At 42.1% G+C, this 54,642-nt stretch overlaps 4 protein-coding genes across 4 annotated transcripts; all 4 read left to right on the top strand.

Moving 5' to 3' along the window:
- Nucleotides 1-619: 619 nt before the first annotated feature.
- On the top strand, nucleotides 620-9,388 carry kat2a (K(lysine) acetyltransferase 2A). Its single transcript, XM_035181905.2, has 18 exons — nucleotides 620-909; nucleotides 1,256-1,379; nucleotides 1,505-1,650; nucleotides 1,790-1,879; nucleotides 2,073-2,254; nucleotides 2,411-2,602; nucleotides 2,798-2,904; nucleotides 3,492-3,596; nucleotides 4,073-4,209; nucleotides 4,322-4,530; nucleotides 4,610-4,736; nucleotides 5,313-5,423; nucleotides 5,509-5,652; nucleotides 5,742-5,856; nucleotides 5,938-5,974; nucleotides 6,519-6,582; nucleotides 6,975-7,059; nucleotides 7,144-9,388. The coding sequence occupies exons 1-18, from the start codon at nucleotides 688-690 to the stop codon at nucleotides 7,335-7,337; spliced, it is 2,391 nt and encodes a 796-aa protein (XP_035037796.1). The 5' UTR covers nucleotides 620-687; the 3' UTR covers nucleotides 7,338-9,388.
- A 2,925-nt stretch (nucleotides 9,389-12,313) lies between these two features.
- LOC118124096 (probable ATP-dependent RNA helicase DHX58) lies at nucleotides 12,314-17,633 on the top strand. The gene is made up of 12 exons (XM_035181906.2): nucleotides 12,314-12,490; nucleotides 12,664-12,854; nucleotides 12,959-13,163; nucleotides 13,244-13,434; nucleotides 13,964-14,077; nucleotides 14,164-14,296; nucleotides 14,379-14,564; nucleotides 14,936-15,186; nucleotides 15,273-15,584; nucleotides 15,669-15,859; nucleotides 15,962-16,061; nucleotides 16,201-17,633. Exons 2-12 carry the CDS (start codon nucleotides 12,678-12,680, stop codon nucleotides 16,384-16,386), a joined length of 2,046 nt encoding a protein of 681 aa, XP_035037797.1. The 5' UTR covers nucleotides 12,314-12,490; nucleotides 12,664-12,677; the 3' UTR covers nucleotides 16,387-17,633.
- A 1,483-nt stretch (nucleotides 17,634-19,116) lies between these two features.
- LOC118124098 (probable ATP-dependent RNA helicase DHX58) lies at nucleotides 19,117-25,090 on the top strand. Its single transcript, XM_047343949.1, is given in 12 exon segments — nucleotides 19,117-19,271; nucleotides 19,445-19,635; nucleotides 19,740-19,944; nucleotides 20,025-20,215; nucleotides 20,735-20,848; nucleotides 20,959-21,091; nucleotides 21,175-21,360; nucleotides 22,330-22,577; nucleotides 22,664-22,975; nucleotides 23,060-23,250; nucleotides 23,353-23,452; nucleotides 23,592-25,090. Coding segments are annotated over 11 exon segments (2,043 nt in total). The 5' UTR covers nucleotides 19,117-19,271; nucleotides 19,445-19,458; the 3' UTR covers nucleotides 23,778-25,090.
- Nucleotides 25,091-28,325: 3,235 nt separating this feature from the next.
- On the top strand, nucleotides 28,326-34,171 carry LOC118124097 (probable ATP-dependent RNA helicase DHX58). The gene is given in 14 exon segments (XM_047343948.1): nucleotides 28,326-28,482; nucleotides 28,656-28,846; nucleotides 28,951-28,999; nucleotides 29,002-29,028; nucleotides 29,031-29,150; nucleotides 29,231-29,421; nucleotides 29,940-30,053; nucleotides 30,159-30,301; nucleotides 30,383-30,558; nucleotides 31,539-31,789; nucleotides 31,876-32,187; nucleotides 32,272-32,462; nucleotides 32,565-32,664; nucleotides 32,804-34,171. Coding segments are annotated over 13 exon segments (2,037 nt in total). The 5' UTR covers nucleotides 28,326-28,482; nucleotides 28,656-28,669; the 3' UTR covers nucleotides 32,990-34,171.
- The last annotated feature ends 20,471 nt before the right edge of the window (nucleotides 34,172-54,642 follow it).

Raw genomic sequence — 54,642 nt, forward strand, 5'->3', positions numbered from 1 at the left:
CTAATTTTAAATGTAAAAGTGTCTCACTTAAAGATTTATTAACTTCAGTTTGACGATATGTCTTTTCACTATGTCCACTAGGGGGCAAGAAGACTGATTTCCTTCTGCTCACAATGAGTAACTGCACTCCAGTGGCTCCAAGGCAGACATAAAAAACATAATAATAATAATAAACAGCTCAACTGAAAAATTTAAAAACAGTAAGAGTTTGGCGCTATGGCCACTGGAGGGCACTAAACAAGATCATACAGTCTAATGTACTCACATATTCAGACAGACCTCAACAGCACTTCCTGTAAAATCATTACAAAATAAAACTAAAAACCGACTGAATTTAAAGATCTGTGCAGACTTTAATGTGTAAAGGTGATTCTGCTTGAAGCAGATGGAAAGAAGCCTGTTCAATAGCGGCACGTAATTTTATACATTGAAATATGTTATTGGTTCATTTTGGTGTTTAAGTGCTGCTTTGACAGTTTGTTATCGTGTCAGATAATCTGCTTCGAGTCTAAATCACTAGTGGCACTGTTTACCGTTGTTGACGTGTTGTTTTTCTAATGGAAATAAATGGAGGAAAAAAAAGTCCTTTCCAACGCTGAACGCTGCAGCGGAGTCCAGTTTTCCGACAGTCAGTAAAGGCAGCGCTCGGGCTCCACGGGAGCAGAGGACGAGTCTCGCAGTGTGGACATGTCGGATCCGGCTCAGGCCTTACAGCCCCGGCTTCTTCAAGCCCAGTCCGCGGGCTCAGCTGGCTCCAGCACCGCCGCCACAGGCTCCGGGCCCGGGAACAGTGACCCGGCAAGACCGGGACTGAGCCAGCAGCAGCGTGCCAGCCAGAAGAAAGCCCAAGTCCGAGCTTTCCCACGGGCGAAAAAGCTTGAGAAACTTGGCGTATTCTCCGCTTGCAAGGTAGCTAGCACCAGCTAGCCTCAGCTAGCTTTAGCTAGTCCAAAGTTCACAACAACAAAGCACTGACCGGCTAATGTTAGCATCTAAAGGGGGATGGGGGGACAAATGTTAGCACAGTGAAGACACGGCTAACAAACACATAAACAAATAGCTTAACGAGCTAACGTCATGTTAACTTCTGTAGCCAACCACAGTCTCCGGGTACTTGTGTTATTCACATGAAATCTGTCCATGAATCTGTCATCAGCTGCCTTTATGCTTACATCGTTTAGTGACACATAAGCTGCAGTTGAGTCACAGTTTAAGCGGCTTTACTCGGTGTTTATCATATTCTACCTGTTCTCAGGCGAGTGACACCTGCAAGTGCAATGGATGGAAAAACCCAAATCCTCCATCGGCCACACGTATGGACCTGCAGCAGCAAGCAGCCAGCCTGAGCGAGCCGTGCCGCAGCTGTGGACATGCCCTGGGTACAAACACCTTCCACATACACCCCAGTATTCGCCTCGGTCTTTTCCCCACTGACATACACCCAACAACAATGTCTGCACACGATAGAGCAATGGGTATGTCTTATTTCATCCCTTGTCTGCAGCCGATCATGTGTCCCACCTGGAGAACGTGTCTGAGGATGAGATTAACAGGCTGTTGGGGATGGTGGTGGACGTGGAGAACCTTTTCATGTCTGTGCACAAAGAGGAGGACACTGATACCAAACAGGTCTACTTTTACCTCTTTAAGGTAAGCAAGCGGTGTCTAAAATCACTGTCACAGGAAGATTAATCACAGAGTCCATTTGCAGGATACTGACGTTACACCAGCACACAGGTCAGAGGAGTCATTCAGCTGTCATGTGTCATTTCTACCCTCTTCCTCTTAGCTGCTAAGGAAATGCATCCTGCAGATGAGCCAGCCAGTGGTAGAGGGTTCCCTCGGAAGTCCGCCCTTCGAAAAGCCCAACATTGAGCAGGTGAACATGAAATTAAAAACATTTTCAGTTCATTTTCATATATTTAGCAGCACCTGAAAGAGCGACAGGATTATATCAAGAACAAACATGCATCTTCATTCTCCAACACCTTCATACATTTAGTTTGAAAGGATGCATCATCGTCACATTTGTCTAACTTTTTGTCCTTATTGTGTTTGGTTATATTTCACAGGGGGTTTTGAATTTCGTTCAGTATAAATTCAGCCACCTGGCACCAAAGGAAAGGCAGACCATGTTTGAGCTGTCAAAGATGTTCCTCTTGTGCCTCAATTACTGGAAGCTGGAGACGCCGACGCAGTATCGCCAGCGCACACAGAAAGACGATGGGACCGCGTACAAAGTAGACTACACCAGGTGTGTATATGTGTTGTTATTTAAGAAAACGGTGCATCACGCCATTAACTAGTTTCTATCGTCAATAACCAATATATAGACGGCTAGATGCTTTTATTTGCTATATCCCTTTGTTGGATGCTTTACAATAGCAGTGTTTTGCTTTTGACCCCCCAGGTGGCTGTGCTACTGCCATGTCCCCCAGAGCAACGACAGCCTGCCGCGCTATGAAACCACTCAGGTGTTCGGCCGCAGCTTGCTCAAGTCCATCTTCACCGTGACCCGACGCCAGCTCCTGGAGAAGTTCCGAGTGGAGAAGGATAAACTGCTGCCAGAGAAACGCACACTCATCCTCACACACTTCCCCAAGTAAGGGCAGATTTTTTTTAATTGTGCGTGTGCCTCTGACGCAGTTGGAAAGTATTTAGATTTAGTGAATCATCCCCTTGTCATCTTTTTATCCCGTTCTTTGGTGCGTGTGCTACATTAAAATTGGGACAATTGCGTTGTGGTGCAGTCGGGCACTTGTCTGTCTTAATCACATCTGTACATGTGTGTCATCAGGTTCCTGTCCATGCTGGAGGAGGAAATATATGGCGATAAGTCACCCATCTGGGAGGCCGACTTCACCATGCCTGCCTCCGATGGCACACAGCTGGGACATCAAACAGGTGAGGAGGGTGTACAGCCGGGTATGATCTTTTATGAGTCAGGTTTCGACAGCCCTAAACAATAAGTTCTGTTCTGTAATCATCAATAAGATCCCTTGTCCTGGGAAATTAAAGGAATCACAAATGGTGTTAAATGGTAAGTTAAGTTCCGCAAACAACTCAGAGCAGACCAATGAATGTGAAGCATTCCCACTACAAAAAACAATTCCTCTCTATGGTTAAAGATAAAAAAGACTTTGGTATCCAGTTGAGAAATTCATTTGTTGCAGCATATACAAGAAACGGAACAATTTAAAACAAATAAGTTAAGCGAATAAGAATTTAAAGGAATTACGTACACCACCTGTCGCAATAATAGCATAATATGTGACGAGTGCAAATATCCATATGCAGAAATTAATTTAGTTGTGTAACAGAAAACCATAAATTAGACTTGAGCTTGTTAAAAGATAAAATGGTATAATAAAAGGTAAATATGTATAATAGTAAATACAAGGCACTTACACATATTTGGTTTGAGCTGATGTCACACTTCCTGTTTCAGTTTGTAATCCACCAGCCTGAACTTTGGTGTCTGTCCATTGCAGTGATCAGTCCTGCTGCAGTGTCTGGCTCCCCTGCTCTTGCTAAAGGCCTGAGCAGCATCTCCTCTCTGGGCGGCATCGACTCTGGATGTTCAGAGACCATCACAGGTGTGGGACCTCTGCACTGCTCTGATTTATTTTTTAAATATTTTTTAAATGACCTTTATATATATGTCTTATGTAGTTGACTGACTATATGTAGGATTGTTTAACACTAAAAACTGTTATAAAACACCCAACGCACTTCTACATACTTGCATATACACCCAACAAGCACTTGATTATAAACACCACGCTAATACTGGGTATTTCCTCTCTTTGATGTCAAGATGTTTGAAACTTTCCTTTGAGATTCTGGTTCATGTTGACAAGCTTGTATCATGATTTATCCCCTGTCCCTTCCAAAATGTCTTGGGGACTGGGGAGGTCGTTAAATATATAGGCAGGTGTACATTATCTGACAAATATCTTTGGTTTGTTCTTATAAATGTGCTTATTGAAAATCGTAAGAGTAACAATAACACCGATGGCTCTACAGTCACTATCAGCATCATTGACCTGAGTATTGTCGAACGTCTGTTCAGGAGAGAAGCGTAAACTTCCGGAGGCGTTGACCCTGGAGGACGCTAAGCGGATACGTGTGATGGGAGACATTCCTATGGAGCTGGTCAATGAAGTTATGATGACGATCACTGACCCTGCTGCTATGCTCGGACCAGAGGTGAGTCACTTCCTCCGCATTTTAAAGGTTAAACACAACATATTCCATCTTGTTACAAATTTAAAATGCAGCACTGACGGTGTATATGTTGTGTTCTGTGTTGTATTTCTAGACTAATCTGCTCACGCCAAACGCTGCCCGTGATGAGACTGCCAGGCTGGAGGAGCGGCGAGGCATCATAGAGTTCCACGTCATTGGAAACTCTCTTTCCCAGAAGTCCAACAAGAAGATCCTGATGTGGCTGGTCGGCCTGCAAAACGTCTTCTCTCATCAATTACCTCGCATGCCCAAAGAGTACATCACACGACTGGTGTTTGACCCGTGAGTAGATGTTTTCTTTACCGATAGTCGGACTTTGCCAGTCGCCGTTGCGCCGACCTGACATCTCTCACTTTCACAGGAAGCACAAGACCCTAGCCCTTATTAAAGATGGCCGCGTCATCGGAGGCATCTGTTTTAGGATGTTTCCCACTCAGGGCTTCACGGAGATTGTCTTCTGTGCTGTCACATCCAATGAACAAGTGAAGGTATGTAGAATCCTTTACTTTGAGATGCAGTGATTCTAGAGATGGACAATAATACGATTCACACTTCACCATTTCACACAAATGTCTTGATTGGGTAAAACAAAACGACCTCAGGAACAAAAGTGGATATACTGATGAAATTTCAGATCCACAAACTGAAGAGACTGTTCAACTGTTTAGTGCTGCTGGGTTGAAAATGTGTGAAGTGTCTGCTGTCATAGCTACAACTTAATATTCTACAAGAATCAGAATCGCCAGGAAATACAGTTTATACCTTTTTTATTGAATTTGTTCAAGTTTTTACTACAAAGATTATATTATTCTGGAGAGACAGGTACGAAAACTGCATCTTGACTGGTTGGTACGAGGCGTACAACCGCAAGACCACAATTCTAGACAAAAAATAGCTTAAGAAAGAACCGCAGTATTTTTTCTAGGTTAGCCTTTTTTCCCTCGACCTTGCAGCCACTCCACCTGACCTCTTTTTTCCCCCCATAAAAATCACATCGGTATTTAGATGCCTATTGCAAAATTGCAGTTTTTCTGATTGTCTTCTCTTGGTCTTTTAAACATAAGGGCTACGGTACCCACCTGATGAACCACCTGAAGGAGTACCACATCAAACACAACATTCTCTATTTCCTCACTTACGCTGACGAGTACGCCATTGGCTACTTCAAAAAGCAGGTACAAGAGGCCCGACCTTTACATTACCCCTGTCCCGTCCTCTCCTGCGATCTCGTCCGCTCAGTAATTTGCTCTTCCCTCGCAGGGCTTTTCCAAAGACATCAAAGTGCCGAAGAGTCGATACCTGGGATACATCAAAGACTACGAAGGAGCGACGCTCATGGAGTGTGAGCTGAACCCGAGAATCCCCTACACTGAGCTCTCGCACATCATCAAAAGACAGAAAGAGGTTTGTGAGGCTGTGGTGTGTTCTCATTAAAATGTTTTCTGCTGCTAATCTCTGGGTTTTAATATCACATCACCTTTGTATTCCATCAGATTATTAAGAAGCTGATTGAGAGAAAGCAGAGCCAGATTAGAAAGGTTTACCCAGGACTTACCTGCTTCAAAGAGGGAGTCCGACAGATCCCAGTGGAGAGCATTCCAGGCATAAGTAGGTGTTTGTGTATCATGAAGAAAAAATATTGTTCTTTAAACGGCATTATCATATTACTTACAAGTGTTTGTCTTCCAGGAGAGACGGGCTGGAAACCCAGTAACAAGGACAAAGGGTAAACTCGTTATATTTTGAAAACCGGGTTGTCTTGTTTAGATGCTTGTGAACGTGTTGCTGTAGTAATCAGGTGTTCTAGAGGAGCTTCATATTCAGCAGGCTCTCTTTGAGAATTTCCTCTTTATGCAGTCATTATTTTTAGTTAGCTTGGTGAAAGGCACAGTCCTGAGAAGCTCCACAATAAAAGCATAGTGGATAAAGCTTGTTAAAGATAAAAAGTCAGACGTCTTTCAAATTCTACACCAAGTAGCACTAAATCATTTTTGCTTGTGCAGGATTTTACACAACTGTTCAACCACTGATGCAGTATTTAACGATCTGAGACATAATGTTCTAAATCATGTATAACAACTGTAGTTTTCAATCATGGCCGTTAATATTCAATTGAAAGTTTTAATGCAACATTTTAACTAAATAAATAGAATACAGCTATAGGAAGCTGTGCATCCAAACCACAAATTTCATAAGTCACAAAATACTTATATAATATCTCCGTCTACTTGTTAGTATTTTTCTTATTTATCATTTTGCATGTTTTGTAGGAAAGAGGTGAAGGACCCTGACGTGTTGTACAACATGCTGAAGAACCTCCTGGCCCAGATAAAGGTAAGACTCACTCGTTGATGCCAGACAGGAACAGAGGCTACATTAATAAATGTTAGTTTTAGAATGCATCACTTTTGCTACACATACGGGTTAGGGTTATGAGCTCCGGATAATCTCCTGACATTGGAAGGGCTGTATGTGAGAGTCCTAATGTCAGAGTGAGAGCCTCCGGACTTTCTCTGGAGGTTCTCGGGCCAGCCCCCTAGTAAAAACTCTTTAGAATGTCTGAATGATCTCTTGTGAGAAAACAGCAGGACGCTTATGTTAGTATGGACAGAGATTATTTCTGATCAAGCGCTAAGACACTCGTCTGGAGATCATTTTCATTTAAAACAACTGTTTTAAAACTGAAACGTATCGTTACTGAAGGCTAAAGGACTTTATCTCACCAGACCCACCCTGATGCCTGGCCTTTCATGGAACCAGTGAAGAAATCTGAGGCTCCAGATTACTATGAAATCATCCGATTTCCCATCGGTGAGCGATCCTCTTCCTCATTACTTTCACTCTTTATGTCAAGCAAACTATACATTTGTCAATTGACTTTAATTGTCCCCACAGACCTGAAAACTATGACGGAGAGACTGAAGAACAGGTACTATGTGACCAAGAAGCTTTTCATTGCCGACCTGCAGCGAATCATCACCAACTGCCGCGAGTACAACCCCCCGGACAGTGAATACTGCAAGTGTGCCAACACCTTGGAGAAGTTCTTCTACTTCAAATTAAAAGACGGAGGCCTGATCGAGAAATGAACTCCGCCGCAGAATTATCGACAGAAGAGGAGCGACCGTCACAGCTGCCACACACCAAGACGAAGCAGATCACGAGGAAACTAGCTATTGTCATGTCTGAGTTATTTAAAGGGTATGTACACGACTGACACATTTCACAAGGGAATTGTTGGACTCTAACAAACATGAACATGATGGTTGTTTGGAAATATCAGAGCCAGTTGAGCACAGTGTCAAAATGGCATTAACTTTTCTCCATAAAGTTATCTTGTCATTTTCTTCTCTTCCAGTACTCACAGTGGGTTAACAATCCTAATACACGTTTCATTAAGTGTACCAAAGTTATAGGTCCAAGTTAATATCCTAACAATGCCACTCTTTCTACTGTTATTTATTGTGTGAATCAGCTCATTATTGCGTTTAATAACATCTGATCATTCCAGTTTGCTCAAAACTTGTCACTCGAATGTAGTGTCGAGTTCACTGACAGAAAACTGGACCTCGGGACCTAAAGCCACGTTGCCTTCCGTTACTGACAGACACTTGAACATCCCGGTCATTTTCATGGATATAAAGATAAAGGTTTTCTCAGAGGTGAAGTCCTTAAAACACTGAATTGTGAAAAAATATGGACTGTTGAAAAGTGCAGGAACTATTGAATCATTCGATTGCCAATAAACACAATAGTTGAAGTTGTTTATGAAAATAAAATTACTCACATTTGTTTGTAGTGGTGCCTCTAAAGTGAGAGTTTGTTTTTCTCCTTTCATTCCATTGATTATAAGGACTTTTTTTTTTTACTGTTGGTCAGAATAAAAGGCAAATACCATTTGGGATCTAGAAATCCCAGATATCTGCCGTCTACACCGGAAGCCCCCAAATATTGTCTGTTGCCCCTAGAGGCTAATTCCTCATCAGACGACAGCCGATGGGCTCCGAGACTGTAAAGTCATGATTCATCTGTTGCGGAAAAGACTGATTTTTGTCAACAAGATGCATGAATTATTCCCAAGAAAATGTGTTAAAATGTCCAAAATGCCAATTTTTAAAGAATGTGATCAACAAATTCCTGGATCCACCTTATTTTATTCTTTCTTGCAAGTTTCGTGGAAATCTATTCAGTACTTTTTGCATAATCCTGCTGACAGACGGACGCGGGGTGAAAACATAATCTTCTTGGCGCCGTGGCAGAGGTACTCCTGACTAGACAGAAAATAAGATCATTTCCCAAATTGTTGCCTTCAAGAAAAAAACAACATATTGTCAACACAGATACTTCTTAATATACGGTTAATATAAAAACACACTGTTGATGCACCGTTCTCCACTGGCAGGGTTTTATTCCAAACCATTTAGCATGAGGTCATACGTTAGCATAGCTTTTACCATGCTTGCAGGTGATAACTGTAGCTGTTGGCACTGATTTGTTCTGTAGTAGACTCACTTCCACACACATGCAAAGTAAGTAGTCTGTTTCGTGTTAAGCCACATCAGTTTGTTGTGGAGTCACAGGTTTACCGCATAGTTGACGTTGTCCCCAGCCTGGTGGGGGGGCTAACCAGCAGTCCTAGGAAAGAAGGTGGCTCACACGTTACACAAGCTGTAGTACGTGATCATGCATGGCGGACAGTTTACAATTAGCATTCACAAAAAAAACCGATCCAATTTTAAGCCTTCTCTTGTTGCAGGTTTTCTTTTTACAGTGTCACAAACATTGTGATGAACTATTGGAAAGCACCCACTTCTCTAGTGGGAAGTAACTGTCCGACGCTTTTTGAGCCTGCTTACTGAATGTTTCATTGTTTGTCCGTGTGTGAGTGGATGTTTATTTTGTACTTGAATTATGACTAGTTTGAATTACTCAAGTGATGTCAGTGTTGCATTATTCAGGGTTGTCAGTTGCGTACTTCTTCCTCAGTCTACCTATGCTGCATTTCAGATTTTCTTATTGAAAGGTCAGTCTGAGGGAACCTTTCACCAGTTTGAGGATGGCTACTGTCTCCAGTTATGGTATAAATGCCATTTACTGTAACTATAATAATGTTCATGACAATAAAGTTTTTTATAAATGACTTGTGAATGTGCAGGTGATTCCTACCCTGTGAGTAAACATCAATTAATAATGGCACTGAAACTAAAAGAACCATCCTCGGACTCAAGCCTTAGGTTTTGGGGATTTTCTGAAATGACAAAATAGCCAACAAAATAGCCATGTGACTTCAGTTGTAAACAACGATGGAAAACATACCTGCTCCCCAAAAAGTACAGCCAAAAATTTGAATGCCTCCTGGTGGCGGGCTGCAGTATAGGTCATAAACCCAATACATTTTTCGCTATGTTTTTTGTCAGTTCTTATCACATTATTGACAGCTGAGACTAGCTCATGATTGGTTGAACGCATGTATCGGCAGGACCTCACTACTGCAGCTTCAACCCGGGATCACTACTGCACAGACTCCAAATTACATTATTGGCACAAAATGGCAGCATTCATATCTGGGATTAGAGATATTTTGGCTTGAATTGCCCTCCAGGGACAAATAAAGTTGTTTTGAATTCATTTCTGGGAAATGGGAGGAAGCTGTCCATCTTTATACACAGTCCGTGGTCATGACGGATATTCTTCACACAACTTCACCACAGGAGAAACATTCAGACCAATGTTTAAGTTGGAGGCCGACTTTTAGGTCTTTGTTTTGAAATAAAGACAATTGTATTCATCCAATATTTTATATTTTTCTCGAAGCCTTGACAGTCCATACAACACACAACACCCTCTATCCTTAGACCCTTAATGTGGATTCATGAGGAATCCCTTAAAAACCCTTCAACAGGGAGGATGAAGGTTTATATCTGATTGTCCAACACTGGATTTATATAATCAGGATTTATATTCACTATATGCTACATTTATGTGGGTGTTTCTAACATTGGTGAAGAAAAGCATTATAAGTTAGTGTTTTCCCTGAACAAAAAATTACAGGCCCTTTGGTTAAAACTCTGTAACTGATATTATCAGGGATACATCAGGCATTTTAATAGTTAGAACCTGCATTCATGCCCAAATAGGAGTCTTATGGTGCATTAAGAGTAGTTTTCTTTTTCTGGTAAGTCAGGCTGCAGGTTTCACTTTCCTGATAAATAGAAATCCACAGAGAGGGAGGGCCCAGTTAAGGTTTACAGAATGCAGAACCAGATTCCGTTTGCAAATGCCTCTCTCTGGCCTAAAGAAAACCGTATCTGTAAGCCACGTACTGTGTTTAAGATAATTATAAAATCATCCATGTACAGATTTTACAGGGTTAGTGACAGACTAGCTGTCAGGGACGTTCAGGCTTGTCCTGTCACTGCACAGCGGAGCCTGTTCGGTTGTTCCTCCAGAGCCTCCCTCGGGAGAACCATTCTGCGGATGGAGGAGGAGCAGGAAGGTTTCACTTTAGTTTCTCTGTATCACACAGATGATCATTAACATGGCATGCTGAGTACACAGGCACATGACAGTGATTCACATGGTGGACTGGTGTTGATGATTATCCACAGATTAGACTTTTAGTAGATAGTATTTTATTATTATGTTATTGTGCATTTATATTAATATTAGAAGTTACTGCATTTGTTTATTATACTTTGTTACGACCCAGCCCAGGAGAAAACCCAGTCGCAACACGATGAATGAGTCTCCCCTCTTCTCAGCTCCCAAGAACAACCAGCAACAAATTATTACAGCCCGTTTAGCTTTATTAACTCTTTTTGCTTCATGGTGGGATAACAGAAAAACAACAAACAAAAACAACCTTAAGACGAACAACCTAAACTCACCTACTCAAATTAAAGAAACAAAAAGACACGTGACTAACCTAACTCCTAATCCCAAAACAGGAGAAAATATGGGCTAAACAAAAATGCTACCCAGCCCTACCAAACCGGGCTGGTACATCAACCACAGCTCTTAAGACACTTTACAAGGAACAATTCTGGCTGGCAGTCTGGCTGGCAGTGGAGAGAGGAGAGACCCCAGGGGCTGGGGGAAGCCCTCCTCTTATCCTGCAAGCTTGGAGGTTGGAACCAATGGAAACAAACCTACACACACAGTGACCACCTGAAACATGTCACACACAAGCATCACAGCAGGGAGAGGGAGAGAGATCCACACCACAGGCACAGTAGATAACAGCACATACACCGATGTATAGAACCTTTCACACGACCTCAGGGTCATAACACCTTGTTGTGATTTTCCTTTAGTCTTTTCAGATGGAGGTTATTCATCCTAAATGACATTGTACTTGATTGATCCTGTGATTGTCCTTATCAGCTTTTTACCCTGAATGTATCGTGACCTAAAGATACAAGGATAGGAATATTTGGGGTTTGTTATTATAGAAACTGTGACTTTTTATCAAGGTTTATTGATGAGGAAATCATCTTTGATTGGATAACCCTGTTTATCTGGTTGCTCCAGAAGCTTCATGTGTAATATTTCATACATTTTACGCTCTAAAGAACCAAACTATCAGCAGAGAAAATACAGTCCATGCTGCATTTTGTCACTTCAAAGTGCTCCTTGCTGTTTTTCCTTTAAGCTATAATATCTGCCTCTTTCTTTAATATTTATCCTTGTGTATTGTCAGTATGGATTATGTCAACTTTCAGTAAGGTACAGAAACCACCCAAGTGCTAAAGTCCTGCAAAACAATGACTTGCACATTAAATAAAAAATCACAGAACAGAGAACTAAGAGTTAAAACAGTGACAGTTGTAGGTTTCGTTTTCCTGATGTAATGAGAACCAGATAGGGCCCCGTGAGGGTTCATGCCAATCATCAACAACAACAGAACATGTCTGCTATAGGTCGCTAATAGAGTAAACGGCATAGATTCATATTTAAACAATAGGTGTGGATATTGCTTTAATAAAAAATGATTATGTAAGAAATATTACAGAATGGCATAGTTTAAGCTTCCTATGTCACTGCACAATGATGACTCTCTGTTGACCCTCAAAAGCCTCCCTCAGTGGGGCCATCGTCAGATTCTATGGGCTTGTACTTTCGTTTCCTGTCCTCCTCACACAGCTGATCACAACACAATTATAAAAGCCCCACCACCTACAGTGGGTGGTGATAGTGGACCAGGAGAAGCTGGGAACACCACACACCTCTCCACAGTTGACTGGTGAGTACATAACAATCCAGCTTCTTTTCCAGCAGATGATAGATAAATTAATGGCTTTTATTTTGACAGTGTGGTGTCTGTGTTCAAAACACTGTCAATGTATAATCCAGTGTTAATTGCTTCCCTGCAGTATTTTGGTGATGATTGTAGGACTCTGATGTGTTGTCAAACAGGAGTAAAGTTGAGGATGGCAGACTTCGGACTGTATTCATACCAGCAGGAAGTGGTGGAAAGGGCTCTTCAGGGAGAGAACGTGATCATCTGGCTGCCGACCGGAGGCGGAAAGACGCGAGCTGCTGTGTACGTGGCCAAGAGACACCTGGAAACCACACAGCACGCCAAGGTGGTGGTCCTGGTCAACAAGGTACCCAGAATGCACCAAACAGACAAGATGAACACAGCATTTTTCAACCAGTGTGGCTAGAGGCAGAACAAATACAGTGGGGTTTTCTGTATTGTGTGCTGCAGGTTCACCTTGTAGACCAACATTACACCAAAGAGTTCAAGCCTCATCTGGGCTGCGACTACACCCTGGTGCCAGTGAGTGGAGAGAGCGACTTGAAGGACCTCTTCGGAAAAGTGGTGCAGGACTCGGACGTGGTCATCTGCACAGCACAGATCTTGTACAACGCTCTGACCAACAGCGAGGAAACCAAACATGTTGAGCTCTCGGGTCAGTGAAAGTTAGTTTTAACAGCCTTGATTGTGATTTCGTAATGAGATGATCAACTGAGCTTTTGTGGTTCCCCGCAGATATCACTCTACTGATAGTTGATGAGTGTCACCACACCCACAAGAAGTCGGTCTACAACCAGATCATGAGTTTCTACATGGAGAAAAAGTTGAATGGAGAGCGTCCGTTGCCGCAGATCCTGGGTCTCACTGCATCGCCAGGGACGGGGGGCGCTAGGATCCTGGAGAAGGCCGTGGAGCACGTCCTACAGGTAAGGGTCTCTCTTGTCATGTCTGTGTGATGTCCCACATCTCTGTTCTTCTTCATGTTTAATGAAGAAAAATCTTCTGCATGTTTTTTGATGAAAGATGGCTGAAATTCTAATCGGTGTTCCCAGTGGTAAATAAAAAAGATTTACTTCACAAGCCACAGTTGTCCTTCCTTGATTTTGGTCCAAGGTGCGCGCAGTCACAGTCAAACCAGTCAAACCAAAAAGCTTGAAGCACAGAACATCCCAGTGTTACACCAAATGGGAGGGAGCAGATTACAAGTCTGGCTCACTAGAAGTCATGCCAGGATTTTTATTATCTTCTTGAAGACGGCGACTGTCTTAATGTTTTATCCCCAATGCCAGAGACGGGATGGAAACTCCCAGCACAAAACATTAAACGTCTGATTTGAATCATTCCTGCAGAGGCCTTTGAGACTTAATTTTGGTCAGGCATATTATTTTTCATACACGATATAAAAGGTCAGTACGTAACCAATTCCCTGACAATCTTCCTCTCTCTCCGCCTCAGATTTGTGCCAACCTGGACTCATCCATAGTTTCAACCAAGAACTATGCCCCTGAGTTGAAGAAGAAGGTGCCGAGACCCATCAAGACATTTGACATCGTCGAGAACAGGCCTGAGGTAAAAAAAAAAAAACCTCATTTGGAAACTGGCACATTCAGACTCTATCATATTTGAACAATTTGAACCATATTTGGTTCTTTTAGGATCCGTTTGGTGATGATCTGAAGCGGATGATGCAGAGGATCCAAGAGCACATGAACTTACCTGCAGACTTCAGACTGAGAGAGTGTGGCACGCAGGAGTACGAGGCAGATGTGGTGATTTTAGAGCAGCGAGGTATGTTTCCGTTTTTCGTCCTCTAATTTAAGGCTGTTTTAATTTCAATGCCACCCATACGTCATCTGTTTGAATGTATTAGGGGTAAGAGAGAACAACAGAAAGCTCGCACAATGTGCTCTCCACCTCAGACAGTACAACGATGCCCTGCTCATCAACGATACCCTGCGTATGATGGATGCTTACAGCAGCCTGGAGGAGTTCTACATCTCTAAGTCCAAAACAGCAATCGACAAAACAGACCTCTTCCTGGTGGGAATTTTCCAAGGTGGGAATACAGACATTTTCATCACTGAATTGAATTTATGTTGTATCTCACACACATGTTCGCAAACCAAAGCTGCTTTGAGACATTCACTCAACTGCGGAGATTCTTTGCACTTTCTGCAGAGGAGGTGCTTGTGTGAAAGCAAATGTCCACGTGAGAGCCTCTGGATTATCTGCAGACTTTCTTCCCCGCCTGGCCTCTTAGAATAGAGTCAGCAGAAAGTCTGCAGAATCCGATGTGATCACGCTTCTAAGATGCGACAGATGCAATAATGCAACTTCACCACTAGATGTCACTCAATTATACACACTGCACCTTTAATTCGCAGGTCACTGAAAACGGCTATAAAAAAACCTTTTTTTGTTACGCAGAGAATCGGGCGGATTTGAGGAAATTTGCAAGAGATTCTCGCTACGAGAACCCAAAGATGGCCAAACTTGAGAGCGTTCTGCTGAAACAGTTCGGTTCGGGTGTGCAGTCAAAGGGGATCCTCTTCAGCAAAACACGTAAAAGCATCCACTGCCTGAAAGATTGGGTCCTCCACAACAGAGCCTTACAGGAAGCTGGCGTCAAGGCAGACGTCCTGACCGGGGCTGGCAACGGCATCACTTACATGACACAGGTGTGCTGATGTATAATGAGCTTTAGATCGTACCAATTTATGTTTGGTGTGACCTAACATGCTTTTCTTACACTTACACCTTGCAGAGCGAGCAGGCCGACACGATCTGCCATTTCCGACAGGGCATTCTCAACCTGCTCATCTCCACCAGCGTGGCTGAGGAGGGCCTCGACATTCCTGAATGCAACCTGGTGGTGCGCTACGGCCTGCTTACAAATGAGATCGCCCAGCAGCAGGCCAGCGGACGTGCCAGAGCGCAAGACAGCAAGTATTCAGTGGTCGCCTTGAAAGGGGGGCGGGAGGTACGCAGAGAGCTCACCAACGAATATCTGGAGGAGCTGACTGCAAAAGCCATCGCTCAGGTCCAAGATATGAGCCCCAAAGAGTTTCGCGGAAAGGTGAGGCTGCGGCCCTCTGTTCATTCTTATTCTGTGCTCCCAGTTCTCAGTGTTTTCTTACCTTTTATTCTTCTTTGGCTCCAGATAACTGAGATACAGACAGAAACTGTCAATAAAAGTAGAATTAAAGACAGCAGTGAAATGCAGAAGAGGAGTCTCTACACCGCTTCCAGTATCCAGCTCCTGTGTCGAAACTGTTTCAAGCCTGTGGCCTCTGGCAGTGACATTAAACTCATCGACAATGTGCACCATGTCAATGTCAATCCGGCCTTTAAGTGAGTTGAACTCCTTTGGGAAGGAGAGTTCATCCAAATGCACATTAATACCTCAGTCTTTACACTACATCTTCACTGCTCTAATCTGGTCTCTGTTCTCAGGAAACACTACAAAGTGGGAGGGCAGTTGATGCTACCAAAGAGTTTTGAGGACTGGGAGCCTGGGCGGATTATCAGCTGCAATAACGGCAAATGCAGCCAGGTATGTTGGACCTTCTGCCAAATATTGATTTGAGACTCAGATACTGAAACTTTCCTGCTCTAGGCAGCTTGTTGATAGAGCTGATGTTAGCGCTGATTGCATGGCGGGATCTGAGTGTTATTCTTATGTAAATTCACAGCAATGGGGATTTGAGATGAAGTACAAGGACATCGCCCTGCTGCCCAATCTGGCCATTAAGCATTTGGTCCTGCAGACACCTGATGGCAGGGTGACTAAGAAGAAGTGGAAGGATGTCCCTTTCACTTTGGACAACTTCAACTTTGAAGAATACTGCCAAGAAAACTTCCCTGACCTCTTCGACTGAGGAACCAACCACAGAGCTCTGTGTGTTTTATTTCTCACTGTACGTCAGTTTTAATCTTTATTTTTATTCCAGTCTGTGTGTGTTTGCGAGCCGGAACTCTTTTAGAGAAACCAATACTGTGCAGTTTGAGATTCTTCATACATGAACACAAGCCACTCTAAAATATGCTCCACACGTGCTTGCACTTATTTATGCTGCGGGGCCAATGAGGCAGCAGCAGTGTGCTAAAGCCCATTACACATCGATCATGCTTGAAATTAGCATGACAGCTTTGTTTAGGCCCACGGCCCACTGGGGCTTTGCATGGTTCTGCGTGTATTTTCCGTGCTTTAACTCAAGCGCAGAAACAAAAGCACAACATGAAGTCAACAGTAAGACAAATTTAACCATCACCATGGCTTGACGTGTTGTCGTGAAGACGATTTATCATGAACGCTCTTTTAGCTTTTTTGAAATGCTTTTAATTGGAAATAATTTTATGATGCAGTAACATGTGTGCTGTGGTGGGATGAAACAAAGTACATTTACTTTTTTTACTGTATTTAAGTACGTTTTTCACGTATCTGTACTTAACTTGGACTGATTTATCTTTGGGTACTTTACACTTTTACTCCTCTACATATATCAGCAATTATTTCTACTTGGTTACATTATATTTTCTAAAAGTAATCAAAATAACAAGAGGGGGATTAATGATCTAATCTCGCATCACTGGTGCAGAAAACAACACCTGAAATGGATTGAGAGGAAGTCACTGCAGACTCTCAGCCATAATGATGTATTAGACCTTTGTATTAGGGAATAGGCTACACTCTGCAAGCACTTTCACTTTTAATACTTTGCAAGTATATTTTAAAGCAAGAACTTACTTACTTTTACTCAGGTAGAAACGTTAATGTGGTACTTTACTTTTACTTGTGTACATTTCTGTCTATCTATTTGTACTTTAACTTAAGTCAAATGTTTGAGCACTTCCTCCACCACTGGTAATATGATATTATATCGATATGAATGATCTCAAATAACATATGTAATTATTCCAATGTTTTACAAGAGGTTATTTTTAGTAGTATTAGCTCTATTTCCCTGTTTCCCTCTTGATGCGATTAAAAGATTATTAAATATAAATCATTTGCCTCTATGAGCCACTAGGTGTCAGTGTGGGTTAGCCAAATGTCCACACAAATTCACACACTACTGTCATCTACCTTTGTAACCTCCAATAAACTGTGTGGGTAAAACCAGAATAGAAATTGTACCTGTTGGATCTCAAACTGAAAGCAGTGGGCCGATGACGTGCAGAGACTCTGACTTCACAGGAGCGTCTGAGACCCCATATGTGCTGTAACACAAAGGATGAGGAATATGAGTGTGCAATTCTCTGTTCACACCATCTAGACCAGGGGTATTCAACTAAAATTTAAAGAGGTCCAGTTAGAGAAAATTTCTTGAAGCAAAGGTCCGGAAGATCATAATGTCTAACTATTTAGTGTGATATATATTTAAGTAGCCTAGTAGTTGTATCAACATCTGCATGCACCAAATACCTGACTGTCAAAGTTCATGACAGTTCTAACCCTAACCCTAACCCAAGTTCATGTGTAACTTGCCTCTAACTCTCATCTGTCTGCACTGTCGAGTCGCAATGTTTACCGCCTGGAATGCACAGACTTGATTGGCTGAGTAGTATCACGTGGGATGGCTTAACTCGCATTCAATTGGTCTGTGCGTTTCCTCATCCGCTAAACCACTACCGTAAAGACTACAAAAGCTGCGCCGGTTACAAATAGAAGCGCCCCGTCAGGTTTTAAATCATAACCTTCTGTTTTGGCTGTAGGTCCGGGTCCGTTCGGGACGGCTTCTGGGTCCGGACTCGGACGGTGGTCCGCCTGTTAGTGACCTATGGCATAGAGGAACAGATTTATTAGACTTGCAAATGATCGTTTAACACGCTGCCTTCAAAGATACACAATCTCCACTTTTTTTCTTTTCTTCCCAGAACCCACACAACTTGATTTTAGCAATCAACGAAGGACACATTCAGACAGCTAATCATTTACAGTTTCATTTTGCCGCCGCTTTGTTTACACACTAACCCTAATTCTTTTTATCGAGGTTTATTGATGAGGAAATCATCTTTGATTGGATAACCCTGTTCATCTGGTTGCTCCAGAAGCTTCATGTGTAATATTTCATACATTTTACGCTCTAAAGAACCAAACTATCAGCAGAGAAAATACAGTCCATGCTGCATTTTGTCACTTCAAAGTGCTCCTTGCTGTTTTTCCTTTAAGCTATAATACCTGCCTCTTTCTTTAATATTTATCCTTGTGTATTGTCAGTATGGATTAAGTCAACTTTCAGTTAGGTACAGAATCAACCCAAGTGCTAAAGTCCTGCAAAACAATGACTTGCAGATGAAATCAAAAATCACAGAACAGAGAACTAAGAGTTAAAACAGTGACAGTTGTAGGTTTCGTTTTCCTGATGTAATGAGAACCAGATAGGGCCCCGTGAGGGTTCATGCCAATCATCAACGACAACAGAACATGTCTGCTATAGGTCGCTAATAGAGTAAACGGCATAGATTCATATTTAAACAATAGGTGTGGATATTGCTTTAAAAAAAAAGGATTATGTAAGAAATATTATAGGACGGCATAGTTTAAGCTTCCTATGTCACTGCACAATGATGATTCTCTGTTGACCCTCAAAAGCCTCCCTCAGTGGGGCCATCGTCAGATTCTATGGGCTTTTACTTTCGTTTCCTGTCCTCCTCACACAGCTGATCACAACACAATTATAAAAGCCCCACCACCTACAGTGGGTGGTGATAGTGGACCAGGAGAAGCTGGGAACACCACACACCTCTCCACAGTTGACTGGTGAGTACTTAACAATCCAGCTTCTTTTCCAGCAGATGATAGATAAATTAGTGGCTTTTATTTTGACAGTGTGGTGTCCGTGTTCAAAACACTGTCAATGTATAATCCAGTGTTAATTGCTTCCCTGCAGTATTTTGGTGATGATTGTAGGACTCTGATGTGTTGTCAAACAGGAGTAAAGTTGAGGATGGCAGACTTCGGACTGTATTCATACCAGCAGGAAGTGGTGGAAGGGGCTCTTCAGGGAGAGAACGTGATCATCTGGCTGCCGACCGGAGGCGGAAAGACGCGAGCTGCTGTGTACGTGGCCAAGAGACACCTGGAAACCACACAGCACGCCAAGGTGGTGGTCCTGGTCAACAAGGTACCCAGAATGCACCAAACAGACAAGATGAACACAGCATTTTTCAACCAGTGTGGCTAGAGGCAGAACAAATACAGTGGGGTTTTCTGTATTGTGTGCTGCAGGTTCACCTTGTAGACCAACATTACACCAAAGAGTTCAAGCCTCATCTGGGCTGCGACTACACCCTGGTGCCAGTGAGTGGAGAGAGCGACTTGAAGGACCTCTTCGGAAAAGTGGTGCAGGACTCGGACGTGGTCATCTGCACAGCACAGATCTTGTACAACGCTCTGACCAACAGCGAGGAAACCAAACATGTTGAGCTCTCGGGTCAGTGAAAGTTAGTTTTAACAGCCTTGATTGTGATTTCGTAATGAGATGATCAACTGAGTTTTTGTGGTTCCCCGCAGATATCACTCTACTGATAGTTGATGAGTGTCATCACACCCAGAAGGAGTCGGTCTACAACAAGATCATGAGTTGCTACATGGAGAAAAAGTTGAAGGGAGAGCGTCCGTTGCCGCAGATCCTGGGTCTCACTGCATCGCCAGGGACGGGGGGCGCTAGGATGCTGGAGAAGGCCGTGGAGCACGTCCTACAGGTCAGGGTCTCTCTTGTCATGTCTGTGTGATGTCCCACATCTCTGTTCTTCTTCATGTTTAATGAAGAAAAATCTTCTGCATGTTTTTTGATGAAAGATTGCTGAATTTCTAATCAGTGTTCCCAGTGGTAAATAAAAAAGATTTACTTCACAAGCCCCAGTGGTCCTTCCTTGATTTTGGTCCAAGGTGCAAACAGTCAAACCAAAAAGCTTGAAGCACAGAACATCCCAGTGTTACACCAAATGGGAGGGAGCAGATTACAAGTCTGGATCACTAGAAGTCATGCCAGGATTTTCTTTTTATTATCTTCTTGAGGACGGCGACTGTCTTAATGTCTTATCCCCAATGCCAGAGACAGGATGGAAACTCCCAGCACAAAACATTAAACGTCTTATTTGAATCCTTCCTGCAGAGGCCTTTGAGACTTAGTTTTGGTCAGGCATATTATTTTTCATACACGATATAAAAGGTCAGAACGTAACCAATTCCCTGACAATCTTCCTCTCTCTCCATCTCAGATTTGTGCCAACCTGGACTCATCCATAGTTTCAACCAAGAACTATGCCCCTGAGTTGAAGAAGAAGGTGCCGAGACCCATCAAGACATTTGACATCGTCGAGAACAGGCCTGAGGTAAAAAAAAATAAAAAAAAATAAAAAGAATAAAAAAAAACTCATTTGGAAACTGGCACATTCAGATTCTATCATATTTGAACAATTTGAACCATATTTGGTTCTTTTAGGATCCGTTTGGGGATGATCTGAAGCGGATGATGCAGAGGATCCAAGAGCACATGAACTTACCTGCAGACTTCAGACTGAGAGAGTGTGGCACGCAGGAGTACGAGGCAGATGTGGTGATTTTAGAGCAGCGAGGTATGTTTCCATTTTTTCGTCCTCTAATTTAAGGCTGTTTTAATGTCAATGCCACCCATACGTCATCTGTTTGAATGTATTAGGGGTAAGACAGGACAACAGAAAGCTCGCACAATGTGCTCTCCACCTCAGACAGTACAACGATGCCCTGCACATCAACGATACCCTGCGTATGATGGATGCTTACAGCAGCCTGGAGGAGTTCTACATCTCTAAGTCCAACACAGCAATCGACGAAACAGACCTCTTCCTGGTGGGAATTTTCCAAGGTGGGAATACAGACATTTTCATCACTGAATTGAATTCATGTTGTATCTCACACACATGTTCGCAATCCAAAGCTGCTTTGAGACATTCACTCAACTGCGGAGATTCTTTGCACTTTCTGCAGAGGAGGTGCTTGTGTGAAAGCAAATGTCCACGTGAGAGCCTCTGGATTATCTGCAGACTTTCTCCCCCGCCTGGCCTCTTAGAATAGAGTCAGCAGAAAGTCTGCAGAATCCGATGTGATCACGCTTCCAAAGACACGACAGATGCAATAATGAAAAAAAAGAAAAAAAAATATCTGCTGGAGAAAAACTGGTGGTGATAAGACTCAACACCAGTGTCTGTGTGTGTGAAGACAATCACATGATCTCCACAACGGAATTAATATGTTACCTCCGGCCTCTGTCTGCTGCACCCGCCTGCTCCACCTCTCGTCTGAATGATGTAGAGAATCTGTTGCTGTTGTGAACGTGTCTGTGCAGAGAACCTCCCACTGCGTTGTGCATGTGTGAAAAGCAAACTGCGGATAAAGTCCGGACCCATTTCTCCTGACTTAAAAGGTCCAGTGTGTAAGATTTAGGTGAAAGGAATCTATTGGCAGAAATTATATATAAAAAAAATCCTGGTGATGTTTTCACTAATGTGTTTCATTTAAAATATACAAATTGTTGTTTCCTTTACCCTAAAATGAGCCCTTCATATATAAAATCTTATATTTACATCAGGAGGGGGTCCTCTCTAAAGGAGGTCGCCATGTTTTTACAGTCGTCCAAACTGGACAAACTAAACATCTTTTGAGTTTTTATGACAACTGAAGGCTACCCCAGGTTGTCCTCCATATTTGTAAGGGAAGGTGAGAGTATTTAGCTGCAACATGCAACTTCACCACTAGATGTCACTTAATTATACACACTGAACCTTCAATTTGCAGGTCACTGAAAACGGCTATAAAAACATTTTTTGTTACGCTGAGAATCAGGCGGATTTGAGGAAACTTGCAGGAGATTCTCACTACGAGAACCAAAGATGGCCAAACTAGAGAGCGTTCTGTCATTAGTCCGGGTTCGGTGTGCAGTCAAAGGGGATCCTCTTCAGCAAAACACGTAAAAGCATCCACTGCCTGAAAGATTGGGTCCTCAACAACAGAGCCTTACAGGAAGCTGGCGTCAAGGCAGACGTCCTGACCGGGGCTGGCAACGGCATCACTTACATGACACAGGTGTGCTGATGTATAATGAGCTTTAGATCGTACCAATTTATGTTTGGTGTGACCTAACTTGCTTTTCTTACACTTACACCTTGCAGAGCGAGCAGGCCGACACGATCTGCCATTTCCGACAGGGCAGTCTCAACCTGCTCATCTCCACCAGCGTGGCTGAGGAGGGCCTCGACATTCCTGAATGCAACCTGGTGGTGCGCTACGGCCTGCTTACAAATGAGATCGCCCAGCAGCAGGCCAGCGGACGTGCCAGAGCGCAAGACAGCAAGTATTCAGTGGTCGCCTTGAAAGGGGGGCGGGAGGAGCGCAGAGAGCTCACCAACGAATATCTGGAGGAGCTGACTGCAAAAGCCATCGCTCGGGTCCAAGATATGAGCCCTGAAGAGTTTCGTAGGAAGGTGAGGCTGCGGCCCTCTGTTCATTCTTATTCTGTGCTCCCAGTTCTCAGTGTTTTCTTACCTTTTATTCTTCTTTGGCTCCAGATAACTGAGATACAGACAGAAACTGTCAATAAAAGTAGAATTAAAGAGAGCTGTGAAATGCAGAAGAGGAGTCTCTACACCGCTTCCAGTATCCAGCTCCTGTGTCGAAACTGTTTCAAGCCTGTGGCCTCTGGCAGTGACATTAAACTCATCGACAATATGCACCATGTCAATGTCAATCCGGCCTTCAAGTGAGTTGAACTCCTTTGGGAACAATAGTGCATCCAAATGCATATTAATACCTCAGTCTTTACACTACATCTTCACTGCTCTAATCTGGTCTCTGTTCTCAGGAAACACTACAAAGTGGGAGAGCAGTCGAGGCTACAAAAGAGGTTTGAGGACTGGGAGCCTGGGCAGATTATCAGCTGCAATAACGGCAAATGCAACGAGGTATGTTGGACCTTCTGCCAAATATTGATTCGAGACTCAGATACTGAAACTTTCCTGCTCTAGGCAGCTTGTTGATAGAGCTGATGTTAGCGCTGATTGCATGGCGGGATCTGAGTGTTATTCTTATGTAAATTCACAGAAATGGGGATTTGAGATGAAGTACAAGGACATCGCCCTGCTGCCCAATCTGGCCATTAAGCATTTGTTCCTGCAGACGCCTGATGGCAGGGTGACTAAGAAGAATTGGAAGGATGTCCCTTTCACTTTGGACAACTTCAACTTTGAAGAATACTGTCAAGAAAACTTCCCTGACCTCTTCGACTGAGGAACCAACCACAGAGCTCTGTGTGTTTTATTTATCACTGTACGTCAGTTTTAATCTTTATTTTTATTCCAGTCTGTGTGTGTTTGCGAGTCGGAACTCTTTTAGAGAAACCAATACTGTGCAGTTTGAGATTCTTCATACATGAACACAAACTACTATTAAATATGCTCCACACGTGCTTGCACTTATTTATGCTGCGGGGCCAATGAGGCAGCAGCATTTTGCTAAAGCCCATTACACAGAAACAAAAGCACAACATGAAGTCAACAGTAAGACGAAGCTTAACCATCACCACGGCTTGACGTGTTGTCATGAAGACGATTTATCATGAACGCTCTTTTATTTTCTTTTAAATGCTTTTAATTGGATTTTTTTTTTTTTTAAAGTACATTTACTTTTTTACTGTATTTAAGTACGTTTTTCATGTATCTGTACTTAATTGAGTTGATTTATCTTTGGGTACTTTACACATTTACTCCTCTACATATATCAGCAATTATTTCTACTCGGTTACATTTTTACAATGTGTTGTGTTATATGTAACATTGTTTTTTTTTTTTATATTTTCTAAAAGTAATCAAAATAACAAGAGGGGGATTAATGTTCTATCCTGCATCACTGGTGCAGAAAACAACACCTGAAATGGATTGAGAGGAAGTCACTGCAGAGACTTAGCCATAATGATGCATTAGACCTTTGTATTAGACCAGTGGTTCTCAACCTTTTTTCAGTGACGTACCCCCTTTGAAAAAAAATTTCAGCCGAGTACCCCCTAAACAGCGCAAAGCATTTTTGGTTGATAGAAAGATGTAGAGAAGAAAGAGTTTTTCCTGATAAGTGACAGGTAGCTTGCTTCCGTTTGCTTCGAGGAGGCTTTTCGCATCGTGTCTTGAGATGACCTGAATTCAGAAGGTTTCCTCTTAAAAAAACTCAGGTGGCTTCCCAACATGACTTTCATGTTTTGTCTGGAGATGCCGCTGAAGATGTGCTGGCTTCATGCCACTGTTGGCTAATCTTTCCCCACAGAAAAAACACAAAGTGTAAATAACCCAATCTATGTTATTGTTAATACTGTTGAAGTGTCTTTCTGTTATTTTATTGTGAAATATTTACTCGCTTTAAGGTCAGACAATTTCATTTCCGTTTTTGTATTACATGCTTTTATTTTGAAAGTATTCCGGTAGAGACGCGGACTTCCTGTTATGAATGTGTAACTTCACAACGGAAAGGTTTGATGTTTTAGCGACCCTCAGAAGAGGCACGAGCTCTTATGGTGTTATTTAGGGAAGTTTCAAATAAACCTGGAAACGTCAGTTAAAGTCTCGACCATCTTTCGGGGGATATGCTACACAAAGCCTTGGGTGGATGGCAACTCGTGGACGTAAATCCCATTAAAACATATTTTTGTGAATACTGACGGAATTTTGCCGGCTCTGGTTTCGCCTTCTCTGGCACTTGTCCCTCCGTGTTTTCAGCGGCATTGCTGCTACGCTTCAACCACCACTCCATTGTTTGAGTTTTCAAGGCGGCAGTGATGACAGGTGATGACAGGTGGCGTGTGCCAGGTTGGGTCAAACCATCCTGGTATGGGGGAGACTCGGGGTTTTTAGGATAATGAAATCGAATAGCCTACTGAATATAAAATTCAGTTCATGAACTTACACTTATATTTTATTGAATATTTATTAAATAACAATTTTTAAAAGATTTTTGAATGGATGCTAATTTTAAATATATTTAAAAAAAATCTCACGTACCCCCAGGGGTACGCGTACCCCCATTTGAGAACAACTGTATTAGGGAATAGGCTACACTCTGCAAGCACTTTTACTTTTAATACTTTGCAAGTATATTTTAAAGCAAGAACTTACTTACTTTTGCTCAGGTAGAAACGTTAATGTGGTACTTTACTTTTACTTGTGTACATTTGTGTCTATCTATTTGTACTTTAACTTAAGTAAAATGTTTGAGCACTTCCTCCACCACTGGTAATATGATATTATATCGATATGAATGATCTCAAATAACATATGTAATTATTCCAATGTTTTACAAGAGGTTATTTTTCGTAGTATTAGCTCTATTTCCCTGTTTCCCTCTTGATGCGATCAACAGATTATTAAATATAAATCATTTGCCTCTATGAGCCACTAGGTGTCAGTGTGGGTTAGCCAAATGTCCACACAAATTCACACACAACTGTCATCTGCCTTTGTAACCTCCAATAAACTGTGTGGGTAAAACCAGAATAGAAATTGTACCTGTTGGATCTCAAACTGAAAGCAGTGGGCCGATGACGTGCAGAGACTCTGACTTCACAGGAGCGTCTGAGACCCCATATGTGCTGTAACACAAAGGATGAGGAATATGAGTGTGCAATTCTCTGTTCACACCATCTAGACCAGGGGTATTCAACTACAATTTAAAGAGGTCCAGTTAGAGAAAATTTCTTGAAGCAAAGGTCCGGAACATCATAATGTCTAACTATTTAGTGTGATATATATTGAAGTAGCCTAGTAGTTGTATCAACATCTGCATGTACTAAATACCTGACTGTTAAATCAAATGAATTCAGTATGATTCCAAAACTTTTTGACAATATTTATTGTCACGTAACATAGAACTGAACATATATGTATGATTGCAGATATGTATAATGTTCTCTCATTAACTAAATAAAAGTAGGGCTGCATTTCAAAATAAGAGAAAATAAATTAAATGTGAAAATTGTGCATGTTCAAATAAAGGGCTTAACTTCAGAAAAATAAAATGAAGGGAGCAAAAGCTTAAATTTCCCTTTTTCTGTTTCAGATCTTGACTCAAAAGTCTCAACCAATTTTACAGATAATAAATCTCAACACATCTTAACAATTGAACAGTTTTAGAATCACTTTCTTCCCCTCTTATATCCCACTCCCCCACTTTTTTCGTCCCTTTCTCCGTCTCACTCCTCTGTTTCTCAACTTTCTCCGGCTCACTCCTCTGTTTCTCAACTTTCTCCGGCTCAGTCGTCTGTATCTCTCCCTTTGTTTTCTCTACCTGTATCTCTATCTTTCTTTTTTCTTTCTACCGTCTTTTCATGTGTAACTTGCCCCTAACTCTCTCATCTGTCTGCAATGTTTACCGCCTGGAATGCACAGACTTGATTGGCTGAGTAGTATCACGTGGGATGGCTTAACTCGCATGCAATTGGTCTGTGCGTTTCCTCATCCGCTAAACCACTACCGTAAAGACTACAAAAGCTGCGCCGGTTACAAATAGAAGCGCCCCGTCAGGTTTTAAATCATAACCTTCTGTTTTGGCTGTAGGTCCGGGTCCGTTCGGGACGGCTTCTGGGTCCGGACTCGGACCGCGGTCTGCCGGTTAGTGACCTATGATCTAGACTTTGCTGATTTGCACCTGAGCAAGGCACTCCATCCCCAAACTGTGTCAGGGGAGTGTCCTCTGGGCTGCTGGTGCAAGATGGCCTCCAAAATGTGTGTATGCAACACCTGGAAAAGAGGAAAATCTGTATTTCAGTACATAACTTTGATGCTTTGAGTTCTGATATGAACAGTGTAGGTGTTTCTTTATAAGTGGTGCATCCAGCAAAGAAAATCCAAGAAACCTCAATGCCTGCGAGAGCTTTTCTTTGAAGGTGTTTTGAAATGAGTACTTATTTTGGCTGCTGCAGCTCACTATACGCTGCTTCTGCATCACTGGATCAATACACCATCTGAACAGTCTGCATAGAGGAACAGATTTATTAGACTTGCAAATGATCGTTTAACACGCTGCCTTCAAAGATACACAATCTCCACTTTTTTTCTTTTCTTCCCAGAACCCACACAACTTGATTTTAGCAATCCCCAAAGGACACATTCAGACAGCTAATCATTTACAGTTTCATTTTGCCGCCGCTTTGTTTGCACACTAACCCTAATTCTTTTTATCGAGGTTTATTGATGAGGAAATCATCTTTGATTGGATAACCCTGTTCATCTGGTTGCTCCAGAAGCTTGCGTGTAATATTTCATACATTTTACGCTCTAAAGAACCAAACTATCAGCAGAGAAAACACAGTCCATGCTGCATTTTGTCACTTCAAAGTGCTCCTTGCTGTTTTTCCTTTAAGCTATAATACCTGCCTCTTTCTTTAATATTTATCCTTGTGTATCGTCAGTATGGATTAAGTCAACTTTCAGTTAGGTACAGAAACAACCCAAGTGCTAAAGTCCTGCAAAACAATGACTTGCAGATGAAATCAAAAATCACAGAACAGAGAACTAAGAGTTAAAACAGTGACAGTTGTAGGTTTCGTTTTCCTGATGTAATGAGAACCAGATAGGGCCCCGTGAGGGTTCATGCCAATCATCAACGACAACAGAACATGTCTGCTATAGGTCGCTAATAGAGTAAACGGCATAGATTCATATTTAAACAATAGGTGTGGATATTGCTTTTAAAAAAAAGGATTATGTAAGAAATATTATAGGACGGCATAGTTTAAGCTTCCTATGTCACTGCACAATGATGATTCTCTGTTGACCCTCAAAAGCCTCCCTCAGTGGGGCCATCGTCAGATTCTATGGGCTTTTACTTTCGTTTCCTGTCCTCCTCACACAGCTGATCACAACACAATTATAAAAGCCCCACCACCTAGAGTGGGTGGTGATAGTGGACCAGGAGAAGCTGGGAACACCACACACCTCTCCACAGTTGACTGGTGAGTACTTAACAATCCAGCTTCTTTTCCAGCAGATGATAGATAAATTAGTGGCTTTTATTTTGACAGTGTGGTGTCCGTGTTCAAAACACTGTCAATGTATAATCCAGTGTTAATTGCTTCCCTGCAGTATTTTGGTGATGATTGTAGGACTCTGATGTGTTGTCAAACAGGAGTAAAGTTGAGGATGGCAGACTTCGGACTGTATTCATACCAGCAGGAAGTGGTGGTAAGGGCTCTTCAGGGAGAGAACGTGATCATCTGGCTGCCGACTGGAGGCGGAAAGACGCGAGCTGCTGTGTACGTGGCCAAGAGACACCTGGAAACCACACAGCACGCCAAGGTGGTGGTCCTGGTCAACAAGGTACCCAGAATGCACCAAACAGACAAGATGAACACAGCATTTTTCAACCAGTGTGGCTAGAGGCAGAACAAATACAGTGGGGTTTTCTGTATTGTGTGCTGCAGGTTCACCTTGTAGACCAACATTACACCAAAGAGTTCAAGCCTCATCTGGGCGCGACTACACCCTGGTGCCAGTGAGTGGAGAGAGTTGAAGGACCTCTTCGGAAAAGTGGTGCAGGACTCGGACGTGGTCATCTGCACAGCACAGATCTTGTACAACGCTCTGACCAACAGCGAGGAAACCAAACATGTTGAGCTCTCGGGTCAGTGAAAGTTAGTTTTAACAGCCTTGATTGTGATTTCGTAATGAGATGATCAACTGAGTTTTTGTGGTTCCCCGCAGATATCACTCTACTGATAGTTGATGAGTGTCATCACACCCAGAAGGAGTCGGTCTACAACAAGATCATGAGTTGCTACATGGAGAAAAAGTTGAAGGGAGAGCGTCCGTTGCCGCAGATCCTGGGTCTCACTGCATCACCAGGGACGGGGGGCGCTAGGATGCTGGAGAAGGCCGTGGAGCACGTCCTGCAGGTCAGGGTCTCTCTTGTCATGTCTGTGTGATGTCCCACATCTCTGTTCTTCTTCATGTTTAATGAAGACAAATCTTCTGCATGTTTTTTGATGAAAGATGGCTGAAATTCTAATCAGTGTTTCCAGTGGTAAATAAAAAAGATTTACTTCACAAGCCACAGTTGTCCTTCCTTGATTTTGGTCCAAGGTGCGCGCAGTCACAGTCAAACCAAAAAGCTTGAAGCACAGAACATCCCAGTGTTACACCAAATGGGAGGGAGCAGATTACAAGTCTGGATCACTAGAAGTCATGCCAGGATTTGTATTATCTTCTTGAGGACGGAGACTGTCTTAATGTCTTATCCCCAATGCCAGAGACAGGATGGAAACTCCCAGCACAAAACATTTAACATCTTATTTGAATCATTCCTGCAGAGGCCTTTTAGACATAGTTTTGGTCAGGCATATTATTTTTCATATACGATATAAAAGTCAGTTAGAACCAATTCCCTGACAATCTTCCTCTCTCTCCATCTCAGATTTGTGCCAACCTGGACTCATCCATAGTTTCAACCAAGAACTATGCCCCTGAGTTGAAGAAGAAGGTGCCGAGACCCATCAAGACATTTGACATCGTCGAGAACAGGCCTGAGGTAAAAAAATTACAAAAATAAAAAGAATAAAAAAACTCATTTGGAAACTGGCACATTCAGATTCTATCATATTTGAACAATTTGAACCATATTTGGTTCTTTTAGGATCCGTTTGGGGATGATCTGAAGCGGATGATGCAGAGGATCCAAGAGCACATGAACTTACCTGCAGACTTCAGACTGAGAGAGTGTGGCACGCAGGAGTACGAGGCAGATGTGGTGATTTTAGAGCAGCGAGGTATGTTTCCATTTTTTCGTCCTCTAATTTAAGGCTGTTTTAATGTCAATGCCACCCATACGTCATCTGTTTGAATGTATTAGGGTAAGACGGACAACAGAAAGCTCGCACAATGTGCTCTCCACCTCAGACAGTACAACGATGCCCTGCACATCAACGATACCCTGCGTATGATGGATGCTTACAGCAGCCTGGAGGAGTTCTACATCTCTAAGTCCAACACAGCAATCGACGAAACAGACCTCTTCCTGGTGGGAATTTTCCAAGGTGGGAATACAGACATTTTCATCACTGAATTGAATTCATGTTGTATCTCACACACATGTTCGCAATCCAAAGCTGCTTTGAGACATTCACTCAACTGCGGAGATTCTTTGCACTTTCTGCAGAGGAGGTGCTTGTGTGAAAGCAAATGTCCACGTGAGAGCCTCTGGATTATCTGCAGACTTTCTCCCCCGCCTGGCCTCTTAGAATAGAGTCAGCAGAAAGTCTGCAGAATCCGATGTGATCACGCTTCCAAAGACACGACAGATGCAATAATGAAAAAAAATTTTAAGAAAACAAATATCTGCTGGAGAAAAACTGGTGGTGATAAGACTCAACACCAGTGTCTGTGTGTTGTGAAGACAATCACGTGATCTCCACAACGGAATTAATATGTTACCTCCGGCCTCTGTCTGCTGCACCCGGCTGCTCCACCTCTCGTCTGAATGATGTAGAGAATCTGTTGCTGTTGTGAATGTGTCTGTGCAGAGAACCTCCCACTGCGTTGTGCATGTGTGAAAAGCAAACTGCGGATAAAGTCCGGACCCATTTCTCCTGACTTAAAAGGTCCAGTGTGTAAGATTTAGGTGAAAGGAATCTATTGGCAGAAATTATATATAAAAAAAATCCTGGTGATGTTTTCACTAATGTGTTTCATTTAAAATATACAAATTGTTGTTTCCTTTACCCTAAAATGAGCCCTTCATATATAAAATCTTATATTTACATCAGGAGGGGGTCCTCTCTAAAGGAGGTCGCCATGTTTTTACAGTCGTCCAAACTGGACAAACTAAACATCTTTTGAGTTTTTATGAAAACTGAAGGCTACCCCAGGTTGTCCTCCATATTTGTAAGGGAAGGGTGAGGAGTATTTAGCTGCAACATGCAACTTCACCACTAGATGTCACTCAATTATACACACTGAACCTTCAATTTGCAGGTCACTGAAAACGGCTATAAAAAAACATTTTTTTGTTACGCAGAGAATCAGGCGGATTTGAGGAAACTTGCAGGAGATTCTCGCTACGAGAACCCAAAGATGGCCAAACTTGAGAGCGTTCTGCTGAAACAGTTCGGTTCGGGTGTGCAGTCAAAGGGGATCCTCTTCAGCAAAACACGTAAAAGCATCCACTGCCTGAAAGATTGGGTCCTCAACAACAGAGCCTTACAGGAAGCTGGCGTCAAGGCAGACGTCCTGACCGGGGCTGGCAACGGCATCACTTACATGACACAGGTGTGCTGATGTATAATGAGCTTTAGATCGTACCAATTTATGTTTGGTGTGACCTAACTTGCTTTTCTTACACTTACACCTTGCAGAGCGAGCAGGCCGACACGATCTGCCATTTCCGACAGGGCAGTCTCAACCTGCTCATCTCCACCAGCGTGGCTGAGGAGGGCCTCGACATTCCTGAATGCAACCTGGTGGTGCGCTACGGCCTGCTTACAAATGAGATCGCCCAGCAGCAGGCCAGCGGACGTGCCAGAGCGCAAGACAGCAAGTATTCAGTGGTCGCCTTGAAAGGGGGGCGGGAGGAGCGCAGAGAGCTCACCAACGAATATCTGGAGGAGCTGACTGCAAAAGCCATCGCTCGGGTCCAAGATATGAGCCCTGAAGAGTTTCGCAGAAAGGTGAGGCTGCGGCCCTCTGTTCATTCTTATTCTGTGCTCCCAGTTCTCAGTGTTTTCTTACCTTTTATTCTTCTTTGGCTCCAGATAACTGAGATACAGACAGAAACTGTCAATAAAAGTAGAATTAAAGAGAGCTGTGAAATGCAGAAGAGGAGTCTCTACACCGCTTCCAGTATCCAGCTCCTGTGTCGAAACTGTTTCAAGCCTGTGGCCTCTGGCAGTGACATTAAACTCATCGACAATATGCACCATGTCAATGTCAATCCGGCCTTCAAGTGAGTTGAACTCCTTTGGGAACAATAGTGCATCCAAATGCATATTAATACCTCAGTCTTTACACTACATCTTCACTGCTCTAATCTGGTCTCTGTTCTCAGGAAACACTACAAAGTGGGAGAGCAGTCAAGGCTACCAAAGATTTTTGAGGACTGGGAGCCTGGGCGGATTATCAGCTGCAATAACGGCAAATGCAGCCAGGTATGTTGGACCTTCTGCCAAATATTGATTCGAGACTCAGATACTGAAACCTTCCTGCTCTAGGCAGCTTGTTGATAGAGCTGATGTTAGCGCTGATTGCGTGGCGGGATCTGAGTGTTATTCTTATGTAAATTCACAGAAATGGGGATTTGAGATGAAGTACAAGGACATCGCCCTGCTGCCCAATCTGGCCATTAAGCATTTGTTCCTGCAGACGCCTGATGGCAGGGTGACTAAGAAGAAGTGGAAGGATGTCCCTTTCACTTTGGACAACTTCAACTTTGAAGAATACTGCCAAGATAACTTCCCTGACCTCTTCGACTGAGGAACCAACCACAGAGCTCTGTGTGTTTTATTTCTCACTGTACGTCAGTTTTAATCTTTATTTTTATTCCAGTCTGTTTGCGAGTCGGAACTCTTTTAGAGAAACCAATACTGTGCAATTTAAGATTCTACATACATGAACACAAGCCACTCTAAAATATGCTCCACATGTGCTTGTACTTATTTATGCTGCGGGGCCAATGAGGCAGCAGCAGTGTGCTAAAGCCCATTACACAGAAACAAAAGCACAACATGAAGTCAACAGTAAGACAAATTTAACCATCACCACGACTTGACGTGTTGTCATGAAGACGGTTTGTCATGAACGCTCTTTTAGCTTTTTAAAAATGCTTTTCATTGGAAATAATTTTGTGATGCAGTAACATGTGTGCTGTGGTGGGATGAAACAAAGTACATTTACTTTTTTACTGTATTTAAGTACGTTTTTCATTTTATCTGTACTTAACTTGAACTGATTTATCTTCGGGGTACTTTACACTTTCACTCCTCTACATATATCAGCAATTATTTCTACTCGGTTACATTTTTACAATGTGTTGTGTTATATGTAAGATTGTTTTTTTTAAAATATTTTCTAAAAGTAATCAAAATAACAAGAGGGGGATTAATGATCTAATCTCGCATCACTGGTGCAGAAAACAACACCTGAAATGGATTGAGAGGAAGTCACTGCAGAGTCTCAGCCATAATGATGTATTAGACCTTTGTATTAGGGAATAGGCTACACTCTGCAAGCACTTTCACTTTTAATACTTTGCAAGTATATTTTAAAGCAAGAACCTACTTACTTTTACTCAGGTAGAAATGTTAATGTGGTACTTTACTTTTACTTGTGTACATTTCTGTCTATCTATTTGTACTTTAACTTAATTAAAACGTTTGAGCACTTCCTCCACCACTGGTAATATGATATTATATCGATATGAATGATTTCAAATAACATATGTAATTATTCCAATGTTTTACAAGAGGTTATTTTTAGTAGTATTAGCTCTATTTCCCTGTTTCCCTCTTGATGCGATTAACAGATTATTAAATATAAATCATTTGCCTCTATGAGCCACTAGGTGTCAGTGTGGGTTAGCCAAATGTCCACACAAATTCACACACTACTGTCATCTACCTTTGTAACCTCCAATAAACTGTGTGGGTAAAACCAGAATAGAAATTGTACCTGTTGGATCTCAAACTGAAAGCAGTGGGCCGATGACGTGCAGAGACTCTGACTTCACAGGAGCGTCTGAGACCCCATATGTGCTGTAACACAAAGGATGAGGAATATGAGTGTGCAATTCTCTGTTCACACCATCTAAACTTTGCTGATTTGCACCTGAGCAAGGCACTCCATCCCCAAACTGCGTCAGGGGAGTGTCCTCTGGGCCGCTGGTGCAAGATGGCCTCCAAAATGTGTGTATGCAACACCTGGAAAAGAGGAAAATCTGTATTTCAGTACATAACTTTGATGCTTTGAGTTCTGATATGAACAGTGTAGGTGTTTCTTTATAAGTGGTGCATCCAGCAAAGAAAATCCCAGAAACCTCAATGCCTGCGAGAGCTTTTCTTTGAAGGTGTTTTGAAATGAGTACTGTTGCTTATTTTGGCTGCTGCAGCTCACTATACGCTGCTTCTGCATCACTGGATCAATACACCATCTGAACAGTCTACATAGAGGAACAGATTTATTAGACTTGCAAATGATCGTTTAACACGCTGCCTTCAAAGATACACAATCTCCACTTTTTTTTTTCTTCTTCCCAGAACCCACACAGCTTGATTTAAACAATCCCCGAAGGACACATTCAGACAGCTAATCATTTACAGTTTCATTTTGCCGCCGCTTTGTTTACACACACGAATCAATCTTAACACGCAGCAGCAAGAAGCCTCAGCTGTAATGAGCAGTTTCCAAAACAAACCCCAGATTATGAAACTGTAAAGCGAACCGGAGAGGAAACCATTCATTTCAGGCTGGCAGCCGTATTGGGGTAGATTCAGTTTTGAGCCGCAAAAAACATCTTCACATGCATCTGCGGGCCAGACACACATGGGTCAGCCTCACAGTGTCACATGTGTCGTAATCCCTTCAGATCTGGCAGAGAGCTGGAGTCAGTGGTGCCGCCATGGACGTAATCACACTGAAAACAGGCTCTGTTCCGGTGTCAGGGCTCACTCAGGCTCGAGCGGGCAGAGCGGAGACGTACAGTGTGTGATTTACTCTGATCAGGCTCAGGTTCTATAATCAACGCTGATTGCTTCCTTTTGCTTTCCAGCTCAACGCCCCATGCATCTTAATTGCAATTAGCTCTCTTCTGAAATTAAAGCAGCCTGGAGTAGGTGAGCGAATGATGATAACGTGGTGTGTGTGTGTGTGTGTGTGTGTGTGTGTGTGTGTGTGTGTGTGTGTGTGTGTGTGTGTGTGATGATACCACTCAACAACAGGGTCCTCGTCATTTGTATCCAGGACATGTCTGCCTACTGTAAATGTCCATACAGGAGCGATCGATGTTAACTAGGGTGTGAAATTCACAATATCTTAAAAGAAATTCATAAGTGATTTGCCATAATAACATAGGAATCTTTCCTATTAATATGTAAAGTTCGATTTCAAAATGCAAGATGGAGCTTATCTGCAAGTGTTAGAGATTTTTTTTAATTAGGAGCTGGAATGAACTGTCAATCAATAGAAAACATCTATTTTATAATCTTTATATAATCTTTACACAAGCACTAGAATGGCCCTCAGCAGAGTAGATTATATCGATCTCCAACAAATTTCACACACTCATAGATACATTATCTGCTCATTCATCATATTCTGCTTAATCAATTTTACACTATTTCCAGTTTGCACTACAATCATACTGCAGTTTATATGCCATCTACCCTGTGCCTTTTTGAATGCATTCTTATATGTTGTGTACTTTTACTGTATGTTGCTTTTGTGCTTATATTTTGTGTAACTAAAATGTTGTGCACATGTTTGTCTGCTTATGTGTACAGAGAAACTGCATTTCAATCTCGACTATGCCCTGTACATGATGCCAAATTGAAAATATAGTTGACTCTGATATCAGTTCCTTAAATATGCCTGATTTGTTTTTCTCATCAAGAACCATGAATAATTCCCTGGGATACAGATGAAAATGTCTCCTATCTTGCACTCTTTGGGATCTGCCTGCCAAAATTCAGATAGCTCTTTCCTGATCCATCATTCCGTCAGGTTTTGTGGAAATCTATGTAGTTATTGTCGTGTAATCTTGCTTACAAACAAACAAAGAAAACAAACCTTTCCTATTGACTAGTATTTGCTGCTGTGTGTATGCATGCATACGGATATTTTTGCATATGTCACCTGAGGCTCTTTTCACTATTTTATTTCATTTAAATTTGAATATATAGAAAATAAATTGTAATAAATTGTGTAAAAACTAGTAGCAGTGAAACTCATTGCTTGGTTCAACTGTTTTCCACTGCTTTACTTCTGGATTTTTTGTATAGGCAGAGAAAATCTCAGAACATGGACCCCCCCCCCCCAGGTCATTAAACTAATTAGCTGTGCGGAGACTATAACTGTCTGTAGTTTTACCTGCTTCTCTTTTATAGAACAGTCGAGAGAAAGTTGCTGTGTTTTTTTTTTCTTTAGATTGTGCAGATGTTTCAGCTGCTCCACAAGAAACAAACGGAGCCAGTAAAGAAGATTGAATGCGGGACGCGGCGCAGCGTGCGGCACCTCCATTTTGGGCACGTGGCTGCGCGCAGTGCCTGGTAAGTGTTTCCAAATTACCTGCGAACTGGCAGCTTCATTTGTTACCTACACATATTTTACTTTTATTGCTGTAGCCATGGGCGCACTCGTAACGTTAAACAGCTTGTTGGTGCTGTTAAATTAACACATACCTCTTCAAACACACACACACACACACACACACACACACACACACACACACACACACACACACACACACACACACACACACACACACACACAGAGTGGTGGCAGTGGGGGGCAGCACAGACCTGGTTGTGGTGGACGGGGCTCGGTGCGCGCATGGTGGCGCAGGGGCAGGTGGTCTCCCAGGGTCGTGTCGATGACAGGTTGTGATCTCAGCTGTCAACACAAACGGAGGTGTCGTGTCGGATCGGACAGCATCGAGCTGCTCGCATTGTTTTACGCTCACCTGCCTGAAGTTCCACGTTTCACGGCCCTGTTGAGTTTGTTCCTGCGTGAAGGGAGCGAGGCGGATGGAGCTGTTAAAGGGCCCCTGGGTAGTGATGTGACGTTTGGCCCCTGCTGACGACAGCTGCTCAAAAGCGAAGCCAAACCATCTCGATTGCCCCCTAGTGTCTACTTACAGTATAATCCAAACTAAGCATGTCGAATAATAAACATTTTTTTTACCATATATGATTTCCATTATTTGAGGTGATTTATTTTTATCACACTGTTGTATATTCGAGAGTTTATTTTTTGGTAAGTTATTTGATGCTATCAAAAATAGCGTGAAACGTCATGATTGACAGCTGAGACTGACTCGTGATTGGTTGAGCGTGTTACTATTACTACTGCGCAGTGGCTCCAAATGATGTCATCAGCGTAAAATGGCAGAATCCAAACGCAGAATATTCTTCAGTTTTGTTCAGTGAGAGGAGGCGGAGACGTGTCTTTGTATGATTGGGGCCCTTGGGGTCTCAGGTACCTGAACAGTTTGCCCTGTTAGCACTAAACACAAAGTACAGATGTAGCTGTTGGTAATATCATTAGTTTTAGGGATATAAATACCACCTGAACATGTTGAGGTCACTAGAAAAAGTCAGCCCATTTAAAGGGATCCCAAGTGGGGACTCATTACAGTATCTCACTGTTTATAATGAAATTAATCACATCCCCCATAAGTGACAGCACCTTTATTCATAGCCCTTTAATGCTAGTATTTTAATACTATTTGCACTTAACTTCCATCTTATAATGTCGCACTGAATTAACATAATTTAGAATGACAGTAAACAGCACTTTGACTCGAATAGGGCCATGTCATAACCAACAGTAAAAAATAAAAATATAATTTCTAACAGAAATCTTGCGATCCCCTAGTTGGTGCTGTTGGATCTCAAGAGGGTTAGAGGACTGTTGCACTACATGATCTATATTCAGTAGATTATACTAGAGGATTATTATCCTGTAAATATATATGTTTTGTAAAGGTGTCTTATCATGGCACTTATAAAAAAGTCATACGTTCATATGAAAAATAAGACATACCTTTTAAAAAATAAGGTAAATGGAAAAATAAAACATACCTTAACTGAATTTAGAAAAGCTTGATTATTAAATAAGGAAATACTGTATGAATTCTCTGCATTAAATCAAAGTAAGACAAGGTAAGCGTGGACTACAAAGCTCATCACTTGGTCAGTTCCCGGGCTGCAGACAGACGCCACACCTGTTAGGTCAGTGTCAGACGGTCTGACACGCCGCAACACATTCACGCTGTCAACACAAGCTTGTTTTCTGCTCGTGTTGTCTTCACACATTCTCTCTGCAGGACTCACACGGGACGCAGACAGAGACAATGACAGACACAAATAGCTTGTAGAGCACAGTGAGCCGGTCACCAGGACGCACCATTTCCCCTGGGACCGGTCTGCTTGTCATCCAGCTGCTGTCTGAGAGTTTGTTGTGCTGCTTGTCGGGCCTTCAAGCGGAGGTGAAGGGACTCCATCGTCTTTAGTCTCATGGCAACAGTCGAGGATCAGGTTACCATTGCTGACAAGGAAGTCAATGCCCTCTGCATTGGCCTCCTATGTGCTGTTATGTAGAGTGGTTATCAAGCTGCTGCCCTTGTAGCCTTTGTGTACTGCTCAGACTAACTTTAGAGGAAGTGTGTGTATCTTTGGTATCTCTGTTCGGTTATGTTACCTCTTTTGTACGGTGGCCCTGAGAGCTCAATGCAGTACAATTTATTTAAAAAAAAACCTGTGCAGTCAGACAAAACACTAATTGAGAAAACTTTGTCTATTTGATGAATGCGCCACAAATAGAAAACACGCTGCAAATACTCAAAAGGCAATCAAATACTTGAAAGACGACCAAATACTCAGAACACGACAGAAAGGTTTCCATGGGAAACACTTCAATTCAAGTAATATGCAGAAATAGACACAATTAATTGAGAAACCTGCAATATAACCTGCTAACGTCGTCTTTTTCAAATCAACATGGTCTTTACTGTGGTGTTATTGATGTAAAACAAAAAAAAGCTACCATGTTATATTATCCCAATGTTAAATAATCAGCACAAAATATTTTATATTATATTTTACCTATTCAACTTCAACAACGGGGTTGGTCATATTGTGAGTATGTGGTTGTGTTTTGAGTATTTGCAGTGAATTTCCTTTTTGCTGCTTATGTGTTGTCAAATCGATGAAGATGTTTTCTCAGATGTTTTCTCCATGTGTTTATCTGCGTGTGTTTTCTTAGGCTGCAGTGTGTTGAGCTCTCAGGGCCACTCTACCTTTTGAGACTGCCGTGCCTTAGCTACTTGATCTTGAGCAAATTCAAGTGGGGGGAGTATTTTAAAGGCTCTACATAACATCCCACTCTGCGTTTTAATTTCATGGTGCGTTCCTTTTTAAACCCAGGTTGGGAAAAAAGCATGTTTGTGTGTATTCTCAGGGCAACATGAAAGCAATTATAGTCCACAAACGGTGCATCTCTGTCGTCGCACATCTCCTTTGATTGAGGATGTCACTGTCTGAAGTGGATTGGAACTCTAGTGCTGGTGTCAGCGTCTGGAGTTAACAAGACTATTTCATGCTTTATTATAGCTTCCATGAAAGAGACGCTTGTCTTTGCTGTCTGCCACTTTGTGGCCGGGCTTTTGTCTGTTCTTCGCTGCCTTCTCCCTTTTCTGCTGCCTTCCTTCTGAGAGATCTGCTAAATTATACTACTAGAAACTCAAGAATGAACTGCTAATAAGTTCTTTATCTTTGACCCCCCCCCCCACACACACACACACACACAGATTGTTCAGCAGTTTCAATGGTAAAATAATTCACTCTAAAAACCCAAGCAATCTCAGCTGTCTGTGTTTTAGTCCATAAAACATTATGACATATCAGTAGTACAAATATTAACGCTCACGTCAAAATGTCTGGGAGAAGCAGAGACATTTGACACTGTTGTGTTATGAAGTCATTTTAGTGCCTCAGATATTAATTCTGTGCCCGCTCATGTACGCATCCATGTTCATAGTTTTTGTTTGGACTGAAGTAAATAGCTTGCGTTCTTCTTGCCGTCTTTTCCTCTGCTCCTGACTGCAGTTGTTATGTCACTTTAATCCTTGCTATTAATCCACGTTGAGTCACCATTACGGCTGGTGAGGATTGTTGTGGACTCGTAGGACAGACTTTGGGATGATCGTATGTTTGTGTGGGTTTAATTGATTGATCTACAATGAACATAATTTTCAGCCCTAGTTGTAGTTTGGTAATTATTTATGTTAATGATAATATGAAGATGTTAATTTAGCCAGTAACCATCCTTTTTCCCAAATATTTGTATTTTCATTGTTTTTATTCCGTTGAAAAAAGATTTTTAGACTGACCTAGTGTGCTAAATGCAAACGTGTGTGTGTGTGTGTGTGTGTGTGTGTGTGTGTGTGTGTGTGTGTGTGTGTGTGTGTGTGTGTGTGTGTGTGTGTGTGTGTGTGTGTGTGTGTGTGTGTGTGTGTGTGTGTGTGTGTGTGTGTGTGTGTGTGTGTGTGTGTGTGTGTGCTCTCAAGGCGTGACCATAGGGGCTTTCATGGACTGAAATGGGCGATCTCTGAGGTCTGTGCTGAGGGTATCGATTATGCCATGATAACCTGACTCGTGCTTAAAGCAGTTAAGCTTTGTTATTTAAAATGTCTTCCTTTTAAAAATTGGAAAATTAAACATTTGCAAAATGTGTGTGCAAAAGAGAGAAAATATGAAAATAGAACAAGGGGGCAGAGATGATAATTGATGGGATACTAAGGACAGACAGATTAAGGCAGAGCTCTGAATACCTCCTTTTTGTCGAATGTGGGAAAGCGGAAGTTTGAAACAAAGAGGAGGAGCAGCAGCAGTGTATGTCCGGGAGGAAGAACGGTGGCGCACAAAAGTGAGGTCGTTCATCATCTGTAACCTTGCCAGGACACGGCACCGTCTCCCCAAAAACCTGATGTAAACAGAGAGAGAAAACAACACAATCTCAAAGGAGCCGTTGATAAACACTGTAACGATCCCCGAGCAGCCCAGTCAAACTGAACCCTTGTTTCTCTGGAGCAGTTGGAGCCGGAGATAAGCGGAGGGCTCATATCGCATAAAAAGATTTCCACAGATTCATGAGGCTCCGGCACAGCGAGCTATTGATCCCTCTCCCCCTGTCTGTGCGAGAGTGGAGGATACTGCAAACCTCACAATGGTTACATTTTTCTTTTTGGGGTTGTAGGTTGTGCTAATTTCAGAGTGACTTACTTTAAGGGCAATGTCAAGATTAGAAATGTAGAAAAGAATGTGTCCAGAGTTACTGTAGATCATCCTGAAGAACAGGACGTTGTGTCTGGAAAGATTTATTGTTGCTCAGTTTTTCAATCATTGGAGAAAATGCAAACAAACGTCTATTTACTTGTCTTGGAATCAGTGGGGGATTGAGTGTAATTTAATCAAGTGTTTTGTTTGTTTTAGATTGAAATTTATGTAAACTGATGATTTAAAAAAAATGTTTGCGTTTGGCAAATGTTGGCGCCTGTGTCCTGCTCCATTGGCATTCGGGCAAATTTACTCTAAAGCCACCGGAGCCAAACTCGTTATCCGAGATGACATTACGCTCACAGACACGCTGGCTAATCCTCATCCTGAAGAGCTGTGACTGCACGAACAAACATGATGGAAGCTATGTGCTTTACATATTTGTATGTTTAAACTTTTAACATTAGAAGAAACATTAACAGGGTTATGTCAAAATTGAGTAATGGTAAGGTCTAATAACTGCAGAACAAGACGAATGTTGTTTCTGTTTGTCCATATCTTTTTATCTGGGATATACAGCTTTTGACTTTGGTGTTTTAGCGTGACTAGTGCAGTTTTGCCTGTGGTGATGCTGGTTGCAGCTTTTCTCTCTGAATTTGTAACAGTGACTTGCAGTAATTGAACCGCGGCAAGCAGAGACCTGCTGCAGGACTCAGTCCAGAGAACCATGAAGCAACTTCAACAATTCAAATGATTGTTTATCCAGTCAGTTTTCAGAACCCCGATCTGGAGAATCCGTTGTCATTAACTTTAACGTGATACAGAGCACCGGTCTTCTGTTTATTCCAAGTCTGCGGGACATTACAGGTCGCTTATTTCGGATAAAAACTGACAGCCCTAGTCTTCCCGTGTTATCTGTTTTGGTTCTTCGCCTGATTCTCCTCGTGACACCTTTTTTTCCCTTTTTATATTTCTACCATAACGACCAGTCGATCATGTGAAGGATCGATCGGCCTTGGCGGAGCTATGTGCACTGCTGTGCCATTCTAGTTGTAAGTTGCGCTGCGCCATGCAAGAACAAGAAGCTTGACACATGTAGCAACAGTAGCTGCAGGGAGAGCAGGCAGTGAAGGTCAGCTGACAACATGAGACCACAAGTGACAGCAGAGCAGAGCGTGTGGTTTCGGCGCCACAACATCCTGCAATAATTGTGAAAAGATACAACAATCATTGCCATAAACGGCACCGCCAATGTAAAGAACAGAAGCAGCAACAGGAAAACAACAAATGGAGCCATCGATCACACGTGGAGGGCTGCAGGTCAGTGAGCTGCAGCTTTGCTTAATAGAGGCACTACATTAACTGCTGCCGAGTTTTGACAGATCCAATTAGAATGAGCTCCATACCTCTGCCACCGCCCTGCCCTCCAAACTGCTCTCACACATGCAGCTATGAGGCCGCATGGAGTCCACTCTTCTCCAACTCGTCCGTAGTTTCTTTGGCCTTCATCCGGTGCATCACTGCGTCAATACACCTAGTATAAACTGGAGCCACCATCCAAATATAATTTCTTGTTTGTTTTTGTTTTGGATTCTCTTCTGACAATAATCACACACTCTTTATGTACAGTATTTATTACTGGGAAACTTGTGCTTCCCTGGTGAATACTTCTCGTGCTGCCACCACACGCCCTTTTTTCCACATCCCTCAAAATGTCTATTCCTGTCTTTGGTAAAGCTGCTTTTCTCTCATCTATCCACAAATGTCCAAATGATAGGTTTTGTGTCTGAGGAGAAAAAGGAGTCATGCTTCACAAGACGGGAGCACAGCAAAACGTCTGACTCCTGCCAAGGAGAGGAAACAAAGCAGGCTCTTTTTTTTTTTCTTCTTTTCGCAAAATCTATTCTATTGTCTGTCTGCTTTCTTTGTGTACCCTTCACTCGAGCTCCAGCCGCAGTCCTCCCTCTCAATTATTCCTGAGAAACAACGCGCTTGTCAATCTTTTTTTTTTTCAATAGCTAATAGTCCATCTATCCCCCTCTGCCCATCAGTCAAACCAATTAATTCGATCAAGCTGTTGAAAGTCATTTTCAGCCGCAGCGGGAGGGCAGTGGCAGACTGACAGCACTGGCTCCCCATATCCATTGTTGAGAGACGAACAACACGGACTAAACCAATGTAAATTAGCCTGAATGCATCCAGAAGTAATTTTATATCCATACCAATCAATTATTTTTTTGTTTGCACCATTTCCCTTTTGTTTCTGTGTCACTCCGTGTGTGTGTGCACATGGATTTTTGCAGTCACACTCGGTACAAAACACATGGGTGGATTGTGGCATGAATGTCTCGTCAGTGTGAAAACCTTCAAGACTGTGAGCAGCGCTGTTTCCGGTCAGCGTGGCCTCGACATGAGGGCAAGTCGTCTCTCCCCGGGTGTCATACTGAGGTGTCATACCTGTGTTCCTTTCATAGAAATGGATCAGGCCTTTGGAAACTCTCCAGTCTTCAGGTACATGCTGTCTGAGCAGGGTTTTTTTCACTTCCTCCAGAAGGAAACCACTGAGAAGACGAAGCCTCTGTCGCGAGTACGATGATGACTTGTCCAAGTACTGCTGGACAAGAATTGTGTGTGAATTATTAGTTTTGCTCTGCTGATGCGAGCTATCTAACCCTTCACGCAGGCCTTTTGATGTAGCTCCTCATTGTCTTGCAGAGCCGCAGGAAATTGAAAGGGAAGATCGGGGGAGCGTTAGAGAAGGGGGAGAAGAGGTGGGGGGCGGGAGTGACGTGCGTCACGTCAGGGTTTTCTGGGACACGGTACACGGAAATGAACTAGCCTTGCATGACCTGCAGGAGCTCGCTCTCGGAGTGCGAGGAGGATGCGCGGAGCAGCGAGCCCGGGGATCAGTTGTTTTAGAAAACACAAGAGATCAAATAAGTGATTTTTTTTTTTTTTTTCTCCCCCTTCGCTAAAAGGCACGAATCCAGGTTTAATATTTCTGCTGCATCCTTCATTCACCCTGCACCGCCTCTCCCCACCGCATGCAGGGCTCCATTCTAATTCAGAGAAAAGACGAAACCTTTGGAGAATCACACAGAACACACTTGCTCGGTCTCCCTCGAGTGTTGAAAGAGTAAAGTTTTAATGTGACCGGAATTTGATTTGAAGCTCTCAGTGACTTGAAGGAGGGAGAGAGGCTGCTTTCCCTCTCGACTGTCACTCTCTTCTACACTGTAAGTGCTTTCTCCCCGTCTGTCAATGAACACACACGCGTTCCCATATTTTTTCCCCCCTGCTGATAAATTATAATGACGAACAGGCTGTTTCAGGTTGGGGAGCACAAAGTGGTTGTAGGCAAAGTTAATAAGTCAATTTCTGCTCTTTTGTGAGTCCTGGGAAGTGGAATTAGCATTTTTATTTCAACAATGCTGTTGCATATTTTTGTGATTATATTAGAATATTTCAAGACGTGATTAATATAAGTTTATTTGTCCATGAGGGGCTGTAAGTCATGAAAAAGTCACACAGTGTTATTCCTGTTATATTTCTCTAACCTACCTTTAAACTAGAGAGTGTTTCTGTATTTAGGAGGTAGAGTGTGTTGTCCTCTAACCATTTGTCCCAATAAATAATAAATACAACCGTTTGTCCTGAAAATAGCTTTTTTATTTACAGCATTTTGGGGTTTTTATTGTGAGTTGGCAACTCGCTGCAGGAATGAGAGTAATTTCATTGGAAAGCCAAGCGTCTCCCTCTTGAGTCTCGGTTGTTTAAATGGAGATGAACACAGAGGACAATGGCAACAGTCCGTTATATCGAAATGACAGATAAGCAATGAGCAGGTTGAGTTCATCAGTGCTCAGGTAGTGAGAAGGAGGTGGGAAGTGGGATGTGTAACGTGGCAGGTCGGACGCGGGAAAGTGGGTTTGCTCTGGCGGGAAATGGCTATTTACGTAGCTGAAAATGGAGTGGGCCTTTCTGACATTTTCATAGCCCCGAAGGCAAGAGTAACCTTCAGCAGAAAACAGAACGATTAAAGGAACCAAGGGGGAGGAAGCGGACGTGGGAGAGCCAGAGCGAGAGGTGGGGCAGAAAGCAGGGGAAGTGATTGCATGCGAGAGTTAAAAAATGATTGGAACTGAATTTGGAGAAGCGACAGCGGGAGGGAAATGAAGATGGACAGAAATAGACAAAAATTATTCCGAGGTCATGGAAAGGTGTGAGGGGAGAATGCAGAATACAGAGATTGACAGGTAGAAAATTAAGAAAATAAAGGAGCCTAATGCAGGGCAAGGTTTACAAATTACTTTCATCTAATATTCACGAATAATGCTCAGTAAATAACACATTACATTCTTTCCCTAACAGCTTTACACCTTGTTGCACCACTTAAGCACTGCTATCAAACCACGCAAATCATTCAGCCCTGAAATATCGGTAGTGATGTGACATGACGGAGAAATGACGCATGCATAAAGCATAATAGCCACTCACAACAGCTCTAGTTAATATTTCTGTCTTCAATAAACTTAACATGATAATGTGTCCTCTTCCCTATTATTGTCTTGTGTGAGTGAACGACTGAAAACAACCAGTTCTTTTCTGTCACCTCGACTTTCAGCCAAGGCAGATTTCTGCGGCGCAAAAACATGATGTCAGACGAAGGATTTTTAGTTTTCATTCAAACAAACCAATAAAATCAACATAGAAATATGATATATAGTAATTAACTGAATATATCAATACTGAACGATGAAATAAGGCAGTTGGGTAGATGCAAGTGGCCACACTCACAATAAATAATCGTAAAATATGACATGTTATTGAAAAATCTTCATTATTATAAAGAATATATATTCTCACAACCAGATTTTTTTCTTTTCTCATTTCTTTTCTTATTACTATTAAATAAGTAACCGGTGTAAAATGGTGATAAGTGCAACACAAGTCTATTTACTATTTTCAAAAGAATGTATTTGCTGTATTCCTGTCCAGGTTCCATGTTGTTACCACCGCCAAAGATGTCATGTTTTCACCCCTGTCCGTTTATTTGTTTGTTTGTTCGTCAGCAGGATTACGCAAAAACTGCCAAATGGATTTCCACGAAACTTAGAGTAAGGATGTGATATGGACCAAGAAAGAACACATACAATTTTGGCATGGATCAAGACAAAGATCCAGAAATTTCATTGTATCACATTCGTTAACATTGTGAGATAAGATGTTATTTGAGATTTTCCCCAATTTGTGAAGTATGAGTGTGTGAAACTTGATGCACTTTGATTAGATTTAATGGGGCAGTTTGGGTTTGGTGGCGGTATGGACTCTACTGAGTGCCTTTTTAGTTAGGACAGCAAGTGCCCACCTGGACGTCCAAGGGCGTGTTGATCTTAAAATGAAATGTGGGCATGCACATTGTTTGTGACTGTGCTCGAACGACCAACAAAAACCTGGTCTGAAGTTGTGACAGTGCAATATTGGTGACATATTTTACTCAAAACCACAAATGTCAATCTCACGCAGTGCTACAGGAAAGGTACAGGGGACCAAAGCCATTAGGATTCATCCTCTGGGCGCTATATGAATAACTTATAACTAATACATTGTAATCCATCTTATAGTTAATGAGATATTTTGCTCTGGACCACAGTGGTTTCCAAAAATAATAATAAAAGAAAAATCGGTTTGAAAGCAATTATAGGCAGCCCGTGGTTTGCCTGTTCTATAGACTCACCTCTCCTCTCCCCTCCTGATATAATTGTGCGTGACTCCATTATAGTTTTTACTATACCAAATCCCTGGATGAGAACTTATCACCTGATCGTCAGACCGAGAGAATTCAGGAGAAAAGTGTGAGATGAAGTAGATTATTTCCATGTGACTGTGTTGCCAAAGTAGGACTGATTGTATCAGCAGATGCAGTTAATAGACCCTGATTATGAGCAGCCTCATTTCCTACAAATGACTCCTCTGCCGAGCCACGTGCACGTCAGGAATACATTATATTTCCTTTATGCACATGTCTTTCTTTTGTAGCGTGACAATGTGACCACAATGGGGAAACTTGGTGAAGAGATAAATGTGTGAAACTGCCCTATGCATTTTCTTTCCTACCAATCTGTCTAATTAAGTGGAGATGTGGGTCTGTGTGCTTTGACCGTTTCATTACTTTTGAATAGGCCAAGATGGGCTGATATGGGTTAGAATGAGATATCAATATGTGCACTATAACCTGAGCCTTTATTAATTTTATTCTATTATCCCTTTTTTAAAATTGTTATTTAAATCCCTGGCCAAGAGTTAACGTTGGCAAAGTATGAAATATCAAGAATTGTCTTTATTGTTAATATATAAAATATGTTTCTTCTTGTTGAAATCCAATCACATTAATCTTATAATAGACACCAGTATGAAGTGTTTTATGATGTATTGTTCCACTGGGAGCCCTAAAGTTGTGAACTTTTCTTCCCACCAGTGCCAGAAGCCAGAGCCACATAGAGAAGAGGTGTGAATGTGGCTCCGGCGCGTCACTTTGACAGATCCTCCTGCTGAGACCCAGTCGGCAATCATCTATAATGTAGGTTCAAGAGTAAAAAAGCCTCTGTTTCTATCCCGTCAAGTGCTTTTCTAGACTCTCATGAGGGGTCATTCCCCGACCCAGGAGAGGAGCGATTCTCATCAGCGTTTAGATTATTATTCTCAGCAGACTTCTCCCAATAAACAATCTCTTCGAGGTTGCCCACAGTAAAATATGCTCATGTACTGTGAGCTGTGCTGGGAATGAGCATCCTGGTAAACTGACAGTGGCTCAGCTCAGCGGCAGATCTCTCTGAGTAAAAGGTGTGGAAATAGGCATTTGTACTTATTAACATGTATAGCTTCTGCTTCCTTGTCCCCCCTGCGGAATAAAAATCTGATAGTGTGTCTCGTGGTGTGAGAGCGCCGAGGCTTTGTTCCCCCCCGCTCACGAGGGAAAAGTGCCATGAAAGTCACCTGCAGCTCTGGGAGGTTAATTGCCAAGTTATAAATCACACAAGACAGTTAGGCTATGGGTGCTGTTAGCGTATGGCTGCAGATCCTCGGGTTATAGACAGTTAGGCTATGGGTGCTGTTAGCGTATGGCTGCAGTTCCTCGGGTTATAGAAAAAAAACTGTCCCCCAATATGTTGGGTTTGTCACTAATAATAATATTCACTTTGATTTGTCATATTCCAGGTAAATGGAACTGGAGTTACTGGAGTGTGCACAATAAACTCAGTATTTTATTTTACATAATGAACAGAAAACGTCAAGATAATAAATAAGTTGCCTCTCCCTGCACTGTACATTAAGTAATGCTAAAATTTCTAAAATGTATACATACATAAATATTACGACTAAGGTGATAAAACACAAGATTTATTTAACTGAACGAAGTAATGATAAATAACAAATAAATTAATGATAAAAAAATTACCACTGCGTGAGAAAATTGAGACTTAAAAAATTAAAGACTTCTCATTTCCACTTAATAATAAGCCAAACTTTATAATGAAGAAAAACTTTACTTCAAGCAACAAAACAACAGACGGTCATTGAGAAACTACCTGTTTCCTCAGACTAATTTCACTTTACAATGACAGTTCACCACCTCAGAGTCTCACTCTGACAATATCAAGACATTGTGATGTTGAATTTCAAGGTAAAAGCCCTTGAAATTTCATATTTCCACAGTTTTTCCTATAAAATTCAGATTGATATTAAAAATGAAGTACCTATTTCCACAGACTAATTTCACTTCACATTGACAGTTCACCACCTCAGATTGTCACCCAGACAATATCAGGACAATTTGATGTAGAATTTCAAAGTAAAAGCCCTGTTTTGGCAACAGAGAAGGAGATTCTTATGGCACTTGGCAAAGATGATGACAGTGAAAAGATGGCAGAGGGCAGGGAGTTACTGTGCCGCCTACTTGTTTACTAGTCTGGTAACATTACGTCAACAAATGGGGTTAGCCTACAAAATTAGAGGACTGGTGCTTTGTGAGAAAAGGGTGGCCTGGAAAGGAGTCAAATTCCCAGCTTGAGTTATTTTCCCAGTCGACTCCTGTCAGCTGTCGATCATGACGTCTCACACTTCTTTTTATAGCATCAAACAACTAATTACAAAGTGGCATTTGGACACACACCAGTGTGATTTAAAAAAAATACATTAAATCACAGAAACCTTTTATTTCTTTAGACATTTTTAGTTTTATCCATGTCCTATTCACTTACATGGAGGCAGGGTTTATGACCTATTTTGCAGCCAGCCACAAGGGTACGACTTAGCTTCACTCTTGGGGAGCTAAGTCGTACCCTAGTGGCTGGGTCAAAGTCATTTTGTCCATCTTTATTTGCAGTCTATGATAACAATGATAATATGATAATAATATGATATCATTATTCATGTTAAGTGGCATTTTGTCCATCATGTGCTACAGCTGTTCGTCAAGATTTTTTCACATACACTATTTGTTCAGCTGTAGGGAAACATTGCTGAAACACCTTGCTATTAAGTTTTAATTGATAAAAACATCAACTAAAAATTAAAGTCAAACAGTCTCAAATACAATGAGGTTAAGCAATGACCGACCAATATTTGATTTTGATAAAAGTGTCTTATATTATTATTCCTGGCAAGTGGATTTTTCAGTTTATAATTTTCTGTACTTTCCTTACATCAAAGCAGCAGCTCCCTCCCCTCCTCATACCCTCTCCATCTCTAGCTGTGACTCTTCATTTGGTATCTGTCAGTCATGTATGAATCTGTACCACTGCAGGCATCTGGATGATTGATTTAGCCTTGATGGACAACTGAAGTCTAACTGACAGCGTCTGCGATTGAGATTATCAGGCAATTTCTCCGCAGGACGTCAATAATTGTCTGAGGAAATGGTATCAAAGTGTCTCCTCCACTGAAACTTGTTTATTTTTTTCATGCGCCTTAGCTGTTCATCCTCTTACCAAAGTCAGCGGGCTGCCGTTTAATTTGTACCAGTTTTTATTTTGCCATTACTGCCTCAATGGCCCGCCAACGTAATGAGCTCAGTGGTAATCACACTTGACCCTTCTAATTAAAACCAGTGCCAAGGGCAAGCGACCAGGAACGGGGCGGCAGCCTGCCCTTTCTGCGTGGAGCGCAAAAGTAAACCCCAACTCATTTTGCACTGGTTTATGGGATTTTAAATGACCTCACACATTAAATCCATGACTTGTTTCCTGGGGAGCTCTGTGTCATTACTGTTAAGCAGGCAGGTAGACAACAGTCACACTGAAGGGGCACTTTACTCAAAACCATGAAATATCCCTATTGAGAAATGACTTCATTCATCGAATGTGTTCCTCGAAAAGTGCTCCTCGCAGTGGCATGTGAACGGAATTTTTATTAAGGAAAAGGGGGAAAAAATCCTCTCGTTAATGCTGTCAAAGAAACGCACGTAACGCAGCGTGGAATGATCCCAGAGGGAACGTTTGTTTTATGTTACATTTTTGAATGAAACAACCTCGTGGAGTTTGCACTTTTGTTTCAAATGGAAGGACTTGAAAATTCCTCTTTTTCTCAAGATACAGTATGAATGTGAGAGTTTGTATATACATTCTGTAGCAGCACTTCATTTTACAGCCTTCACAGAGGTGTGTGCATAACTCAAAGTGTTGGATCCAAGCAGAGCCCCTCAGAGGATTTTACCTCCATGCATCTCTTCCCCTTATCCAAGTCATCATTTCCATATTCCTTTTTCTTCCCTTCCTACATGCCACTCTGGCTGCACTCACGCTGAAGTTAATCAACTGCCTCAAGTCATTGTGACGCTCGCTCTCCTTTTGTTTTGCTCGTTTCTGCTCGGGTCCATCAAAAGGCTCCATTTAAAGACGGGTTTCAAACCTCACGTTGAATGGACACAGCTTGCCACTTCAGTTGCTGTGGAAACCAGGTTGACACACTGACAGGTTGTTTGAGAGCATTGTGAGTGGGAGTTTGAGAGGCTATAGAGAGATTTATGGATTTACTGTACAGATCTACAGACCTGGATGCAGTTTATCAACCAGGAGGGGAAAGATTATGTAGCATGTTTGCATGCAGATACAGAATACACAATAATAAACACAAGTCCAGACCAAATGCATAAATAGTAATAGTCCATAATATAGGCCACAATGCTAAACCACCTTGCTGCCCGCCGTGCTGCCCACACATATCTTCTTTGTTAAATTTGTACAAATATCCAAGTGTAAAAATCTGCTGCCAGGCATCAGAGGTGACCCAATCCATAATCCCCAACAACACTGCAAATTACTGAAAGGTCTTTCTGTGGTGGGTTATAAAGGTGCTTGTATCAGTAGATTTTGCTAGCCTTGGTATTTGGCCATACCTAGCTAGCTGCCGATTTTGCCTGTTTCTAGTCTTGGTGCAAAGCTAAGTTAGCCACCTGCTGGCTGCTATCACAGACTGTATATGAAGATGGACAACGTGCTTCCACTTTCTCCCACTGTAATAATATGAAGCCAATATATCCCAGGGTGCTGCCAACTTGTACTGGTGACTTCATTTGAAGCCAGATATTCAACAGCAGTAGTCGTGGAGTGGAGCCACAGTACCAAGGTCCTGTAAATGCACACCCCTCGACCAATCCTGAGTCGGTCTCAGCTGTCAATCGTGACAAGAACTACATCAAATTTCAGAAACCAAATTTCATTTGACGATTTAGGTTGGGTTTATGACCTTTTACCACAGCCAGCCACTGGGGGGTGATAAATAAATCTATGGTTGTTGCGTCATATTTATCATAGCTTTAATAAGAGATCCTAACATCTAACTCTGCTTAAAATGTCAAACAGTTCATTTGAATTTGTATTTTAATATATAACTTGGTCAGAGCTGTTTCCCTCTGTTTTCAGTGACTAGGCTATGCTAAGCTAGCTCTACTGCACTGACATGAACATGAAGGAACTTTTCTTCTAATTGTTAGAGAGAAAGTGAATAAACTTTATTTTTTTGATCTGTCCTTAAAATAAGTTTATCTTATCATGGCTTCATAGGCTAGTAAAAAGTTCATGGTATACCAGTCTCTTAATTCACCACCATAAGCAGTCTATAATCAGCACTGTCAGCACTAAAAGGTTAAGTTGCATGCTCAGTCTGGAACCTGTTGATGAGGCAGGTGCACACTGGTTTGATGGAGTGTAGAGTTGGGCCAGTGACGAGTGGAATAACTCTAAAGGCTCTGAATTTGGCTCACATCCTGCCCTCTGGCCATTAGAGGCTCAGTGTGCATGCAGAGGAGTCAACTAAATAAATGGTTAAATTATAAAAAAATGAACAGGAGCCATGCTTCTGGCACGTTCCATTCGTATCTGACACTGAACACCACTGATCAAATAATACAAAAAAAATCTACAATCGATGAATTCTTGTAAAGGGTTTCTTAGTCAGAGGTGAGGGCCACTGTGAGCGGAGTGAGACGGCGGTGTTGTGTTTCATTCACTATGCTGCCCATGTTCTTGACTGTGGGTTATTTTTATGATCACTGCTTGTTTGCCAGCATATTTGCATGAAGGAGGACACAAATAGGAGAGTGAACAGTGTCCATCACCCTGCTGGTGAAAAGACCCATAACCTTGTATTTAAATTGTGTCATCAGCAAACACTGCATGTAGAGACTGAACAATGTTTTTCTTGGATAAGGCCAACATGGCTGGCACTGTGGTTTGTTTATTGTTCCTGCTGTAACTATTTTGGAGTCTGGGAAACTGTTCAAATCTGCCAGCATAAACATCCCATCGAGTGAACTATACACTGTATGTCACATTACAGTTTTCCAGTAGATATTCACTGTCGAGGTAGATCAACATGCCGAAGCTGCACAAGTTCAAATGCTACTGTCAATAAGGGTCATCCACGTGAAAGTCCATAATTAACCCATGCATTGATTTGTATTCTCATATGTAAATTAATGAACACTCTGAATATCAGTTTGTCGAGACCTTGTTTGTGGTGGAAAATATTAATGAAACCATAGGAAAAAAATTTAAATAAACAAAAGCATGTTATTGATCCCACGGTGGGGAGGTTCACTTGTTACAGTAGCAGATATGAAAATGAAGGAGAACCCGTGAAAGAATAGAGATGAATTAGATTAACTTTAATTAATTAATTAAATAAATTTGTATTGGTTTAAAGTGCTACAGCAGCTGCAGAAGAGTACATTGTACAACAAACGACAAAAAAACAGTACACAAGCACATATCACGCAAGACCCAGAATAATAATGCAGAATAAAAGCGAGTTGAATATTACACCTGCCCTAAAAACACTTAAAATGGGTGTAGAGACACGACCGAATCAACACGTCTCCTTATTGATTGGTGTGATAGACGTTGGGATGAATGAGAGCTTCAGGTGGTTGGTTTTAAACTTCAAGGCTCTGTAACGTCTGCCTGATGGTAACCGGTCAAATTCGGGGAACAGTGTGTGTGACAGGTCATTAAGGATCCTGTGTGCCAGTCTGACCACAGAACCAGAAGGGTTGCCTTTTTGCCCATCACCTTCATGGCCACTTTTACCATGCTCTCAATTTTAGATTTTAGCTGGATTGTGAGAGTGTCGAACCACGCAGCCATTCCATATCTAATTATGCTTTCAAGCACCGCAGCATCAAATATCGAGATGACGTCGGTGCTCACCCCGAACAGTCGAAGTCTGCGTAGGAAGTGCAGCCTTTGAGCTAACCTCCCACACAGAAAGTCTACACGGGAGACTACACTCTACAGACTACAGTCTACAGACATGTCAGATTACAGTCCATCTGTATGCCCAGATATTTAAAAGTGCTAACCTGCTCAATAACCTTGTCACTGATTATCACTGGGTCATGGACTCTCACCTCTCTGCGGTCGAATATCATCTCTTTCCTCTTTTTGATGTTACAAATTAGATGACTGTCTCCCCAGTCATTAAAGGTGTCAATCTCATTGCAGGGAAGTCATCCCGCTGCAACAAGCTTAAAATCACTGTATCATCAGATAATTTGATAATGGGATTATTTGGCCGACTGCTCCTGCGTTCATTAGTATGCAGTGTGTAGAGGAAAGGAGAGCTCATGCAGCCCTGTGGTTC

The sequence above is a fragment of the Hippoglossus stenolepis genome, chromosome 16 (assembly GCF_022539355.2).
Source record: "Hippoglossus stenolepis isolate QCI-W04-F060 chromosome 16, HSTE1.2, whole genome shotgun sequence".
NCBI lineage: Eukaryota > Metazoa > Chordata > Actinopteri > Pleuronectiformes > Pleuronectidae > Hippoglossus > Hippoglossus stenolepis.

Excerpts from the sequence above, each read along its gene's own strand:
- kat2a (XM_035181905.2), top strand. The coding sequence starts at position 688 with ATGTCGGATCCGGCTCAGGCCTTACAGCCCCGGCTTCTTCAAGCCCAG. Across the intron at positions 2,603-2,797 it reads ATCCTCACACACTTCCCCAA|GTTCCTGTCCATGCTGGAGG; the intron begins GTAAGGGCAGAT and ends GTGTGTCATCAG. Across the intron at positions 6,583-6,974 it reads ACCTCCTGGCCCAGATAAAG|ACCCACCCTGATGCCTGGCC; the intron begins GTAAGACTCACT and ends TTATCTCACCAG.
- LOC118124096 (XM_035181906.2), top strand. The coding sequence starts at position 12,678 with ATGGCAGACTTCGGACTGTATTCATACCAGCAGGAAGTGGTGGAAAGG. Across the intron at positions 13,435-13,963 it reads CCGTGGAGCACGTCCTACAG|ATTTGTGCCAACCTGGACTC; the intron begins GTAAGGGTCTCT and ends TCTCCGCCTCAG. Across the intron at positions 16,062-16,200 it reads ATAACGGCAAATGCAGCCAG|CAATGGGGATTTGAGATGAA; the intron begins GTATGTTGGACC and ends GTAAATTCACAG.